Source organism: Lonchura striata, chromosome 4, assembly GCF_046129695.1.
Source record: "Lonchura striata isolate bLonStr1 chromosome 4, bLonStr1.mat, whole genome shotgun sequence".
NCBI classification, from domain to species: domain Eukaryota; kingdom Metazoa; phylum Chordata; class Aves; order Passeriformes; family Estrildidae; genus Lonchura; species Lonchura striata.
In genome coordinates, this window is record NC_134606.1 from 51,617,330 (window position 1) to 51,678,776 (window position 61,447).

The 61,447-nt window shown below is 40.2% G+C and overlaps 1 protein-coding gene across 1 annotated transcript; it reads right to left on the reverse strand.

The window, feature by feature from the left end:
• Positions 1-440: 440 nt before the first annotated feature.
• On the reverse strand, positions 441-21,382 carry LOC110481571 (melanopsin). Its single transcript, XM_021550281.2, has 9 exons — positions 21,246-21,382; positions 19,376-19,509; positions 17,648-17,851; positions 17,033-17,204; positions 15,082-15,237; positions 13,909-14,016; positions 8,339-8,513; positions 5,938-6,087; positions 441-2,519 (listed from the first exon to the last, which is right to left on the reverse strand). Exons 1-9 carry the CDS (start codon positions 21,377-21,379, stop codon positions 2,133-2,135), a joined length of 1,620 nt encoding a protein of 539 aa, XP_021405956.2. The 5' UTR covers positions 21,380-21,382; the 3' UTR covers positions 441-2,132.
• Between the last annotated feature and the right edge of the window lie 40,065 nt (positions 21,383-61,447).

Here is a 61,447-nt window from a genome sequence, read left to right on the forward strand (position 1 = left end):
CTGGTGCTGTGGAACTGCAAGTGAGCACATCCCTGTCCCAGTCCCCAGCAGCTGTCCTGCACTCTTTGCTCACTGTGCCTGTCCTCAAAAGGAGGAATTGCCCTTGGAATTGCTGAGCTCATTGCAGATGACCTTGGCTTGATTTCTGGCCCCGTCAGAAGACTTGGCACTCAGTGGGCACAGGATTTGGCAGCCTGACTGCAGGAACCACAGCCTGGTGCTGCCCCAGCTGAGCCTTGGTCCCCCAGCCGCGTAAACCAGGGCTACACACAGGCAATTGTTTGCATGATGGGGCTCCACTCCCGATTTCCTCCCTGCTTTCCACAGGAAGGAAGTATGAGGATCTCTAGCCAGCAGAGCACCTCAAAGAATGGCAGCATTAAGAGTGTCAGCATTGCATTAGGCAGCCTGTCACAGCAATCACCTCTGTAACCCACCAGTGTTTTGGTTTTTTTTATTTATTTTTCTAAAAATTGTACAGTCTATATCAAAAGCAAGTGTCACAGTCCTCTCAAAGGTCTGGCACCTTACAGAGCCTCAGGTGTGCCAGTTTGAGGGCATTCTTTGTTCTCTTGTGCTGCTCTGGGTTTTCATTTGTTCTTTAGTGGTGTTCCTGTCTAGCTTGTTGAAAACAAGATCTGTGTTGTCTTTTTTGTAATGAAAAAATGTAATTAAAAACACTTCTATGCTTTCCATCTAGTTTTTGCATCAGAAAAATGGGCAAAGAGAAATTGTTTCCCAAGATCAGCCAGTGTAATACATAAAACTTGAAAATTCTCTCACTGGTCTCTGCACAATCTAGGATACAGCCAAGGAGATAAAATGAGACTATGAGCATAAACATTCACTCTCTTGTTGAATGTCTCAATACTATTAGTCTCCCTGGACCAAATAGTTGTGCTATTTTATCCAGAGGAGCACCTGATTTCTACTAATATATATTGCTATTATGTGAAGAACAATGTAGTTCAACTTATTGTCTATGTTTGAAAATGAGAGACTGAAAGGGAAGACATGGAGAAATGGGTAAAGGAGTAAAAAAAGGAAGAGTGCAGTTAGGAATAAAATGCTAGGAAAGTCCTGTGAGCCTGAGCTATAATATGAAGCACAGATAAGATGAGCACAATTAGCAACGCAGATAATGATCTAAGTGCAGATCCTGTAGCAAACAGCACAGTACCACGTGGTTCTCTCCTCTGGATGATGTTTTGCCCATTTTGAAGGCCTCTGGTAAGTGACCTGTAGAAGACATCTGCTGGTTTGTTTTCGAGGAGATGAGAAGAACCTCCCCTGAACGGACAAGTGATATACAGCAGCCAAGGCTTTATTTTTGTCAATGACTTGTCAAGCCAGCTGTGAGCGTTCACCCTTTCAATCACAGACTCTTTAGGATACATACATATTTAATCAGGACTGTAACTCTGAAGGTACTCTGAACGCTTCTACAGTAGTGCATGTTTTAGCATATAGCACCTTGCATTTTGACATTTATGTGAAATGGTAAAATCCAGATTTCTGCCACTAAACTTCAGTGGATTAGAAGCTGGGAAGTAGTCTCTTCCTAGTGAAAAACTACCAGTTTATTTCTTTATGTTTAGCACACTGCCTTTTTAAAAAATAAAACACAGCAAAAACAATGCTGGGAATTATTTGATTAAGCTCTAGTTGAGGTCATGTTGCCATCTGCCTTACTGCTGGGGTTGGTGGAAGCTGCATCTTGCGGTGCTTTCCATCACTGTCCAGAGCAGAGCTGCCAAAACAGGAATGCTGTTCCATGTGCAGATAGCAGAAGCATTCAGCAACTGACCCTGCTCTCAGTCAGTTGTTTTCCCTTCTGCTGGCACCCCCATCAGTGGCAACAGATCAAGCGGCCTCCTTGAATGGTGCCACTTGATTGTGCTGCCAGATTTTCCACTGCTCATTTCCTGTAGCACAATCTGAAAGAAAGCCTGTTTCCATGCCTGAGCTGGTCTGGACAAAGATAAATCTGAAGGCTGCCTAGTGACTACTATATAAATATACAAAAAAAAAAAAAAATCTGATGATCTAACCTACAAGGCTTCAGTTATTTGGTATAATTAAGTGGAGAGATGCCAAGAAAATAATTACTGGAAAGTTTTCTTTTGACAAACTTATGATAGAAATTTCTCAACAGCTTCAAGGAACTCTATGGATGAGCTAAGCCCTTCCAAGTCCAGCAGATTGCCCTTTTTGTCATGAAAGTGGAATAATTCAATCTCTTCCTCTTCCAGTTCTTCCTGAAACAGATTGGTCTCTGAGGTAGGAATGATGATGATGCGAGGGACTGTATTGCTAATGAGAGAATCCACAACTCCATTCACTTGACTTCCTTGAGTTGCCATATGGGAAGTACTTGAGTGCCCACTGGTGGCACTGCTGCTATTCAATCTGACAGGCAGAGAAGTTGCTCTCAGGGAGCTGGTCATGAGTCCTGCAGAAGGACTGGGTAGGACAGGCTGCCCAAGCACCTTTTCCAAACAGCTGGAGGAGAGTGAAACCTGGAGTGGAGACATAAGATTTAGCATTGGAAATTGGAAAGATTTAGCTGTGGAAAACGGTATTTGGAATATTCATTACCATTAGTCAATATTTGAGCCACCAGGCTAATTTTCTAAACACTTGGAATCATTAGCTTGAAGGAAAATCATGATGTGCTAACATGTACTGCTTGGAAAGCAAAACATTAAATGGAGCAAAAGAAGACATACTCAAATATCAGCAGAGACTGAAAAGAAAAAAAAAAAAAGAAAAAACAAAAAACTCATACTTGTGTCTGACTTATCATTAAATAATGGTATTACTTTCATTTTTAACACATCTCAGGGTATCAGGGTACTAGATTATTGCACTTCTCTCTCTTCTCATGGAAGAGATCTCAGATAAGACTCAAGTACACTTCATTCTTTTTTTTCCTAAAGCTTTGTCAACCTTTTGGCAATCTCTGTCTTTCCCCAAATGGGTCCGGATACTACCTCAGGGAAGCTGGGGGTCTTGCATTCACACATTGGAAAGTACTTACTCCAAGAAAGAAGCAATAAATACTCACTTTGCAAGCAATTTCTTATCTGCTTATTTTGAGAGAATTCTGATTTCTAACTTGGCTCTGATAGCAAGGCCTCTGTGTTCTTTCCATAAGTCTTGTGCACAGTATGCAAATTCAGAGTCAACTAAGTAAGCTTTGAAAGCATCAGTTAATATTCAAATATACAGGCAAGGGAAGGCATAAATAATCAGTTTTTGCTTCTTTAAAAAAATATTACAATCAAGGTGATAAAATCACTGTGTCAGATGTAGAGGTAAGCTGGAAGTCCCTCCTTTATAGGGAAAACCAAGATTTAAAGTAAAGTGCAGGTTTTACTTCATTGCTCTGTGAATTCCCATAGTTTTGTGTCATTCTACTCCACAAGCAGGAATAATTCACAAATCCTTGATAATGATTTCTCCAGCTGCTCTACCTACCAAATAGAGGGAAGCACACTGCTAAAAAAAGTGGTTTTAATCAGTGTGACAGAGAAGAAAATTGCATTCTTCCATATTAAAGACAATAATAGTATGAAAAAATCCAACTCCAAAACGACTCCTTCCTGTTTCAAGTGCTGTTTTCACTGCAACAGAAGGATTGGGTTTTTTTGGATGTGGCTTGGTGGGCACAACACCCACTTACAAGTTTTTTTAATAGTTTTCCCGTCAGGTAATTCCCTTGAAACAAAACCTGGATGCAGAGGGGACATTTGACCACTCTTCTTTGAAATCAATATCCAAACCCACATTTTAATACTTTCAGAAAAGCCTCTTCACTGCCATGTTAAATTTCCAGGTGTCAGCCTACATCAACTTTGTTACTATCATAACTGAAGTAAGTATAGGGCTGGATCATATTTTTGTGGCAGCACAGAAAACAGTCACATGTGTTTTTATGCTTTGGAATGCACCAAGCCTGGGACACTGGCTTGTCCACAACTGAGTGTTTTTGTAAGTATTCTAATTGAAATTCAGTCAAAGACAATCCAGTAATTTTATTAAAAACTTAAAATAAAGATAAAAATGCATTGGTGCTTCTTTAGGGTTTGTTGGGGTTTTTGTTTGTTTGTTTTTGTTTGTTTTTGTTTTTTGGTGTTTTTTTTGTTGGTTTTTTTTTTTTTGTGAAACACTCTAACTGAGCTTAACAAATAAACATTTACTCTGATAGCATGAATAGTAATGCATTGCATTTAGCTGCAATGAACACACAAAGGATTTTCACAACACACAGGAGCCTCTGCTGAAAACAGTAAGAAAAGCAAATGAGGCTTTGAACATTCAATGTAAATAAACTCCTCATGGCTCAGTGAATGCCACTGAAAATCTAAAGGGTTATTTATCAAAGCAATTCAAGAGATGTCTTTCAAAGGCAAAGTACAGCACATGAGCCTTCTTGTGGACTACACATTTGCTAAATTCCAGATACATTTACATATTACAGATATATTTCTTTTATTACTGAACTGTTTAAGCAGACCACCTGAGATTTACTTCCCTTCCCCTTCTTTGTGAGACCAAAAGCCAGTGATTCTCCAGAACCTGGAGACAATATCCCTTCCACTTGCCTACAACCTTGGGCACACTTGGCTGCTGACAGAAGGCAGCAGAACTAAGTAGAAGATTTTAGCCCATGTTGCCTGACACCACATCTGAAGCTGCTGTTGTTCCACCAATACTGTTCTCAACAGTTACAGGAAAAGAACAAGGTTTCTCAGGACTTGATCTTAATGACAGACATGAAAGAGGACAGGACAGAGGCATGCAGGAACTGGATCGCTGGTTGGCTGGAAATATTCAGAGCAGTTCCTGCTTTAAACTATGCTGTCTCTAGAAAATTACCACCGGATCTGGAAGGGAGCACGGGGGACAGAGGCAGATGCTGTAGCTGCCCAAGGTGTGGGTGGTTGTCCACATGCACTAGAGTAACCCCACAAAAGGGTGCCTCCATAAAAAAGGGGGTGCTACTCAATCCAGCCACAGACTGGGGATTGTAAGCTACATCAGTCTTTCCCTGAAAAGGCAGCACTGGTGTATGCCCGACACTGTGCTACCCATATAAGAACCCATTTGGAAACTGGTGTTACAAACTGGCAGAAGCTGACTCATGGATGACCTACTGCTCCCATCAGGGAATGGGGTGCTCCTCAACAACAGGACACCAAACCTCAGTGGTTTGGCCAATGGGGGTGATGCATCCACAAAGGATGCACTGAGTACTCACCATCTCCTCTTTCAGTGAGGGAAGGGTGGCAGCTGCCAGACTCTCCCACTCTTAGGGAGAAATGGGAGTTTCTTTCTCATCTTCCCCCTCAACAAAAATAAAACATTTTAATGTACATTGAAAAGAAGGAAAAGGGTGGCTTCTAGCAAGTCAAACTGTTTTGCAGACTTGACTTTACGCTAAAAGGAGACTGCCACAGTATGGACACAAGGACCATGATGAAAGGAACCAAAACTGGTGTAGATAAACAGGGGGAGAGGCAAAGAACTCATCTTCTTATTTCTGATGCTATTGACTATGACTTAATGCAGCTTCAGAGCCATAAGCAGAGCTAGCTTTCCAAAAGCAGGCAAATATCAGTGAAAAAAGTTAATTAGGCATTACTAGCACTCTCATCTGTCACACAGACATGCAAAAAAAAAAAAAAGAAAAAGAAAAAGAAAAAGAAAAAGAAAAAGAAAAAGAAAAAGAAAAAGAAAAAGAAAAAGAAAAAGAAAAAGAAAAAGAGAAAATAAAAGAAATAACAGCAAGAAAGAGGATGTTAGAGTCAGTATAAATAAAGACTACAGAAGAAATAGATGGGCATAAAGGATGAATTATCATTCCAGAGATGATGTACTGCAGCAAGATTAGCACTAAAACAGAGAGTCCTCAGCTGAGAACTTTTTCTGTACCTTTTGGGCAGTGGCTGCATCATAGCTGCAGGTCTTTGGGAGCAGGTCTCTCTTCTCTTGTCTCAGACTCGTGGAGAAAGAATGACTTCGGCGAGGCTTCAGTTTCTCTCGAGCTGGCTCTACAGGGTCGAGCTCTACATTGCTCCAGGTCTAATCACAAATGGATGATGGATTTCAGACAGTTGCATTCTTCTTCAAATTCTTGTAAGTTCTCAAACTCTAGCAATATCCATGCATATTCACAGGAAAGTAAAGCCATTCTAACACAGGTCTCACACTCAAAACTCCCCTGGGGAGAGGCTTTCTTTTCAGTCTTGTCACTTTCCCTGAACTATTTTGCTTGCTGACCAAAAAATAAAACCAACTTGGAAATAAGGAAAATTTATTTAAACTCTTTTCACCAGGATGTTTTTCACCCTTTTTTATCTCACTGCTTATGCTACACTTACACCTGCAGAGGATCTGAATTCTAAAGATAGGAGCCAATAAAATCAATCTGTTTAATGTGTCTTGTGGCATTCTGTGTGACCACCAGTTGATACAAAACCATGGACATGGACAGATCCAAAACCATGTTTGCATACATCCCAGCAGAACATGCAGAACACTAAGGGCTTCTCAATCTGCATGAGCTTGCTGATTCTGCAAACCACCATTAGTGCATAGGAGACAGTGGGTGGGCTTTGCTTTCGTTTTCTAAGAGCATGTCAGCACTCTTAGAAACCTAGAAGCACAAATGGGACATTGCGAAAGTGCTGTTCCATTTACAGGCTTGGGGTGAGGCCATCTGTCATCCCTCACTTAGTGGTGACTTTTTGATTGAGTATCAATGATGAAATCATTCCACTCCAACATGAGATTTTAGATATGGATAGACAGAGGCCAGACAGGCAGACAGGGCTCCACGCAAGTGGGAAGACAGTACATAATTCCTCTGCATCACTTTGCTCATACCTCTGTGTGTGGGCATCTATTTATTTCCCCTCACCTGTTGAATAAAACTCCTTGAATTAAACATTCCTTTACATGAATCACATATATGTTTGTTCCCTTCACTAACATATACACAACACACAGAAGAAAATGTTGTAGCAACTGCTGCACCTTTTGTAGTGTTCCTGGTGTCATTTCTTGCCCATCAATATTTTATTGGAGCCTTGCCAAATTTCAGTCAGTCCTGCTATCATGCCAAAGTCATCAAGCTTAGCTTTTATTTCAGCAGCTGCTGTTTCAGATAAAACCTCCACAGCTGCACTGAGCTGTCAGTTGCCCCAAAGGACAATTGCCTTTGGCTGCATCAGCTCGACACAGCACAGTGCTGTGCACTGCTAACAGTGGGGGTTTTCAATGACACTCCTAAGCCACAGCTGTGCCAAAAGCCAAAGCCTCTTACCCTCATTATCCTGTCTATTTAAGCAGCACCCACATTGAAATACATGCAAAAACTTGATAACACAAATAAACCAAAACTGAGTAGTGACCAACACTGAAGACCAGAAAGCTTCTTGGATCAGGATGATGCAGCTGAAATTACTCCATTTGGCCTCAAACAACGGAGTAATGGGAGAAATACGATGTTTTTATACATTAAAGTATAAAAGGGATACCTAGGAATTATAATTTTGTCAGAAGTTACTGGTGGCAGCTGTTGCTCTGGGAGGTTCCTGATGCCCAAACTGAGGGGGAGCAGCACAGGTCCCCAGGAGGGCCAGCCCCAGCCCAGACCTTGCCGTGGCTGCCACCCCCTTCGAGGAGCCACCTTCCCAGCACCTCTGCAGGCAAAGCCAGCTTCTTGTAACTGAGAGAGTCTGTGAAGGATCTCAAGGGATTCTTTTGTTTCTACCTTACTCAGTCACCAGCCTCACTGATGCTTAGGGTATGTTCCTACAAAACACTGCACCATGCTCTAGGGGCAGGAGCTTTTCAATCCTCATGGTCAAAATCTATGTAAAGAAGTCAAAAATTTCCCATCCTATGGAAAATGGACTTCTTTTAAAGTAATAAGAGAGCTCTTGGATAAGTTATAAAATATTGGATGGAAGATTGTTTTCTTGTCCTCCAGATTAGTGAGATACCTAACATAGCCAGTAGTTAGTCACACAGGGAGTGCTTGACAGTGGCTCTTTTTAGTTCACATTAAACATTTAATCTGAATATCCTTGATCCCAGCAGGCATCTAATCACACAGATATGCTGGCCTGAATGCTTTTTCTGATCATAAATCATCATGCATGAACTTCCAGCTTCACAGAAATGACCTTACATGACAAAAAAATTTAGCTACACTCTCCTCTTTCCCTTTTCTGTTCTCTAGTTTTGAATATGTATTTATAGTGTTGCATATTTAGAGTCTGAGAAATGTTATACTCACTTTCTTTCATGGAAACAAGAAAAGACTTACAGCTTCTCCAGTAGAAATGGAGGAAACACAAGTGCTCTTGGTCTTGCCAGCAAGAGAGTGGTGGCTGCAGAGAGAGGTCCTGAACGATGACTCATTTATGGATCCCCTCAGAAGGTCATTCTTTGATATTCGTATCAGGAACCTCAAGCAGGGAACAGCTTGGTGGATGGTTTTTCTGAGGGAAAATGTGAGAAGAAAAAAAAAAGCCAGACCTGTCACACTGAAGACATGGCTTTGAAATTCATGTGGTGAAAATTCTGTCTCTTTCCATCACCTCAACACAGCTTCTATTTTGATTAAGGAGGTCTTAAAGATTACATGCAAACAGCATGGTAGCTGGTGCAAACAACTCAACAGGATGAAAAGAAAAGGTCCTTCTGGGCCTTGTGTCAAAACACACAGAAGAGTTGCACAGCTAAGTGATAAGAATTGAAAATATCTTGAAGAGCGTGATTGCATATGGTTTATTGCAAATGTTAGCCCAGAAAATTTCAGGCTATTTGGTACAAATGTCTTCACTGTGCAAAGGCACAGAATGAGTGGAAACAAGGGAAAAGGAAGAAGGCCATAAGAATCAGATGTTGTTAATTATTTGTATCACAGCAGCTACTGTAAGCTCCTATTGAAAATTAGCACTGTACAAGCATAGAGGAGAAGGATGGTCTAGACCCCAAATCTGCCTTATTCATTGAAATAATAATCTCATTCATGATTGTGTGCATCTATTTCTCCTGACCCCAGCCATGGCCCTGCATGGACCAGAAGTGTCCAAGAGCCTCCCCTGGGCAATGCCAGCTGGCCTTTCTCCTCACAGGGTAATGCTAGTCAGAACACTTCATTTAGTGCAACATCTCCCCTGCACTTCCCAATCCATTATTGGGAATCCAACAGATGAAGCTAATAGGGGCAAAAAAACAAATAAACAAGTCAGAAAGTGAGGCAGCAACAAGGCATGTGGCCAGGAACTGATGCAGGGGACCACAGATTGCTGGAGGATGTCAGTACATTGACTTTACACTGAGATGCAAGTCAAGCAGATGTGTATTGTAAAGTCTTTTGCTTCTGTAGTTACCAAGTTTGTTGAATAACCAGTGCATCTTAAATCATCATTCCTATTCTCACAAAATATCACTCATGTTAAAATTTCAGAGACATGATTTTGGCGTCATGAAATGAGGTCACTTACTTGTAATCAAAAAAAGAAACCCACCACCACCAAACCTCTATATTTGGCATCATCACCACTCTTTGAATAGTTCTGCATCTCTTTCCTCTGTAGTTTCAAAGGCAAATGAACAGCAGCTCTGTGTCTGCTCTGGAAATTGGGACTGAAAAAAGCTGCCTGCACCATCATTCCTGATCCTGCCAAGATGCCCATCAGTGACCAGGCAGGGCCCACTGAGCTGCTTGGGACAGAAGGCTGCTCACATGGTGCTGGGTAAAAAAAGATGGGTAATGTTGTGCACAAAATTAAAAGTCCTGAGAAAGGGTTTACAGGACTTGAGAAAATGTCAAACCCCCAGAAATTTCCTTTCAAGCTGAAGACTTCAGTCTGGTGCTGAAAAGCAGCTGCCAGCCTTTTTTCCCCAGCTAAGCTGAACTACTTCCCTCTGACAAGTTCAAGTTAGTGTAAAACACACCATCCCAGTTATTAAATGGGATTTGGCACAGAGGTCTCTTTATGATGAAGATTCAGGAAATAAATGTCTGATGGTGAATTTTCAAGGAAAAAATATGACATTTCTGAATGTCTTGAGAGATCAGAATTTCTATTTTACTAATATTTGGGAGGAGTAGTGAGGGACATTTTGCTGGTTGGGGTGAAAGTACAGATTTTGAAGGGAGTTTTAATATTGTATATACAAAGTAAAAGGCATAAACTGAGGTACTTATTTAATGGTATTCCTATTACCTGAAATAAAGGAGTTCCCTAAAGTGACTCATAGAGTAAATGTAATATAGTAATATAGTAATTGCAAGCAACTTTAAAAAAAATACTGCAACTCTAAGTTATTTATGAACATTATTTATGATGTAGGAGTTTGGACCAATATTTTTTGTGTAATTCTGCTTTGCTTGGGAGCCAGTTGGAAACATGGAGTTGCAGAATTTCCTGTTTGCTATGAAAGAATGATTTCAAAACCTAAAACTTCCAAAATGTAAGGGAGTTTTTGCAATAACTTTAACACAGCAATGTGTCAGAGTTACTGTGGAATATAGAGACAACACACAAGTTGTTAAAGATGTGAAAGCTTTCTTCCCCACAATAGAGCATTTCACAATTAAAGCTTTGAGTACATTCCTCACTTACATTTGTCACTTCCTGAGAGTCCTATTAGGGAGAGGTGTTTTTGTCCTTTCTGCTGGTGGGGAATGGGTGGGCAGGAGGTAGATTAGGAGGAACATAACTAATTTTCAAGCCAGGTCTCAGAAGCCAAGTGCTAGCACAAAGGTTACATTCACTATACATTTTCAGTTACATTCACTATAATGTACTTTTTTTTCCCCTCCATTGTTTAAGGTAAGAAAAAGACTTTGTTTTGTTGGGATTTTAAGACAAAGTGTCAGGAATTCTCTGTGCAAAAAAAGCATCTTGTTTTCCTAGTGGATTGAGCCAGATTTGAACACTTTTGATCCTGGTTTCTGGATGCCTCTTTCTAGAAAGATTTGGAAAATAATTTAGATATAATTTGGTTCAGTAGTTCCAATATAAAATGACAAATTATTCCCTGCTCAAACCCTTAACCCTTTGGCCTGAACAGACTGGCCCATTTATCTGTGCTTTCAAGGCATAATGTGAATAATTAGAAGATTTGGAAACTATCCAGAAAAAATAACCTTAACATGTATGATCATTATTTACTGTTTAAGCAAAATTGGTCCTGCCAACATATTTTTGCTAACTGACTTATTAGTGTACTGTAGGTTTTTTTCAATTTTGAAACTGTGTTCTTGATTCATCACAAGGGACCCAACATTACTTCTTTTCCTGACTGGATTGTTCCCAAGTGTATGAAATATCTTCAAAAGTCCATAAAAATTTCTCTTGTTGATAGGTCTAGAAATACAGATTAGAGAGCAGGGAAAAAAAGAAAAACAGATAAAAACAAGATAGTTATTAAGAAAATATCTGAAACCTCATTGTGGAGACCGGTCTTTTTCTTAAAAGTCTTAAGAAGCCAATGCTGATAGGAAAAAGACTGACTGAAGCAGTTCACTGTCACAGAGTTATAGGATGGTGTGGGTTGGAAGGGATCTTGAAGGAACCTTTAACACCATCCAGTTCCAAGCCTGATACTGTGGGCAGGGACACCTACTACTAGACCAGATTGCTCAAAGCCCTATCCAACCTGGCCTTGAACACTTCCAGGGAAGCATCCACAGCTTCTCTGGGCAACCTGTTCCTTTCAAAAATAATAAACTGAACCAAATAACTTTGGTTCAGAAACAAATAATAGGTACTAAACACATCAGCCAGACATGCAAAACTTCTCACTGAACTTCTGCAACGCATCAGAAACTAGTCATTCTCCTACTCTAAATTAAAATGCTCTGCAGACTTCAAAAACCCCAGATGGTTTTTGGAGGATGCAAAAAGGTGTTTGTTATGGTATCAGACATTTTCAAACAAAATATGTGTCCAAAATGGAGAAACAGGGATTTCACAGACTAACTACTTGGTGGATAAGGAGTTGTCTGGGTGGTCACACTCAAAGAGTTATGGTCAGTGGCTCAATGTTCAGGTGGAGCTCAGTGAGAGTGGTGACCTCAGGGATCGGTGTTGGGACCAGCCCTGTTTAACATTGCTGTTGGTGACAGGGACAGTGGGATTGGGAGCACCTTCAGCAGGTTTGGTGATGACACCAAGCTGTGTGGTGTGGCTGCCACACTGGAGGGGAGGGATGGCATCCAGAGGGACCTGGACAGGCTGGAGAGGGGAGCCCACAGGAACCTCAGAAAGTCCAACAAGACCAAGCTCAAGATGCTGTGTGTGGGTCAGGACAATCCCAAGCACAAACACAGGCTGGGCAGAGAATGGATTGGGAGCTGCCCTGCCCAGAAGGACTTGGGGGTCCTGATGGATGAGAAGCTGGACATGACCCAGCAATGTTCACTCACAGCCCAGAAAGCCAAATGTGCCCTGGATCATGTCCTGAAGCCAAAGCAGCATGGGCAGCAGAGGAGGGGGGGATTCTGCCCCTCTGCCCTGCTCTGGTGAGACCCCACCTGCAGGGTTGCATCAGCTCTGGGCTCCCAGTATGGGAAGGACATGGACCTCTCGGAGCATGTCCAGAGGAGGGCCACAAAGATGATCAGAGGGCTGGAGCACCTCTTCTCTGCAGATAGGCTGAGGGAGTTGGGCTGTTCAGCCAGGAGAAGAGAAGGCTCTGGGCAGGCCTTACAGCACTTTCCAGAACCTGAATGAGAGCTACAGAAAAGCTGATGAAGTATTTCTCACAAGAGATTGTAGGGATAGGACAAGGAGGAATGGCTTTAAACTGAAAGAGGGAATGTTTAGATTGGATATTAGGAAGAAATTTACTGTAATGCTGGTGAGGCTGCCCAAAGAAGCTGTGGGTGCCCCATCCCTGGAAGTGTTCAGTGCCAGGTTGGATGGGGTTTTGCACAACCTGGTCTTGTGGAAGGTGTCCCTGCCCATGACAAGTGGTGAGAACTTGATGATCCTTAAGGTCCCTTCCAACCCAAATTATTCTATGATTCTATAGAATCATAGGGTGAAATGTTTTCACCCCTTTTGGGCATGTTTCAAGGAACAAGGAACTTTTCTTACAACCACACTATCATGCATCAGATATCCTAAACAATGAACTCAATTTCCATCTCCCAAGTCTGAGTTGTCAGGCAATGTAATTTGCCAGCTATTCCACTCTTGGGTGAAACAAGCTTCATATCAATGACTAACCCTGCCATCTAGTGGTATTTATACATTTATCACATTTACCACCATGGCATCCCTGTGCTTTCTCAGAACTTTTGACACAGCATCACTTTGTGGTAGCTTCCCTTTGAAAGACTTGCAAAAAATTCTGCACGTATGCTAGACAGCAGCTCTATTACAAGTATATCCCCGTAGTATAATAAAGTATTTTTTGCTGCCAGTGTCCCAAATTTTTTTGGGAAAAAATGCTTCAGAAAACCAAACCTTGAACATATGCATAGAGAGCTGCCTAAATTGGTAAGGATGTGATTTTTTGACCCTCACTGGCTGGGACCTTTGCTCTAGAGAGTGCTCTGTAGTGGCTGTCTCTGGTATGATGAATGGTGACCTGAGCATCATCTCCTCATGTCAGTCATGCAGCTCCACAGGGCAGAGCAGGGCTCAGAGGGAGAGGAAAGGTGAAGGGAGGGACTGTTCCCTTTTGGCCACTCCCCAGGCCATATCTGGAGCTGCCTTGTCTGAGTCTGACCACCTGGAGTCCATAATGGCCTGGTCAGCACAGGAACATGCAGTGCACGGGGTGAGGCTGAAGGAATGAGGGTAGTTTGTTCCATGTGAAAGATCCACATTTGCATGTACAGTTATACACATACCTATATATTTACTGTACCTGTATCTTGGGTGAATTATTGCATATATGATGGGGTTGTAGATTGCAGAAGCTTTGGCAATAACTGCTGGCACAGATTTGGAATATGGTGTTAAGCTGTTGCCTCGACTAAAACAAAGCAAAAACATTACACACAGCTATGCCATGGATTACGTGGATACTACATTACTAAAACATATTACTCTTTTAAATTGGCATTGTGCTATTATCTTTTTATAAGAAATACACCTGTAAAGTTGATTCATTCAAGTGATTTTTTTGCTCAGATGAAAGGTTTGAATTTGACAGCATGTACTTGGTTTCATTCATTTAGAGAAGATCAAAGACATGCAGTAAGTACTTTTAGGATTACTAGGAACACAAAGAATCACCTTCCCTATTTCTGCAATAAACAAAAATAAATAAACCCAAAACCTCAGCAAAAGAACTCCCATTGTGGCCATCTGGGAAAAGTGAATGATGATAGAAAAGAAAACAGACTCAAACCTAAAAAAATCATTCAGCAGCAGCATGTGTGCTGCACAATAATGCATGTCAGTGATTCAGTTCTAAACACTGCAGAAGGAAGAAAGGATTGGAAGTGGTTTGAAACCAATATTTCCCTTTAGACTTTAAGCTACCACAGTCAGTCAGGTGTGACTAATATCAGTGCAGCATAAACACAGTTAATATCATGGTATCACAGAATTGTTCGGGTTGGAAGACACCTTTAAAGATCATCCAGCCAACCTCTCTGCCATGGGCAAGGACATCTTTCACTAGATGAGCCTGCTCAAGGCCCCATCCAACCTGCCCTTGAAGAGTAGAACATGCATTGACAAGACACCAGGTCCCTTTGGAGCAGAGAATGGGTTGAGAAGACATCAGTGTATGGAAGGAAGGAGGGTATTAGGAGATAAAGGAAGTAACTCCTCCAATTCATACAAAAAAGGCATCATGTGGGAGAGAAAATGTGTATCAAATATTAAGACTAAAAATTCATACTAATTTCAAAATGCATAGACAAATAATTCATTTTCTGGCTTTATTCACAACAATATAGTGAAGAATGAAATATCACCTCTAATGTAGTAATTATTTAAGACCTATTCAAAAAGGAGATTGGCCTTATGTGGATGATAGTACTAATCTTATCTGTTTAATCCCTGCTTTTTTGATTCCTCTTCCACTTACCCTGCCCAGGCAATCAAGGTGACACAAGCATATGGAGACCAGGACAAGACAAACACAATAATGACCACAAAAGCAATTTTTGCCAGCTTCCACTCATTCTTGATGGACTGAGAGAGGTAGGATTTCCGGCTGCAGGACCCCAGGTTTTGAACATCTCTGTAAGGGGGGCAAAACACAGCTATTTCAGCAGGACAATGAAAAACCAGTATCTCTGATATATTCTCAGCAATATGTAAAATGAAGTAAATTTCTTATTTCACCACTCTTCTTTTCTCCTCTGATATTTAAAAACTCTGGAAGGTAATTGATATGGTTGCAAGTGTTATGTTTGCCTGGGAGACTGAGACAGAACTGCTGGGATTACAGGACAGGACTGTTGTGTTCTCATCCCGAACACAAGAAGGTTTCAGGTTGCAAAGATACAGAAATTGGTATCTCTTCATTGTTTTTAGAGGTGGAGTAAGAAAAGGCACAGCTGGATGGCAAAATCAAGTCTTATGTCTTTTTCTTTTTGAGGGAGTAGCAGCTTGCAGAAATTCCAATTCATAAGCTAACACATGCTGGAATACCCTGACAGCTTTGAGAAACCAGTCCCAAACACTTGCAAGGACATTTTTGCTTACCTGCATATTTATTTATTAAAGAGTATTTTCAGTGGGAGGTACAACAGGCAGTCCTAATATTTTTGTCATGAAAAGTCAAATACTCTTCTCACGCCAAATACCTCACATTTATTTTAAAAGGTTTTATATAGTTAAGCATTTTATGTTCTTTAGCATAGAAATAACGAATTTTACATATTACTGTTGTTAAATGGAAATAGATTTCAGGCTCAAGACATGAATTACCAGCCAGTAGGGTAACAAAGTTCCTGGTGGCACAGTGTAAATATAGAACAGAATCAAAGAAACATAGAATGGCCTGGGTTGGAAGGGAGATTGAAGATCATCTATTTCCAACATACCTGCCATGACCAGGGACACCTTCAGCTAGACCAGGGTGCTCAAAGCTCCATCCAGACTGGCCTTGTAAAGGGCATAGAAAAGCTCATGTCCACTGTGCTCCATGGGTGTACAAGGCACAATTATTTTAAGGATGCATTCCTTCACTTGCTATCAAGTATTCATACACAAAGCACAATAAAAGCCAAGACAAAGGCCAAAAAGTAGAGTTCAGAAATAATTTCATTTTAGGCATACATAAGTGTATGCCTAAAGTGTAATTTAGGCTTATGAAGCCAAATGATTTCAACAAGTGCCTGCACACAGGAGCAGAGAAAAGCCATCAGAACTGATAACACAGTCGAGCAGCAGGAAGGACTCACAGCACCAGCTGGTGTTGGATCAGACTAAAGATAAAAGCCATGTGCTCATTAGCAGAAAAATAACTGATAGAATGATGTTAGTTTACAGATCTAACACCCTGCTGAGTTTTTATTTCAAATACAGGCCAAAAATTGTTTTGGGAGAAACATATGAGCAATATAGCCAAATATTGTGCATGCAGTTGTGATGCTTGATGAAGCACACTGGTTTTTGGGATGCTTGCCTTAACTAAAACTGTCAAAAATTATGAGGGCTGTTTTGCTTACAGAGCTGCTCAAAGGCAGATGATTCCCCCATTGCTACATGTTTTTTATTATCCCTTGAGGCTGAAAACTGCTGGAATACACAAGGACATTGTTTCTTGTAGGGCAAATCTGAAATACAAATAACTCGATACAAGTATCTGATGTACTATTAATTACTGCAGTGGAATAAGATTAGAACCACCAGAGATTTCTTCTACTCTGAAATTCATATATCCATTCCAGTTTTAAAATGGCAAAAAATAGTTCTCCTGTTTCAATTCAGACTAATTTTTGATTCAGATTTTTCTGCAGCTAAAGAAACTGAGAAAATCTGCTGTTACACAAAACGGGATACGTACTTCTTTCAGCTAGATTGCTTACCTGCCAGTACGCCTTATGGCCAGGAACATTGATAAATAGCAGTGGAATATTATTACCAGTGGGATAAAAAACACACAGCAGCATAAAATCATGGTGTAGCTTCTGTTTGCAGGGGAGTAGGTTACATAGTCCCATGTACAGGATATCATCAAGCCCTCGGGCACATAGGAACCTGTGAAATACATACAATACACGATTCACATATGCATCCAAAGTTAGTACAAGTGCTGATCCAGCCACTAAGCACTTAAAATAAACCCTGTCCTGTATCCGTGGTCTTCAAGAGCTGTACCAGTCAAACTACACATCATATATGTGGTCTGAGAAGTGAGTGCCCACATGGAGAGTAGGTCCTGGCTAAAGAACTGTCAGGTACACATCTAATACTCCATCTGTAGGTTGTTCTGCTTTAACACACCCTGGGTGTAGGGGGGCAGAGGGTTTGTACAGTGCAGTAGGTGCAGATGTGTGCTCCAACAACAAACCATCTGGTGGTAGCAGGGCATCTTCATGAGGACTGATAAGAAAACTAATTTTTTTACACACCCAGCTAGACTAAAAAGAGCACACAGGGAATGCTAGGAGAGAGACAGAGAGACAGAGCAGACAACATACTCCAGCCGAGGAGCGGAGCCACGCTCCATCCCAGGGAGTAGAGCCACACCAAGGCGATGATCTGCACGGTGCGTCTCTTGGAAGTCCACTGGATGGACTGCAGGGGCTTTGTGATCACCAGGTAGCGGTCAACAGAGATAGCCAACAGAGTCATCATCGAGGTTATCCCAAAGAGAGCCCCACAGAAAGCATACAAGTTACAGCCTGAAGAAGGAAATGGCAATGTCAGGGATTTTCTTGAAAAGAGGCATATTTTCTCTCAGAGTTCATTGTAATAAATCCCCCTGGTTTTTTCCTTGCTCAGGTCTTCCCTCTCAATAGAAGCTTTCTCTTAGCTTCACGTTTTCATAGTTATTAAGTGTTTATTAGAAAAGCATAAATATAAACAAAATAGAAATATATGTATTTAAACGAGTCCTACTTCACTGCAGGCTGCAACTAGGAATGTTTTGTCAATGGAAAACTGCCTCAAAGAAAATCCAATCTAATTAAACTTATATTTTCCTGGACTGTTGCCCAATATATTGATCTTGACATGCTGCAGCAGACATCTGTCTGCTAATTATGAATGGGTGGTTCAAGAAATTACTTTGGTTTATGTGGCTTAAAAACGTAGAAGTGGTTTAAATTTGGTGACTAAGAGACCAATTGTAAAACATAGCTCCAACTCCTATGCTTAATGGCAGTACTTTTTAAAAGAACTGACATTTTTTACATTAAACAGACCTCTTAACCCCCTCTGCATTCAGGCACTGCACTACCAGATGGAAAAAGTTACACCTTAATTTAATGGAGCAACCTGTGGAAAGATCATCCATTTTTTGAAACCTTGCATTGCCCCATGTGGTTATAGACAAGGAGTAACAGGCAGCTCACCAGGAGTGACAGGCAGCAAAAACACCAGATCCAACCTTAAAGCAGAATTCCACAGTCTATACAAGTAACTTGCAACCAAGGACCAAATCCCACTCAAGCAGATCAAATGCTTCGTTTGTGACAGCATGGTAATTTGCACTGATTTTATCGAAGGTGATGAGCAAGACTAAAAATATCTTCAAAGGAAGGCAGAGTCCCTTCTGTACTGCTGAACAGTACATGGTCTCTGGGCTTGCTCCACCATTGTACAGCCAACAGTGGGTGCAAGTTTTCACCCATAATATGATGAGGAGCACCAACCAGCTTTGAGCCTTCTGAGGTTCTTGTTATACCCACATTTCAGGTTTAATTTCAGCATAGATCACCTCTTCTTTCTTGCAGTTGGAAAGAAAGAGGCTTGAATTTGCTGAGTCCTCAAACGACTACTGTTATTTAAATATCTTAATTAAACATGAGATTCCTCAAAGCACGCCAATGTTCAACAATACACTTGATCAATGATCAACATACATTTCTAACTAAAAGTAGTAACTAGCCCTCAAAATGATACAGAAAAATTATTTACAACTTACTAAGACTTTTCTACCTACTTTCAGCCATAACACCGCCATTACAAGATAAAGGGTAACATGATTACATGCGGATCTTGACTCCTTCCTTTCCAAAATATGTAAGATAAAAGAATGACAGCTGTAACACAAAACATGTGACATCACACTGACTGACAATGTCTGGGGCTGTGACTCAAGAGATTTGTGCTGCTCTAGCCATGGCACAAGCCAAGGCTGTTGTGGCTGAAACAGGTTCAGGCAGCATAAAGCTGGCAAGGTGTGAATTAGTGGTGAAAAGTACCTATGTCTCCAAGTATCCATTCTCTGTGCAAGCTGTTGACAAAGCATATGGGTGCCTGAGAAGCCGACATCAGGAAGTCGCTCACAGCTAAATTCATTATAAAGTAGTTTTGGGGAGTCCTCAGCTTCTTGTTGCTTAAAAACATGAGAAATACATAATTTTAAAAGGACAAAGTGGAAAGTTAACTTTATAACTTTGCTTACTAGCATAAACAAATACTGTCCAGGTTGAAATCGATGGTTACTCACACTGAATCAATTGCTAATCATCAGTCAATTACTACAGCTACAGCTGTAGTAATTTCAAAATTATTGAAAAGACCAGGAATCATAAAATAGATTGTTTCCCCTTCAAGCTAAGGAGAATTTCAGCTGTCTTGATAAATATGGATTTTTTTCAGAAGAGCAGCTCCCTAGGAGTGCTGTGATATTGATTGTGCCATGCACTGTGCATGAGGAAGATCTGAAGAAAGTTACAGAGCCAAAGGATCTGCTTCTGGTGATACTTTAAAAACTGCTGACCTGAGGTAGTGTGTTGACACAGTTGGCCTGAAGTGCTTGACACACCACTAGCAAAATGACCTTTTCCAAAGTGCTACAGCATGAGCAGAGCACACACAGAGACTTGGAGAAAGCTTTTGGTTATACACCTCTCATAAGAGAGAATGAAAACTATCAGTTGCAGGTGAACAGGCAGCATTAAACACCACAACAAGGAGTGTGAAAGCAGAGGTCTGCTAGCAAAATTTATCCAAGGAAAACATCTGAGATCTTTCTGATGTGCTTTGCAATATCAATATTTGCAGCTAACATGAATTTCTTTCCTCGTGCTGATAAATACTGAAAAAGAAAGTGAGAAAGCCATCTCAGTACTGCTGCAATTCTAAAAAATTCTTGGGTTTCATAACTGTCTGCAAAAACAAGGTAAGTGAGAGTTCATATATTCCCAGGTGCTAATCTGCCCATGCAGATATTCCTACTTTAACAATTTAATGCAGTACACCAGATAAACCACACACATTTCAAGATGAATACAGAGCTTGTGCTGCATTTTAAAAAGTCATGAAAGCATCTACACTTGTGGGGAATTCATTTTCTCTAAATCATATTAGAAGCCAGTTATTCAAAATAACTGATTTATTTGTTTTAAAACGTTTAAGAATAGGAAATTAATGCTTGGTTCATAACCCTATGGTGTCTCTAGCATTGTAAGGCCCTGCTGCATCACTATGCATAATGACAGCAAGTAGTGAATGAAGTGGATTTTGAAATCCATCATCACATTGTGGGACAGAGGGCAGATGTTTCTTTTTCCCATGAAATTTTTTGCATACTCTAGCTGCCAGTAGCTTTGGCTGCCTGTTACTCTGCCAAAAAAGCACACAAACTGACAGAAATCCTATGACCTGGCTGAAGCAGAAAATACACTGGTAGCATGAGCTCATTTCATGTAGCAGATTGCTTTCTTGGTCCTTTCAGGACCACTGGGCTCCCGTGAAGAGCATCAGTGTTTGTCAAGTATTTGTGGAAATGCTACAGGGTCAGTGAAGAGGTCTGCAGCTGAGAGACTGTGGTTTCTATCATTAGAAGTATTAAACCATTCTTTAAACTTTCAATTGGAAATTGTTTATAGAACAAGGTATTATTTTCTCATTTTATTTGATTCTTTAAACCATCAGGAATTTACACTGAGGTTGTCTATGATACACATAGATGTGTTTTTCATCTGTGTAGAGTTGTCTTCTCCTCTCTTTCCCCCCACATTTGTTGCCATTAGACTTAATCCAAGAGGAAAACAATGCAGAAATCTGCACATGGGCACAGGTGAAACTCAAGGCCACTCAAATCAACCACAAAAGGAATTTTTGTACCTGTAAAATGCATAGAGGACTAGGAGGTTTCCAATGATGCCAATGGAGCCAATAATGAGCACACATGTTCCTACGGTGTAAAGAATGTGGCCAGGGATCTCTGCCTTGGTCACAGTGTGTGGCTGGGTACTCATATTCAAACCCTGAAGGGAAAACAGAGGAAAAGGAAAGTTTAGCCCATTTGGGACCCTTAGTCCATGGAACACATGCTCAGGCTGTTGGCATTCATTTCCACAGCTCGTGCAAGTAAAATACACACTTTGGAGTTCTTTTCACATCCCCTGTAATCAAGTTTCCCTCAGGTAACTTTCATAATTTTGACAGTAAATATCTATCTTGAGAAAGGAGCAACAGAGAAACCAGACTGGAAAAGACAACTCAGGAAGTTATGATGATGATGTGAAAAAGGCAAAGAAGCATGAGCATGAAACTTGCTCTGGGTAACTGCTGCTCTCTGGGGCACAGAGCTGCTGACAACACAGACTGACAGCGAGAAATAACCTGTTGCAGTTTGGTTTTATTAGGAACAATATTAGGATCAAATCCCACACTTACAAACATTAAATCCCCTGGGTCTCCCCAGGTTCACCATCCACTAACTTGGTGCTACAAAGCCTGGGAATTCCTCATGTAAAAGAGAGGAGATGAGACGTATAATAGCAGCTCTAGCACTGCATGTGTAAGAAAACATACATTAAATAGTTTTGACACCTCTTTCACTGCTCTGTATCTTCAGCAAACAAATAGTCTCTCTCAGCCTACAGCTAATTCACTCAGCTCACATTAGCATTAGCAATGATAAGAGTCCAAATTGCCTTGTGGATATTCTTATTTACCAAGTTACAAGCAGCTAAGCCTCACACTCACAATCAGACCTGGAGAGCTGAATCAAAGGTGTGACAACTTGCCACAGCTGGGCACCTGCTTCACTTCACCCCCTTTCTCCACTGCACAGCTCAGCAATGTGTGGAGTGTGTGATAAGGCTGATTTTAGCCTGTGAGAGAGGGTCTGGGTGACAGAACAGGTTAATATGATAACCACTTGTAGCATTTAAGCAGCCATTTTTAAAATGAGTACACTCTTTCTTTCCCATAGCTACCTCCTAATCTCCCATACTGCTTCTTCTCCTTTCTGCCTTATATTCCTCACTCATCTGTGAAATGCACAGAATACAGCTCCCTCCCTGTACAACAGTCCTAGCTGAGGGCATTACCCCCCCAGCTCTGCAACCCTCCTGAGGCATGCCCTGGGGATGCTGCATTTGGCAATAGGGAAGGCATGGTGAAGTGCATTGCACACCCTGAGCACCCACACAGCAGTGGGTCAGGGGCAGAAACACTGACAGCAGAGCTCCCTGGACTGAAGTGATGTAGTAAAAAATACAAAAGCTATGGCTTTAAAGCAGAAAGGTGCTTTCAAGACTTCTCAGTCATCTGACAGACTCTACCCTTGACAGGATGGCTACTGCCTATATGGCACTTCACCATACAGAGATCTATATAACACTGTAAAAGTAGGATTTACCCTTGAGAAAGGTGTGAGAAGTTGTGTAAGAGCAGGCAGGGCACAGTGAGGTGGCCCAGCAAAGAAAGCAGTCACAGCTGTTTGGTGGCACCAGGCAGAGCCAGCACTGTGCTCTCAGAGCAGGGCTGCCTGGATGTGCAAGTTAATCATGGTAATGCCTCTCCGTCTCTCTCAAACCCAATACTCTTAGCAGTGTGTGCACTGAATTGTAACCCTGCCACATTTCTGGCAATGCATACCAAAGAAGCTAAACTGGAGAGAAAGGAAAAGGCTTCATTTTTTTTCTTCCTTTCCAGCTTATCTGTTAGGCATGCCAAGGATTTGCTTCTATCTAGAGTTTTATTATATAGAGGGTTATTATATAAATGTAATTCAGGGCAAGTAGTACTTGCCTGTCATATGATTTATGTTTTACTTCAACATATGTGAATTCATTGTTGCAGAAATTCATTTGAGAAATGGACCATGAATTTCATACCCAAAGGTGTCTCTCCTTATCTCTGTGCTGAAGAGAAGCTGACTTGAACATTTTGGTCTCATTTACTCATTTGCGGGTGGTGAGCAGTGTCAAAAGCTGAAAAATATCTCATATGACACATTTGTTAACTCAGCTTACAGTTTGCTGGCAATAGTGGACGAAACAAACTATTGATGCTTACCGAGTGGAATCTGGAAAGCAATAAATACCAGGGATTACACAAAGCCTTCCATCTCAGTGAGAAGTTAAAGTGAGGGATGTCTGGATTACACAGACTTTGGATCTTGCCTCCAGGGGAGTCCATGAAATACCATGGCCACTTCTGCTCCAATGTTAATAGCAGTCAGATAACTTTCAGATCTGAATGGAAAGACAGCTACTCATTCCCTTTGCTGGTGTTACCCTGAGAGAGCAGAATGGGACAGGCATCCAAGCTGAATGAAACAGGGCAAGCTGACAAAGACTGAGAGCCATTTATAACACTGCCCTTTGAATCTGAGAGGAATAATGTGCATATCTATGTGTGTGTGTGTAGAGAGACATATTTCAATAGAAAACCTCAACTTGGATTAAAAATAATTTCATTAAACTGGTGGAAAATTTCTAAATAATACAGGATAAACCAGTACAAATATATGTAGGCTAATCAAGAATATACACCTCATTTTACTAACGTAATGTATTTCATTCACCACTTTAGCATGTTTTCATAAAAGAAAAATTTAAATTTAAATATTCAAATACTCTTAAGGCTGACAATTTAAAATTTACTATGGTGAACAAATGCTTTTCTAATACAGACCCATCTTCAATACAGCATAACATCCAACTGAAGTCAAGTAGCACTATGATCAAGGTTTTAGGATAGTAATTAAATTTAGGCTTTTTCTCTTTTCCTACAGTGTCAACTCTGAGAAACTGGCCTTTTAGCAGTTTTAATTAACAAGATAAATACTTGCCAATGTAAATATTTTACCACATGAAGATGAGAGCTAGAAATATAAAAAAGAAATTACTAGCTTGCAGATGAGCTTTAAGGAGAAGCTGGTTTTTGCATATCTTCTCAAAAGCTGTTACTACTCTATGCGTTTCTTTTTTGTACTTTTAGTTTTCCATAACTAGTAAGAATAAAATGAAATTCTAGGAGAATATTCCAGGTTACTATGAGTGTTTTAACCCAAGAGAACTCAAATAACTATTACAAATCTTTCCAGATAACTTGGTAAGCAGGACAGCAGCTACATATATAGCAGGTTGCATTCACTATAGACACTGATAAGTTTTACTGTGTTATGTCCATATATGTGCTCTCTTAGCACCAAAATTATGTACCAAATGGTCAATGATAGCTGCCATGAATCAGCAAAAGATTAGTTTGCACTATGGGGAAGGTCCTGCCTTTTAGATTTGGTAAAGCACAGATTTTGCACCCATCTCGTGTCACTGAGATATACTGTGCTATACTTTGACTTTATACTTTAGCCTGATCACTTCTATTTCATTAACTCCAAATTTAAGCCTCTTGAGAATGCAACTGAAAAAAACTTTAAAAAATTAAAAGATGCACTGGGAGAAGTTCCCCTTTGTCATGGTTTGACACTGGCACAATGCCAGTGCCCCCATGAAAATGCAATCTCTCAATTGAATGCTGTGAAATGCAATCGAGAACAGAGCAAAGCAGGCCCAAGCTTAATAACAGGAAAAAAAAAACAAAACGTATGAAGCTACTACTATAAAAGAAGAAAAAAAAGAAAGGAAAAAAAAACCATACACAAAGATCAAAATGAAAACCTTGCAAAGCATTCCTCCTCCCACCACCCAACTCCAACAAACCACAGTGAAACACAATCTGGACTCCAATCAGGTTTCCACCCTCCAGACAATCGATACTCAGCCCATCGAGGGAACAGAGTTTTTTCTGTGCCACAAACCCCCCAAGAAACACAGCTCCACATCCTGTGTTTCCATGTCACACATGGCACCGCCCGGAGAAAAGTTTGCCATGGTGAGCCTTCTCCTTTCCATGCACAGTGCTCTCACCACCAATGCATGGATGGACAGACTGCTTTTAGGATTTTTTTTCCTCTCAAGGATGCCCTGCCAAGAGGGGAAAAAAAACAACAGTTCAGTTTTTCATTTTTTGGGATGACAGTACCCGCCTCCCCCCCCCCCCCCCCTTTTCCCCTGGGGCCGAGGGTCCAAGAACAGAGATCTTCTTTTCTTCTCCTCCTTTGAGGACAGGGGGCACCACCACAAACCCCCTAACTTTTCTCTGTTTGCTCCACTTCTGTCTTTTCCCAGCTGAAGTAGGTCTTTTGGCTCACTGACATCCTCCTAAAATACAGTCTCTCTTGGAGGAGAAGATTAATTCCATCTGTGGCTACCAGGGAGAAAGTCCAGCCAAAAAGCCACTCCTTCACCCCCACCCATCTGGAATTTCTCCTTCTAACATCCCAGGGTCCAAGCTGTCTCTCTTCCTCTCTTTCAAACCGAGGAGGAGAAAAATTTCACAAAGCTTTCATTTCTCAGGAAGGGTTAAAAGTCCAAACTCCCTGGCTGGCTCTCTGCCCAGGCTCCGGCTCCCACAGGCAGTTGGGCACCTTGCGGCCCCCCTTGCTCTTCTCCTTCCCCACGGTGAAACTGCTGATGAAACTTCTGCTGCTGCTGTCTCTTTCTCTCCCTTGAGAGAGAGAGACTCTGGGGGGGGGAAAACAGAGACATCCCAGATTTCCTCTACCCTTCCATCTGCAGGGGCCAGCCCGGTTCCAGTCCCTCCACCCTTGGCCCCCCTCATTCAGGCCATGGGCCTTCCCCTCCCCACACAGCCACGGCCGGGCAGGGGAGAGGCTGCACTGCGCTGACCGGAACCAAAGAGAGCGAGTTCTCCTGGGAATTCTGCTTTTAACCCCTACGTGCTCTCAGAGGCGTGTCCACCTTCAGCTGGTCAATATCCAAACTGACCTCTTCCTTCCAAGAAAATTCTTTTTCCATGTCAAACCACGACACCCTTCAGCTGTTTCACACTGCTATGGTGATGTACAGCTGACCTGGATTCAACACACCTGTCTCAGGTGTATTAATGGCTGCTCAGTATCATCACAGCCATGCAATGTAGAGTGAAAAGGCTGTTCTGTATAAGCCTCAGTCTTGCTCCTTCTCTTTAAGGATGTGATTTAACATAATGATAATGAAGGAAAGCATTACATTTTGCTTAATTAATATATTGAATATTTAATGTGTGAACCAAGTTTTAAAGTGCTTACTTAAAATTAGTTCACTGGTCCATTTTTCCCCCGACTTGCTTTGCATCCCTCCATATTTTGGTCCTGAGACAGAATCCTGAGCACTCTGCTGAAGACACATCCATTTCCTGAGTGATCATTTCAAAGGCACCATCCAGAATGACCTGATTGTTTAGGTCAAAAATCCAAATGTAAACAAGCAGCCCATGAAGATGCCAGTAATTTCACCAGGGCCAGCTTCTGGCGTACTTGCTAACCCTGCTCGCTCTGCTTGACTCCTTCTGAATTAATGCTACAATCATTTGCATTTTGACTCTGTGAGCTGTTGGAGGACCTGACAACTCACATAGATTATGATGTGGCCTTACCCTTATATATGAAGTGACTACAGCATCAAAACACTGTCACCTACGTGGCTGCTTGGAGGGCTTTCCTGGCAGTGTAGCTAACAGAGCTGCAGGCAAATGGTCAGTAAATAATTAACAGCTGTCCCTCAACTATCTGGCAAAGGAAGCAGGCACCAGATAGAAAAATAAACTTTCTGTCATATTTCTCCCAAAATAAAGATGGAAAACATGTAACAGATGAGGAGAGTCATTCTAGGAAAGCTTTTGTAATTTTAGTGATAAAATGATGGCTAAATAATTAGAGCCATCTGTTTCTGCTTTTCAGATGCTAAGATTAATAAATAATACAAAATTTAATATATGCAGAAGAAAAAAGATTGTTGTTAAAAAAGGAGGGCAAGGGCAGGTCCCCCTCAATGGGTAGGGGTAAAAAATGGACTGAAATGGTTGTATGATTTGCATTAGGTGGATATAAGATTATCCAAAGCTTTATTCACCCTCTGGTTTTGCTCATGGGTGCCAGCTCATCTTGTAGAAATTATTTACATTGAAATGAGCTTAAGGAAGAGCTTGGTTACATGGAGGATTAATGTACACTAACAAGGGAATAAATTAACAACATAGTAGCCTCCTTGTGTTGAATTGCTCTGTGGATTCACAACATAGAAGTTTGATTTGCTGTTCAAAATCTTGTCTATACTGTTACACCTGAAACCTTTAAAGAAAAATACTAAACAATGTTAGATATGTTAGCTGAGGTGGGAGAAATCCGAGCGTGCTGGTAGCAGATAGTACTTGCCAAATTCCTTATAATTTCACTGATAGTCCATATAATCCAGGTAATTTCAGTATGAAGCACCATCTGGTTTGAAATTACAAGAAGATTTGGGGCTTAATGAAATATCTTGTACGTAGGAACTCTTGAAGCAGCAAACAGGTCGTTGTTATGCAGAGACTATAGCAGAACTAGTGATCCTCAGATATTTTACAAAATATGACATATTTAAAATTAAGATTTTTGGAAAATATTTTTAATATTTTTGGGCTTTTAAAAAAGTCCCAAAGAAAATCAAGACAACAAATTTACTTGTTCTGGATGACAGTACTGTGTTCCAATACCACACAGTAAGGTCAGATTAATTTGGCCCTCAGAAAGTCAAGTCAAACTGTGATGATCCACATGTGGACAAGTTGCTTTCCTTATCAGCCTCTGGGTGACAGTGCTCTTCCACTCTTGTTCCAGTCAGTTCACATGCCAAAGCCAGGAGCACTCAAACACACATTTACAGTGTGTATTTAATCAAAATGAAAATTGGTTTAGCAAATGGACTAAAATGCATGTGACTTCCATGCAGTCCATCCAAAAGTCAGAAATAAGAACAGGAACTGCCTGTGTATAACAGGGCAAGTAGCAAAGTCAGGTATCTGCCCCAAACCAGGCAAGTGTTCATGCAGATTGTCATCATAAATTTTTGGGAAAACCTTGAGAATTTTTTCCTACATTAAAATATGTATCCAGTTGATTCCCAGCAATTTGCTTCTGAGCTTCTGACCAGCTGTAACAAAGCACTGGATTTCAGGACTCATTTGTATCCTTAAGATCTCATGTTTAGCACAGCCTCTGCTTTGATGAGATGCTTTCTTTCGGGCCCTTAATATCTGTGCTTAAACTTCTTGCAAGCAATCTAATGAGGCATGGCTGGGGAGGGCAGAAAAAACTCCAAAGAGAAAACCATCAAAACCTTGTCAAGTTTTCAATACAATAATAAATCAGATAGATACTTAAAGTAAGCATACTCAGATTTTTACATATCCAGCCTAATGAGCCAGTAAAAGCAATAGATATTAATAATTTGGATGTTTTCTAAATGAATGATATTATATTAAAATTATAACATAGCAATCAGTAAAAAGCAATAAAACCAAAAAGAATTTGAGTTTTAATATCTGTCTGCTAGTTACAAAGCTCTCAAAGGGCATATTTTCTTTTCTCTGGAGACTGACTAAAAGAAGTTTAAAATGTAAAGCCTTTTCTGGAAAGCACAGAGACATTGCCATCTATGTACATCTTCAGCTACACTGCTGAAATCAGTAAGGAGAAAATAACTGTTTGTCAAAGCACAAAAGAAAAAAAAATCTAACCCCAAATAAAAGCCCAGCTGAAAAACAAACCTGTGTTCCAGCTCGCATGCTCTCTGCATGGCTTGGACAGGGACTGGAAAACATGAGGGATTACCCAATGTTCTACAAGATTTTCTATGGAGCGTGCCTGCACAGCCCAGCCTTACTTTGTGGGGAAAACCTGGCAAATAACTAGCATTTGGTTTCCTTTCCTGAATCCATGCCACAAGAACCAAACCTTGAGGCCATGGACCTTAATTTCCAGATCTGAAAATTTTAAGCCAAGGTACCAAAGGCAGATTTCCTGAGAACATTTATCTTCTAGTATTAGTGTACTTGTCTAATCCAGACAGGTAATATTAACAAGGTCTTCACAACATTTTCCTCTACAGAAATTTTATGTTCTATTTAAACACATCCAGTTCTAGTCTTAAACATAAAAGAAACAAATTCTACCATGACTTACAAATTTTTGAAAAACAAGCAAATAGAAATCCACTACCAGAAGCTGCTCACTCTCATTTGAGTTGGAGGCTCAGTCCATCTTTCCCCTATCATCTCTCGCAGGCTTGTATGCCAGCGCAGACAGTTCCTTAATGCAATCCCTGAGACACCATATTGTCCCCTTGGCCATAAATGACATCAAAACTATCTGATGCTGTGTCCAAATGCACCTCAAATCACAACCCAAGCTGTACCCGCTCGGGCAGGCAGCATGCTGAAAAAATGCAATCAATGCTGACACTGCATCAAAATTAGCTGGCTGATCACAGTTCAGTGCATATTTGTTTGGCCATGAGGGAACAGATGACTGCTAGCACAGTGCAACAACAAAGCAGTAGGCAGAAATCCCAGGACATATATATATATTTTATAGCCTTGGAGCATGTTAGTTAAAAACATGGGTGGTAAGAACATGATATGCTGGTTAAGTCCTTCAGTGTAAGAAATTTAGTAGCCATCATCAGGGAGAAACTACAGCAAATATTTTAGTCTTATTGTATAGCATATTTTCATATGTTATTTTTCTCCTTCTGTGCATTCTGCTGCTAACCGGAGTTCTTTAATAATAACACAAAGTTCACCTAAAAAAGAAATCTCATTGATCTATGTTTGCCACCTGGGAGTGGAGTGTTTTGAACTCACTTGGCTCTGTAACCCTTGGGGATAACTTGGGCTTTTCACCTGATCTACTCTCCCTCCTCTGCCTCCTTTGAACTCCTGTAGCTCATCCTCCTCTGTTTCACTCATCCCAGGCTATCAGATGATGGCTGCTCCCATTTCATCAGCCACAGATGCCTCATACCAGGATGCTGCTGCTCCAGCCTGCCCACCACGTGTCAAAAGCCATTTCATCAGCTGCCACTGCTGACAATGCAATACCACAGCACCCATGGTCAGCCTGGAACAATCCCTCTCCCACTCCATCAGCCCCAGCAGCACGAGCTCTGCTCCCAAGTAAGGCTCACATTACTGGATTTAACAGAAGTACATGGTGAAATGTCTGCCTGTCCACAGCTGTTGGCAACACGCTGAAATTCTGATCTCTGGCAGTGGTTTCTGAGCTCTGCTCTGAGGTTTCAACAAATACTCTGGCTTCCAGGCAGCTGAAGTTTTATATTTTAATTTTTAAAAAATTTCTTCCTTACTATTGGCAGCTGAAAGCATATCCTTCACCAGCCACCTCTGGCCTTAGGCACCTTGTCTAAATGTTCATAATCTTTTCATTCCACTGTTCAGCTTCTTGGGGAGACTCACTCAACTGCTAGTGGAAGATTTGTGCATGGAAACTGCTCTGAGAAAAGTGCCCTACAGTTTAAATAAATCCTATGAAATACTGTGCTTATTTTTAAGGACCATGGAAAAAAAATCCCATTAGCTGACATTGACTTTTCAAAGGCTGATTACAAAATGAATGCACATCCCAATAAATCAGCTAAGGCAAGATGTTAACAACTTTTACTAATCCCATAGGGTGTTTTAATGCTACTTTTTAAAATACAAACAGCTAATAATTTTCACCAATGTGGTCATTTGGTTCCTGCTGGATTCTCTCCTCTAGACTTGTTCTGTCACTGTATGAAGAACTGTAGTCCCAGAAAGAACTTTTGGTCATGGGTGGCATGGGTGAGGGTGGAGGGCAACCCAATTTCTTGATGCCATTTGGTCATTCTATTATGTACATTTGGGAACATGAAAATTGCTAAAAGTAGTCAGATCAGAGCCCCACCATCTCCTGTGTTTCACACCTGGCAATGGATGCTTTTAAGGGGAAGAACATTGGGAACACAGCAAGTGAACTCTCAGTCTGCTAACTTCAAGCACATGTGTGATATTAGTATAAACGCTGTAGCATTCAGTTTCTGTTTAGATCGAAGAATTGTCTGATCACTCTAACCTGAGCATAATTCCATATTATATCTGCTTGTGTCTGTTTAATATTCCTCTATGCATGGAAGGTGGTGTGTGCAAAAGGCAGAGCCAGACACTTCCCAGAGGTGCAAAGGGAATGAGCATAAAGAATGTCAAAATGCTGAAGTGAGCCATGCTTGGAGCAGGTGGTAAGACTTGACAACCACCTATCCACCATAAAATATTCCATAATGCCAGCAATAAAACCTTCAAAACTCACAGTTAATAAATAAGGGCTAAAGCCATAAGTGAAATGAAATATTATTTCAATTACTTGAGGACATGTATTCTGTCTCAGTAAATTGATCTTCCTACCTACCTTCTGTTACTTTCATAGGAAACTGGGGACATAAAGAGCCAAGTGAACCTAAATGCTGTTTTACACCCAGCGACTTTAGATGCTTTCAATTGATAATCTCTGCAGAGACAGTATTTCTTGTATGGGGAGGATGCAGTTAAATGCTCCACTGAATTTGCAACTCTTTTTGTTACTGTGGCTTTAAATCCCACATTAAAAGAACGATGTAGGCACTTCACACCTATTGATTGCACTGCTGGCAAAACACCTACTGTTTTCCTTCGGTGCTGGAAATATTCCCTGGTGTTCATCTGTGCTGTTAAGTGCCTAAGCATCATGAAAATCCACCTTTGAAGTATTTTATGATTAATTTTAGAGATTCTAACTGGATCGCTGGTAAAATGTTAAGTCCAATGGCCTAATGCATTTTACTCTGACAGATTCCCACTAGACACTCGGCGTAAAGCACCTAGCCACCACAGGTAATGGAGATAATCAAGATGACTGGGAAGAGAGAAAAGTTCCTGGGTGAAATATGTTCAAATAGACCTATCTCTGCATCAAAAGGCAAGTCTTTATTGCTAAATGAAACCTTTTTGCAGGAGCACAACCACCCTGAACTCTCTAAAACAAGAGTAAAACAAACTCTCACTCAGGAAGGAGGTAATTGCTTTTCAAATCCCATGGAGGTTGAAGAACTTTCACATTTCTTGTGGATTTAGCATTGCTACAAGAAGAGAGAACAATGTCTCCAAATGAACAAGTGAAACTGGCTGCTCCATTTACAATTAGAAATCTACCGCAGCACTGAAGACATTTCAAAGGTTGAAGCAACACTTGCAAATTAATAAAAAGCTGCAATATGAGCATAATTAGATATAAACTACAGCAATCAAGACTTTTAGATTTCTAAAGCACTAAAGTCACAAAGCATAAATTGACACATTTGGTGGAAATAGGTGTGTATAGTATAAGTAATACATAAGTATTACTTAAGTATAGTATAAGATACATAAGTAATGTATGTATCTCTTAGAAAATTAACTCATGGCAGTACTTATCCTGGGAGAAGAAAAAATATCTTATACAAAAGCAAGCGACTTGGTTTGGAGAAGCATCAAGACAATTTTGATACAGTGGTGAAGAAAGCTTCATCCTTTCCCTCTCCACTGTGCTGTGTAACCCACTGAAAATAGGGATGATGCAGTTATTTTGTTTTAATTCTACAGGACACCTTTCATGACTCTACAAAAACTAAGAAAAATTTTAGCACATCTATGTTAGGAAACATCATCTCCCTCTCACCCTCATGATAATCTCTGGATATGGGACAGATTTGAAGCATCTCCTCCATTGCCTCTGCAACATCAGCTTGGAATCAGAATGAACTGCCGGAAGAGAAAATATCAGCACAAGGCAGCTCCCTTTTCTAAGTTAAGAAGAAAAGTGTCATTTACTGAAAGGAACATTTATGCTAAAAGTATATAAACAACCTTTATGTTAAAAAGCTTATAAAAAAACCAGCAAAGTAACATTCAACAGAGAATCTCAAAAAACAAACGGAAATCTAACAAATACCTGTGTCTGCTTCAAGTAATGTCCATACTAGATTTGACTTCTTACTGGACCTATCTCTGCCCACCCAACTCTGGAAAAGCATCGCATTAAAGAGCATCTCTCAATGGAAAAACAGCTGAAGGAACAATTTGCTCACAACGCCTGTGGAGGTAAGAGAGATACTCGAGTTTTCTCCAGGAGTAAAAGCCTTCTGAACACAAATAGTTACTACTGCAAAATTGCATTGAACTTCAGCAAAAGTTCATTGCTATTAGTTTTGTTGTATCAAACACTGAGCTAATGACAGAGTGCAAAGCAATTTGACAGCCACTGATTCTAAATACATAAGAATTCTGTTACAAATGGGTTATTTAAGTTTTTTGAAGCATTACCCAGGACACCATCAAACTGCTACCACCTCCCGTGCTGTGGAGGAGGGATAGAAAACACTGCAGATCCTGCAGCCCTCCAGCATTTGAGCATTTGCCTTCCCTCACCAGCTGCTTGAGGAGTAACTGACTGGCACTTGCCTACAGCAGTGCCACTGGAGTTTCCAAAGTGCCAGCATTGATCCACTAAGAGTCTCCCTGGTGCTCCTGAAGTCACCTTCATTTGCTATTGCTCAGCTGTGGTGAAATGGTCTCTGCAGCACCATGGAGAGAAGGACCTCTTATGACAGCGATTGCATGGTGACAATAGCACTGCAAGTTTCTAAGCCATGCTGATCCTTCACCTATCACAGTAAAGTCAATTATATAATTTGAGTACTTGCACTAGTTTCAGTACAGAAATTATAGAAAAATACATCAGGTATATAATAAACTATGCTTATTTTCCTTTCTCAACAAAAAGCAGATAATTTATTGAGCACTACCTTATCAGTTGCAGAAGTTTGATGCAAATAATTTGTCCTTTTTTTGAATTCAAACTAAACAATTTTCCTTCTGACTTGAGATAAAGTCCTTTTTTAGGCATTTCTAACTTTGCAAAGAACAAAGTGAGCTCTTTCCTATTGCTTTAGGAGGTTTAGATTAACTGGAGCTGTTTAAATGTTGTCCATTATATCATACAGCCAGCAAGGGCTTGGTTTCACCTACTCAGTCATTTCACTGGCAGCACAGCTGTGCTGATGGCAGTCAGTCCAGAGGGATCAGCAAAAATCAGAACAGTCCATCCCCCTATTTCTTGGGCTTTCTGCTTAGGTTATGTTTGAACTTTGCAAATGCTGTCAAATGAAGCTGCTGATACCATTCCATGGGCTCTTCTCAGCAGGATCAGCTGGTAACTCCCAGCTCAGACCTCACTGCAACAGGCTGGCCCAGGCACACAGGGTGATCCAGCTGCACAGCAGCCCCAGGCTGCATCCTTGAATCATGCCCTGCATTCTGCATGTGCCACATCACATTCAGCTACTGACTACCTTCTGTAGGAGGCATTTCTGACTGCTGGCTTATTTACCTTCCAAGCACGCTTTCAAGTCCCAGTGCCTGCCAAAGCTGCATGTGAAGTCTGAGCAATATCTTTTTATTTAAACCTTTCCTAGGGTGGCTGTCCTTATCACAGAATTTATAAAGAGTGTCTAGCAGCATTAAATGAATTTATGCAAGTCAGCCTGGTGCTTCCTCTCAGCTTCATTATGAGTAAATACTTGAATTCCCTTGCACCTCTACACTAATATTTCCTGCTTTTCAGGACTGAGAGAGTTTGACTTGTATTGCAGCTGCAATGTCTTGCAACTCTGTGCTTCTATTAAGTTTGCATAACTTTGAAAATCTCTCAGGTACCAAAGACTGAATCATCTCATGCAGCAACACTGCTTTGTCATGCCCTGGGGGTTTAGGAGTGTGACCAGCCTTGCTTAACCACCTGCAACAATATGCAGACACACATCTCTACTCTGGGTCCTGTTTGTGCATGGAATTCTGCTTCCCAATTGCTTAGCCAGGGACTGCTGGACTAATTAGATCATGTTCAGTAGCCACCCTCTCTCTCCAGGCTGGCACTTCAGGGCATTGGAAACACAGGACATCCTAGGGGGATATAATTTGCAACCTCTTAAGGCAGCCAAAGCCAAAGAAAGTCAACCAAATTTCAACTTGAGATCCCTTGATCAACTTACTTAGTTGCATATACACATGATATTACACAGCTAAGCTTGTGGCAAGAGAAAGCAATACAGGATGTGAACTAGTTGAAAATTTGGTGAGTATATAATGAGAGGGAACAAAACTTGGATTTCCCTCAGAAACTTTAGAGAAAATTTAACAACAAAAAGGGTCACTGTGGTAAAGATGGGATTAAAAGACAAACTGAAAATTAAGACCTTTAGCAGTGCCAGCAGACAATATTGGTAAATAATATGGAGTTATGAGTTACATGTTCAAATTCCTTTTCACTTGCCACTTATTTATTACTTTAAATTATTCTATAAAAAGCTTGCCCCTGTTTTTTGTCTCACTTTTTCCAGGACCAGTTGCAATGAAACAAAATCCACAGCTTCCCTCCCAGCTGGAGTTTCTACCACAGAATTCCCATAACCTTTTCTCTTCCACTCTTCAGACTAGAAACAAATATTCTTGGTAAACTTCTTTGAATGCGAGGGCTGGGCTGGCTAATAAAACTAAGTCCATACAAGTTAGCAAAGATTTAGCAGTTTATCTTCTGTACTAAAATCTCTACAAAATATTGTAATGATATAAGGTCAGGGTATACAGGGATGGGGCTGTATGAGGACAGAGGTACACAAATTCTTTATATTTAGCTTGCTAACCTGTCTCAGTCTTCTGCCACAAATTGTCATAACTAATTTGTAATGTACAGGAAAATCCTCTTTTCACTACCAATGTGTTCAAATAATCCTAGCTTAATGTATAAACTATTGACAAGCCTTTCCACAGCACTTCATTTAGGTCACTTTACATTCTATTAATAGGTTCCACAAAATGATAACAGCTCTGAATCTGCTTTAGGACTTCATTTATATTTCCTTTCTCATAAAAATGTTCCTGCTATTATGGATCAGATCCAATAAGGTTTAAACAATCAGCTCTTGATGATGCAACAAATACCATCATAAGCAACCTCCTGCTACATCAACCCCTTGCACAACCAGTTCTCCCATCAGCCAAAACTCCAAATTAGTCCTAGAAATTGAAACAAAACTGCACAAAGAAAACAGATATGCACACACACACACAGAGAAAATAAATATAAAAATTCACATTAAAACAACTTCAGTGAGATTTTCCTTCTGTAGGAGAAGCAATAAATTTAAATTATTCCTTAGATACGAAGCAGAAGAGAAATGCTCCCTTCCCTCCTCCCTGCCGAGCTCCCACTTCCTGAAGCCTTCCTCCTGGCACGTACTTTTTGGGTTCAGCCGAAAGCATTTCCCTCCCCTCCGCACATCTGCTCTGTGCAGGGCTGCCGAGCTGCGACTCATCCTGAGGAGTGCTGGAAATCCCAGGCTTTAAAAAGCCGCTCGCAAGCCCCTCCTGGGCTGCCGGGCTGCCAGCTCCGGCAGCGATCGAAGCACAGCATGGCCCCCAGCGCAGCACACCGCCTGTCAGTCACCCTCACTGGCCACACCACTGCTGGCCCAAGTGCAAAATGATTATTTGAAACAAGCAAATAAACAAACCCTATCCTCACTCAAATACCTCACAATTAAAAAAAATTAATATATATATATATATATATATACACATATATATACACATGTATATATATATATAGACACTCACCTATACAACCTATACACATATATATGTGTATATACGTGCATATATATACATGTGTGTGTGTGTGTGTATAGATATATATTTCTAAAAAGGGTGGACACCCAGAGGAGCTCGTTTCCAGGGCAGCCCAGCTGGCTGTCTCTGCCCAGCCCATCCTGGCAGCACCCGAGGCAGGGCACCCTTTGAGAGCCAGTCCCTGAGGCTGTGCCTGCTGCCCTGCAGTCCTGGCATGGAGGGCACTGCCTGGGATTTCTCTTGTGGCAACTTGTGTCCCTGGCCTCTTGTGGTTATGCTGGAAGGAGCCTGGCTCTGCCTTCCCTGGAATCCCCCTCTGGGTGGCTGGAAACAGCAGCTGGGTACCCTCCACCACCCCACTTTCCCCAGGCTCCACTGGCTGGCCAAACCTGGCTCCAGCTTTCCCTTTGCACACCCTGTGCTCCATCCCCACGGCCCATGAGTGCCCTTGGCCAGGTTAGGGTGGCTCAGCCCTCCTGCACAAGTGAACAACAACATGCCTAAGCCATAGCTGAGTTTCTTGCAGGGCTGTCAAGAAAAAAGGTATAAAACGGAACCACTTCCCAGCAACTCAACCTGCAGTTACCAAAACTTCATTTGCAGACTATGCCTTAACATTCAAGCATTCCCTGCCCCAGAGGTGCTTGAATAGCCACAGAAAGTTTAGTGAGCAGCAATGAATGGGTCACAGGAATTTCTTACCTCACAGCAACTTGTTGGTATCATGGTTGTAAAGTTGAGCATTTCAGAAGCACTGGAACATGGTGGAAAGAGCAGGGATCTGATGTCAGGCGTGCTCTTTGAGAACCTCTCTCTCACACTCTGGCCAGAAAGACATCAGAAAAGTAGTTATATTTCTATGCCTATATAATTTTTAATGTATTAATACTTTCCACATACTTGGTTTCAGTGTTCTCCTTTTAAAAAGTGAATGGAAAGGACTCATGAGAATGAGTTTTGTCTGGAGGAGAAAAGGTTCAAAGTAGTAGAGAAAGAAGGTAGAAGCTACAATTTAAACAAAGTTCAAGAAAATTCACATGCTCCCTCCATTTAGGGCATGACAGTGGTCACAGCTCCTCAGGAGAATCTTAAAACTATTTCTGCCCACAGATTAACCCTTTTAACTGATGATATAAAAGACAGTAGAAATTGAACTACAGATATAAAACTTACAAGAAGTGTGAACATATACCACATGGTTCATCTGCAAATGCTGGAGAATACTGCTGAAATTCCTAGACTGGAGGCCTAGATTTCAAAACAAAGTTTACTTTGGCATTTAATAGTCCACAGACACAATTAATATGTTAGAATATAATGTATGGTCAGCTAGAATAGAAAAAAACAACAACTCTATTTGGTGAAAACACAATATTGTGTTATGCATTATTACAGAAGTCAAATTTGGTGTCATTGTCATGCATGATTTAGACAGCAGTACTGTTTGTTGGTCATTATTACTTTGTCCTTGGGTTTCATTCCCTACTGAACCACCTTATTTCTGTTCAATCATTTGACCTGAGAGGTTCTCCTTCCCTGCTCTGAAGATGCCCAGTTGTTAGCTGTTAGTCTTTCAGTCAGTTGTACAGTCAAGCACCTTTTGGGTGTACCTGTTGACCTGATCTCTGGGGTCTGCTGGCTGTAGATGTGTTTGGGAGTGAACTTCAGTTCTTTCCATTACTTTATAGGCTCCAAGTTCAAATTCACCAAATGACACATACATTCAATATTGTTACAATTATGTTTTTTGGTTACTGTACAACTTTTTCCATAAATATTGCCTTTCAGAGGAAAATCTATACACAATATTGGAGTTACTATATACATCAATGATAGTTTTAGAACATGATGATTTATAATTTGTTGGCTAATATTGTTTCTTATCTCCAGTGTGGTTTAAATTTTCAGAGATCACACAAGAAATTATCTAACTCTACTATCTATATTATCTATCCCTAGAGATCTATTATCATACCCTCTAACATGAAGAGGAGGGTTCCCTTTTTTCCTTTTCTTACAGAAGTCAGTAAAATACTGGAAATGCTGCTCTCTGAAACCTGAGACCTGAATAACTGCTCAGATGTTCTTTCTGAGGAACTGCTTTCTTTGCTGATGTTGTTCACTACCATGTCTACAAGCTGGAGCTGAAACTTCTCTGAGGACAAGCCAACTACATACAATACTTCACATAGTTGGATCAAACTGAACCCTCTCTTCTGTGAGATATTCTGATTAAAGCTAAGATTTGGACACCAAGGGAAAAGTTAAATGCCAACTAAAGCAAACTTCTTAATGCTTCAGACTTATTTAGACTGACAGGTTCTTGACTGACAATTTAAGTTGGGTCCATGAATGACGGTGTTTAGGTGCAACTAAATCTCCAGCCAGAGGATTGCTGAATTCCTGTCCCATACATCTCTCTTTCCTGCTCTCACATCAAGATTAGTTCTTCATTAGGCCTTTCTATTTCAGCTGTTTGTAATTAATGCTAGGACATGGGAAAACACAGTAAACCTATCAAGCGAGTACAACCAAAGTGTTTGGACTCCCTGAGCTTTATGAACTTCACTTGCATGCTTAAGCTAACTGTGTGTTTAAATAAAAGCACTGAAAATCAGTGTCTTTAAATTAGTCACAGAAAACAGATTGCTCAAGTAACTGGAGAAACAGGTAAGGGAAATAAATGCCTAACAAAAGGTCAGACAAAATGCTTGAAACACAGTCAAGATCCAGGCACTAAGTGGTAGCAGTTCTGTGTGCAGATTTAAGGGAACCAACCAAAGATTGAACAAAATGCAGGAAAGAAGTATATGTGGTTGTTTGATTTTTTTTTTTTAAGAAAACAGAGTGATTTCAGATGAGTAATAGCACTTTACATTTCTATGACACCTTTCAACCCTCAGGCATTGGGAAATGCAGTTGGCAAATTTAACAAATTGAAGGACCTTGTCCTCTGTACACTGGAATCATTTTATCTGTCACTAAAGGCATCCCTGGTGGAGCAAAAAGCAGTATCTATTTAACAGGTTAGATCTATTGTGACAAACACCACATCTCAGCAAAGCCACAGGAGGATAATTGTCAACAGCTTGAACTAGTGCTGAATCCTGGATTAATCACTTGTTAGAAGATGTCTGCTAGTATTTCTCCAGTTACCACTGGTGATGACGACTTTACCACAGATCTTGCAGAGCTGCCATGCCCAGGGCAAGCTTTCTCATGACCCAGCTCTTCTGGGCACCTGTCTCAGCATGAGGTGCCTTCACATGCCACAGTCCCCCTCCTTGCAACACTTGAGTGCTATATTCACCAGACAGAGCGAGAGCAGAGATTGACTGTAAGAAAACAGACCCAGTGGTCAATCAAGAGATGCTGCACACTGAGAAATGTAGAATCATAGAATTTTTTAGGTTTGAAGGGACCTTTAGAGGTGCAATTAGCAGGGACATCTTCAACTAGCCCCTTGAATGTTTCCTGAAGATTCATCACCTCTCTGGGTAACCTATTCTAGTTCTGTACCAACCCTCATTGCAAGACTTTTTTCTTATATGTAATCTAAACCAGCCACCTTTTAATTGATTTAAACAGTCGACTTTGATCTAACCCTTCACCAAGGTCATCTTTCCTTCATTACAGCTGTAACACAGAAACATGGAAAGAGTCAAAGGTGTTTCACACACAACAGTCTGTTCATATTTGCTGCTTCCTAAGGCACATGGGCCTGACAACAGCCTGACCAGCTCCTTGGAAGTCTCTGAACACTGAGGCTAGCAAAGCAGGATAAATTCAGTTACAGACTACTATCTATAATGGCAAAGGGAGCAGAATTGCACTAAAAAGCTCCTCCAGGCTTCAGATTTAGTGGGATAGGAGTGAGCTTCACACTCCCCTTGTCTCACAGTCACACCAGGGATCTCAGTCCACTTTCTGTCCACTAATGGCTACTGATGATGCACTTATGGCTACTCACCGAAGAGCAAAAAACAAGGTGAGTACAGAATGATTATTAAAAATCTATAAACAAAACAACAAAAACTGGAAGAAATAAAAAAAAAAAAATGGCCTGTGAACTGGTACATTCTATCTTTAAAAAGAAAGAAAAAAAAAACAACCAAAAAAACAAAACAGAAATCCCTTTCCAGATGTGCTGTAGGACCAAAAGACTGTCAAAGCCTGACAGGTAATCCACAGTCACATGTTTATTTTGGGATGCAAGAGAGGCATGTTTAGAAATGTGTTTTGAGCTGTCAAATAACCTACAGGGAAATAAAAAGTGGGAAAATAATCATATGCCAAGGACCAAAATGGATTTATTCAGCAGTTCATATTTTTCACTGGTTTGAAAACAGCCAGAAAGTTGATCCAAGAATTATTCTTGGGACTGTTATAAGATGCTGTGCAAACACTCAATTCCATCCTGCTGAGCTTCTGACAAGACTAAAAAGTCTCACATATTTAACATGGCAGCTGAAATATTTTAATTGCAAAGGAAAACAAAGTGTTAGAATGGATCAGGCCAGTTGAGTGTGTATGAAACAACTGTAGAAACTTTAGGGCTTGGAAAAACTCAAGAAGTTCCTTAGTCAGGTGCTTTTTGGGTAGGGTTAAGTCACCATAGATAAGCAACAGCTTTTCAAATGCTGAACTTCTACAGTATAATCTAAGTTTTAGGATATGAATGCAGTCAGTTAACATCAAGGTATGGGTCAGACTTAATCATAGAATTAGAATAAAAATCTCTCTGTTACTGTTTTTGAGGGACAAAGAAGACCCAACGATGCTTATCTAGGACACATCATGCACAGGTCACTCACTAGGAAAAATGTAAATCTGTACAAGCTCGACTCTTTACTTCTCCTTCCCCACTAACAGAGCATATGCCAATGGCAGTGATTAATTGGGAATTTGTCTTTTCTTTCTTCTTCACCTCTGCCAAGCCTAGAGAGCTTTTGCTTGCTTTTATTCCAAGAGTGAGAAGCTGAAGGTACCTGAGGTGGTGGTCCCTATATGAACAGGGGCTTCAGCATAATTCCTACCCTCTTCTCTAAGCTCCTTCCCTCACGGAGGCTGATATTCCTCCTATTCCCTTTTTTTCCACCAGCAATAATGAGTTACCAGGACTCAAACACACCAGGCTTACCCTTACCCAGGTTCCTTCCCATGGAAAGAACAACCCAGTCAAGACCCACACCCAGTCTCATTCCTCAGCTGAAGACATTCATTTTCTCAGGTACAGCAAAGGACTTTTAGCCATACAGAGCCAAGGCTTATAATCTTCATGGCCCTTGAAACTCCTGCCTCCCAAGGAGAGGATCCTCAGAATCAAGGCACAGCCAAGGAATATTATCTCTTCTGGAGACACAAAATGGCAGGGGAAGAAATGCAACTGTCAAATGACCTGAAGGAGGAATTCAACTTTGTAATGCTCTGGGGAGACACTCACCTTGGGCACAGAAATGTGGGCTCTTAGTTACCACTCCTAGCACTGCTGGAACTGTGCCCTCTGGAAAGGCTATTTGAGCTGGAATGGAAATGGACCTGTCCTAGAACAGGGATCTCAGATTAAAATTCTGCTATACCACCAATACTGTAAACTTACTCAAAATACAATCCCTTTTACTTTCAACACTCAGTTTAAAAACACTTTTCATGACACCAGTGTTTTCCAAAGGCAAGACATTCTGATTTTATACTAACTCACAAGTTTTTTCTCTGGCCTCATTCAATCACAGAGCTTTCTCCAACAGCTTATGGAAAAACCCTAAAAGTCACAACTTTTACTGTCAAAGTCATGGCAGTGACAGTCACGCAGATTTTGTTGTTGTTTTGTTATCTTCTATATTGAAGTTTTCCCATTTCTGGTCAAAGGTGACTTATTTCTATAAATAGAAACATTTTCACACTTTAAATGCTTAAAACAAAATCCTTTTGTGTAAAAAGCCAGCCTGGAGGATTTCATCCTGGCAGCTGAATGAATCAGTCCTATCAATGCTTAGACAAATAATGAAGTTTAAAAAAGAACCCCATATTTGGTATTGGCTCCCTATTTCAGACATTCTTTTTGAAAGAGGCACCGAAAAAAGGAAGCCCTTATAGGTCTTCAGTTCCTATATGACAAAGGATGGAAGAATATACTTGGATGTAAAGCAGCTATGACCCACATGTCCTTGAAGAGCCGGAGGGACAACTGTTAGAATCCAGAAGGAATACATGTTAGGGAATAGCTGTGCTACTGCCCTGAACACTTAGCAGAAAGTGCTGTTCCCTATAAAGTGCTGGCTCCAGGGGCTCCAGCCCAGCCCCTAACACAGCTCTGATGGTCCCTGCTGACACAGTGACAGGGGCTCTGCGTGTGCTCCAGGAGAAGCTCTGCCCTGTTCCAACCATGGCACTTTGCAGAGCACAGCGAGGGAAGCACGTGTGGTGTGACCTTTGGGAGCTCAGCTCTGCCCTCACCCTTTCAGTGGTCAGACACCAGTTCCAGATCTGCAGGAACCTTCAGTGTGAACCATTCTCTCCAGCCACCTTCTAAACCAGGAGAGTTAAAATCCAGGTTCCACTGAAATGATGGGCATGAGATGGCAATGTGTTTCAGAACATCTCAGGAGATTCTGTGATGCAAAAAATCCCCCATAATTTCTTCAGCCATTTCAGGCCAAACACCCCTATGGTTTGAATTACTCCTCAGATGACATCATGTTAAAACACTGGCTGAAACAGAAATTCAAACTACAAGCTTGTTTAAAAATTTGGCTTGAGTCTTGACTTGAATATCCTCAAGACTCGGGGACAAATACCAAAACCATTGTTGATTCTTACCTCAGAAAACAGAAGCAATAGTGTTCCAGTAACTGAATTAGATGCATAGTAGTACACTCATCCTGAGATGAGAAGAATTTCATCTGTGCTAGAAAAAGAAGTCATCACTACTACCTTCTGGATGACAATCTCACATGTGAATCTTAGACTGGTTTTCAAATGCAGGTGCTAAAAGTAAAGGAAAATAAACCAAAACTGTCTAATCTTTCTTTCAAATGGGATCTTCTCTGACTTTTTATCTTCAAAAATTTCAGTTCTGTTCCAGAATAAAAAAAGGAAACACTACTTAAAAGCAATAGCTCAGAAAATTATTTCATACTTATATTCACTGGGTTTTTCTCAAGAAGAAATAACAAAAAAAACCCCCGTTAATAAAAACCCTGTTCTTCCCTTCACCAAACATTCTCTGGTCTAAAATTCCCTCTTTCAGACTCAGATCATTTCTTGGCTTTCCTGGTCTAATGCCACATGAGTTTCTGTAATCCCTCTCCCATCTGGTACAGAAGTCATCAGGGGGCACTTACATTCCTCGCCAAAACAAGTATTATTAAAAAAATCTAGCACTTCACTAAAAGGAAACATTTCAGAGAAAACCCCCTTGCCTGAGAGCAGGGCATACAAATGAGGAAACTTGATGAGCACCAGAAAAGAAGCTGGAGAGGGGCTCAGGAGTCTGGGCTTCTTCGAGCGCCTGGTGTCCCCCTTCCCTTTGTAGCAGGTACTCACTCCCCAGGTAGCTACTTTCCAACATTCCTCACAGAAACCATAACACAAATGTACATGGTTCCTGAAAAGGAAACAAAGTTTTTGCTTGGTCTAGAAACCATTAACAAAGAAAGCTTTGAAATGAGTTTTTCTTTCCCCAAACATATAAGCAATAGCCAGAATGTAAAAACAACCATCTCCTCTAGGGAATGGATACTTTTCCCCAAAGTTTCTGCTCAAAACTGCAGGGCAGAGAGAGAATCAGACAGAATAAGATATTAAAACAACAGGGTAAAATTACATTTTTGTCAGGGCATGGTGAACTACATAGGACAACTTAAGGGACCATTTAAAGTATGACTGAAAGAGGTTTTGTATTTCTTATAAACATTTAAAATAGAGCGTGTTTTTTTTTAAAACCACAATTTTATTTAGAAATACTACAAAAAATTTTGCATTAGAACTATAGACAGGTCAGATCACACACTCTCAATTTCTCTGAGTGCCTGCATGTGTATTCACACATGCACACACTTTGATAAAAAATCTATTTAAATCAAAAAATATTTCACAATATAGGGAACAATCCTCATTGCTGAAGTTAACTGTACCAGTACTGATCATTTATTCTGGCAGCTGCAATTCTGAGCTCTCAATCCAACTGCTCAGCTCAGGAGAAGGCTGGCCTACAGAAAAAAAAGCACTATTTTTTGTTCTTTCAGAAGCATAAAGGGGTGTTAGATCTTAAAGTAAGCTTTCCTACAGTTAAACTCATGAAATATAGCTGCATATTACAACAGATAAACAGTATTAAATAAATTCTTGAGTTTCCTTATTCTTGTTAAGCTTTTCCCAATAGTCCCAAGTATTCTCCCTACCTTTTTCTCAAATGACACAAATAGGAACTAATATTTCTTTGTCAGAGCTACACTCTGGCAACAAGGCACATGACTTTGAGGTTTAAGCACTTCAGCAACAGCTATGCTTCTATCCAAATTAATTTGTAGGTTAAAACAAAGGAATAGAACAGTGAGAAACCAAAAATTCAGAGATAGGAAAAAAAATCTAGTTAGACCATCCATGCTCTCTTGCCAGCTCCATGAATCAGAACAGTTTATTGCCATTCAAGGAATAACTGGAACTATTCACCTGAAAGAAGTGATCTAATTTGCTTCAGAGGAATCAAAGCAGCCTAGAGCAGATTCTGTCAGGCAGAGAGCATAGGTTTGTGAGCTTTCAGGAATGTTTAGAATTACAGTATTTGTCCAGCCACACCATTAAGTTCAGTGTTGCAGCTCTGCCAGGAACCAGTAACTAATGCTGAGCAACAGATGAGACACCTCATTCAGCATCACAGCCACAGTGTAGCTTTAGAAGTCAAGGAGTCAAGTTCCTGTGCTCAAATGGCTAGGTTTTCCATAGTTGTTTTGTTATTATTAAATTAAAAAATTAAATCCAGAAGTCACTTTATGCATCTCAGACTTGTAGAGCTGAATGTTTGCAATACACAGGAGAAATATTAAGCTGCTTCTTAGCAAATGCTGTTGATACAAATACAATACAAATAGTTTTATTATTCCTCCTGTCAGTTTCTCTTTCAACCTCTGGTCCTGAGTCCAAATCACTTTTCTTAACTCATGGAACCAACTCCTACTGTTATATCTCAAGCTTAAATTTGGCTTATCTATTTTTTTTAGGATAGTGAAAAGAGAAGTTGGTTTGCAACACTGATATTCACACATGCATTAAAGAAACACCTTTATTGTATTTTCTAAGCAGAGCTATTTCTGGACACAAATCACCAGGATTTGGCCTTTATTTTGAGAGAATTGGCCCTTCTTGTTCTATATCCTTCACTCAGTTCACTTTTTAAAAGTCTGCCCAACACAGAGCTGTACTCTGCAAGTCACAAAACCAATTAGATAGGAAAAAAACCTTTGTGATTACCAAGTCCAACAAACACCACCTTATGAATTAAACCATGGCACTGAGTGCCACATACAGTCATTCCTTAAATACCTCCAGGGATGGTGACTCCCCCATCTCCCTGGGTAGCCAATTCCACTCTTTCTGTTAAGAATTTCTTCCTTATATGTAACCTAAACATCCCCTGGCACAGCTGAAGACTGTCCTCTTGCTTTTTTACTAGTTGCCTTGGGGAAGGGACCAATGGCCACCTGGCTACACCCTCCTTTCAGGGAGTTGTAGAGAGGGATAGAGCCTCTCTTTGAGCCTCCTCCTCTCCAGGCTAAACACACCCAGCTCCTTCAGCCACTCCTTATAGGACGTGTGCTCCAGACTCTTTGTTGCCCTTCCCGGGACATGCTCCAGCACCTCAATGTCTTTCCTGAATGGAAGCACTCTGAACTGGACACAGGACTTCAGACATCACCAGTGCTGACAACAGGGGAGGAATCACTTTCCTGGTCCTGCTGATAATTCCTGGTACAGGCCAGGATGCCATCAGCTTTCTTGTTCATCTGGGCACATGAATCAGCATCCAGAATAGGCCAAAGTCTGCCCTATACAGCTGAGGCTGCATCTTCTCCCTTTTCTTGTTTCTTTCTGCACTTCTTGCTTCAGAGCTCCCTGACCCTGGTTTGGTGTAAGGGGAACATGGCATGATGCACAGGGCGGCACCAGGCAAAGCTGTGCAGCCTCAATTTTAGCCATGCACCAGCTTGTTTTTATTTCAGTTAAGAGACCCCACTGAAGGCACGACATCTTCATTAGCATTGTGGCACTTTATAAACAAAACATCAATCAAAGGATTAACTACATAAACACCTTGTTAAATTTGCTGTCACTACTTCCTTGTGATCTGATGATAGCTGCATAACTTATTTCTAATACTAATTATTAGTCTTATCAGTTTCAGCATGTATAAGATTTCTATGTCCACTTCCTGGCATTACTGTTTCCCTTCTTCCTGATCACCACTGACTTCGTGCTACCTAGAGAGCCTTGTGCTTTCTCCAGAGAATTTTGTAACCTCTTATCTGATCCTACAGCTTCTCTACATCCACTTAATTGGTCACCTCTGCACAGGAAACATAAGGTTGAATTGATATCATATTCTTCTGAACATGGTAACTCTGAGTCATGTCATACATCTCATCATGCAGGGAAGGTGCGTGTCAGGTAGAATTGAAAAGAATTAAAGTCAAAGATGAGGAGTTGAAGGCATGTTTTTATTTCCGTTGTGGTGCAACAGTTACAGCCACTGATCTGGTTTAATAGTCGTTTCATTAAAAGATTTACTACAGTCAAAAATCTGAATACTCAGAACTGTTTTTTGATTTAGAAAATGTGATGATTCATAATTATTTTTATTTAAAAGAGGTGACTTAGCACCCTTAACAACCAGGGTGTCAGCAAACTCCTAATTCTAGTTTTACAAATGCTGCTCCAAAAATATCTTCCAAAAAACTTTTGGCTCCAAGGTATAAGAAATTGTACACAGGAAACTTAAACTGAGATTTATATTTAGTTTCCAAAACTATGATTTTTGGATACTTATACTGAGAGATAAATTCTTTTGTCAAGGTTAACTGAAGTTAAAAAACACTCTACTAGATCTTCACTGGTCTGGAGAAAAAAGGATATTTGGTAGATTTTAGAAAGAAGTATAGAAGCGGAATTTTTGAGGGTGAGCATGCTGGCTAGTGCATGTCCTTCATGTTTTATAGGAAGCAAAGTTTTCACAAAGAGACCAATAGTTTCCATAAGTTTATGGAATCTGTAAGTTCACCATATAGATTTATTTTGTACATTTTGCAGAATGGAAGTAAGTTTGATTAAACCAAAGAAGTATCCATACATAAAATTTTAATGTTAACTAAACCAAAAAATTGCTGAAAACTTTAAGGAAAAGGAAGCTTTATGAAATTTTACCCTGCTGGGATAGGAGTGGTAGAAACCTTGCCCACAAAAGAGAGGTGGAAATATTTTTATAGCTGCTTGTACTTGTATTTCCCTGGATTATTCAGACACTGTAAGGATTAATGCAGTAACACTTGCAAGTTACTCAGCTACTACGGTGTTGCAAGCTATATGAGGTAATAGAGAAATATTTCATTCATTTCCAGGGACCAGCTCACGGGCCTTTTCCAGCAGCACTGTAAACTTGTAAAACTGATGGATCAGTTTCCCAAGAGTCTTTATTACCAAGACTTCTGACTTCTCAGCCACAGTAACAGCCTTGTAAACTTGGAGTAAAACCAGATTTCTCAAAATCTGCTAGCCTATATTAGCTAACAGATTTACATGATGCTTCAGACCCTCAGGATTCTTGCTCAGTATAAAGAACGAGCAAAGTCTGCTAACAAAGCTAGTGCTGTTTTTTTGTCAGGTCTAGCATGAAATGGTTTTACATTCATAAAATGGTGTTACACTCACCTACTGCTTTGCACTCCCCATAGCTCAAAACAGGAACATGGAGCAGCAAGATTCAGCTGAATAAAATGGATCTGTGATGATTTCACTGGGCTATGGAGAACTGCTGAAATTTGATCAACCTGTGAAAAGTGAAGAGAGAATGAGTTATGGAGCGCTGGCTTCTCCCATAGTAAAGTGTCTGGCACATTTTGATCTTAAAACAGTGCCACTATTCCAGAGGGACATTTCACAATAGAATTGACACCTTACTCATGCTATGGTCCACCCTTCAGAAATTATACTTATCTAGCTAACAGATATCCCCCCCTTAGCAGAGGGACTCCTGCAGGAATTGACATCCCAGTGTCAGTGCCACATTCTTGTCCCCCACTGCCAAAATCCAGCCTCACATGAAAATACTGCTGCTAAATCAAAGATAGAATCACTATAAGTTTAATGTATCTACACAGGTATTAACTTGCTAGAAATTTTTTAAATGGATTAATTTTTGCAATCATATTTGATTGTGTGAAAACTATTTTGCTTTGACTTGCCTACTTAAGAACTCCCTCAAGCAGTCTTCTAAAATGTACTGACAGATATTTCCTTTACTTAACCTGTTGCTCATTTTCACATTTCCTATCCCGGCAAAAAAAATTAAAATGTTTTATTTTGTTTCTTAGTATTGCAGAAACATATTAATATAATCAACATTCAAAGTTTTGCTAAAATCAAGTAGTGAGCAAGGACTGAATACATCTTCAATGCATCACATAGAACTAACCAAGAGCTCTTGATTTTCCAGGAAAGCACAGATTTTATGGGAAGTTTACTGTAGTAGACTAGAATACTTTAAAAAAAACAAACTCCCTATTTTACTTCAGGTTGGCTTGTACAGAAATTAGTGTAATTAATTTTCCTGAGCTGTCTGACATGACTTAATTTAAACAAACCAGAAAACTACCTTTCCCTCTCACTCAGAGAGAATATAACTCCCATTCTCAACCAGGGATGACATAACGAGTATTTCTCTTGTGAGAAATACTGAACTGCTTGATGTGTGGGAGTCACAGAAAATAAGGCGATTCATTAGAAAATTATTGGCAAGGAAAGAATAGCTATATTTTTTTTCTGAAAGAATGCTTCTTCCCCTTGGCCACCCCTCCAAGGCACTGAAAATGGGAACATCTGAGTGAGTAGAGAAGTTAAAAAGTGCCTTTCAGTAATTCAAGTCATGTGTGTTTTACAAACTTTGCAGTATGAAAATATATTGTTGATGTTGAAAGTGCTTCTACATGGGTAAATTCCTGGCCTTTTAGAACTTGGGTTCCCATGAAAAAGCCTTGAAACATGAGAATTTTATATCAGTAAAGCTCTGTATGCAAATACTGGACTTCCTTGTACAGGGGTAAATTCTAAATCCTGCTCATAATAGTCTCCTTCAATCTGAGAGACTTCTGTAGTATGCATAAAGTGAGTGTAATTATTACTCTCCTAGAAATTCTTCTATTAACATTTTCTGCTTGTACTTTAAGGTAGAGAACATTTCCTTACCCAGGCCACTACTCAATTACACAACTGCAGTTTTCTGGAGCTGAGATGTCCCTATTGGTCTACAAATCAAAGAAGTCTTTTAAAGACATTTATCAACCACATCCTGATTGTGCAAAGATGAGCCCATGGGGAACCAGGTAGATGCAAAACATCCCCCTGGCAGAGAAGTCTTGCCCTCTTAAATTCATCTTTCCCAGGCTGGTGATTGCATGGAAAGCACCATGGAGAAAACAAAACCAAACTGTGCCACAGAGCAAAAGCAGCTGAGCATCTTGAATTTCTTTGGACCTGCTGTTTACGGTAATGATTTAAACCCAAGAAATCTGTGATTCTACTGATGTCTAATATTTCTGCAAAGTACACTCATTGGTTTAACCTCAAGGGGACAATGAATTCCCCATCCCAGCTCAGCAAAATCTTCTTATGTGATCAAAAGGTACAAACCCATTGAATTATTTGCAGTCCTGTTTTCCTCCCCAGGATATAAATCTGGCCACATCAAAGCAACCACATCCCTGTTGTACTGATGACCCTACTAAGATTGAGCCATCGCTCATGTACCTCTAAGTCAAACCTGTCAAACTGCTCTGTGACTGCTAAGACCAAATGACTTCACCAGTGGCCCCTGGGCTCTAACAAGCGGAAAATAACATTGATCTTAATCAGATCAGACACCAGCTTCTCTCAACTCTATCTCAAAGTCTATTTGATTTCATGCTTCATTATAAAATCAATTAATTGTTTCATTGCCTAGTTATTTAATGTGTTTCTTATGGAATATATTGTGTTGATATTCAAAAGATAGCAGGCATTCAGGATATTTTTTATTAGCTACACACAGTAAGAATGAAAAATGGCATTATTTTTAAGAGACACAGTACATGTAAACCAATGACATGAATGAGTTCACCAGACCATCCAAAGCAGTGTGATCAATTGTACCAGCCAGGGGGCCTTTCCTGAGTGCCTAAAAGCCCTGCTTTCACAGGGCCTTCACAACCTGTGACGAGGAGACAAGTGCCATCCACAAATCCATCCTCAGCATCACCTTTTACCAGTGCACAAGCACTTCCCAGCGCAAGAGCTCAATCTCCTCAGAGCTGAAAGGAGAAGCATCTTCAGAGTTGTGAAGATAGTCTGGAAAATCAAACTAAGCATGAGACACCAAATTAATGAGTGCAGACATTACAACATGCTGGACATGTGAAAAGTTAGGCCACAATGAGGTCCTTTTGTGGATGTGCAATAATGATTTAATTTTCCACGCAACTCATAAATGTGAGTGGATGTTTATGGAAAATGGAATAATTCACTCAAGCATGATTTTCCTAAGGAGGGTGATTTTTAAGAAAGTTATTTATAGTTTATTCTATCAAACTTTTAATTTACATCTAGATTCAGTAAAGCATTTATCCATGATGATGCATTTAAGTTTGAGATGCAGCTCCATGAGTATATAATTAAAAACATTCATTTCAGACAAATAGGATTCTAACATTAGCAATGAGGGAAAGAAGTTGTCAAGATTCAACCCTACAAAAATATGCATATATCTTTCCCCCTGCAGAGAGTATTTGCAAGACATGTGGGCTGGAAAACTGCTTTTTTTCTTTTTATATTAACTTTTGATCTAGTTGCCATGGACATATTCCAAAGAGTAGTTTGCCTTACCCTTCCTAAGTGCTCCTATAACAAATATTTGATTTTTTAACTTGGATTTAATTAGGTATAGTTTTATCCAACATTCATTACACTCATTCCTTAATAATCTGCCATGTTCTCTTCTTCTGTGATTTATAAATATTCTTTGGCAATGGCTCAATGACATTAACTTTGCCCTACTTTTGTCAATAATTGGTGATAAAGGTGTCAATAATTGACAGAAGTTTGTCCTGCAGCTCTTTTGAAATCATTCTTCATTCATACCCAAGCTATAGAAGTTGCAGTCAGAGCTGAGCTTCACCCAGAGCACAGTATCCCACTCTTGACACTGACTGTCACTAATTCTTTCAAAGAACATTCACCAGGATTTAAAAGAGGCAGATATGGATCTGATTGCCTTTTTAATTCAGAGTAGATTTAGGTCTCCTCTCACATTATTGTCTTGTTTACTTGATATGATGGCAGCTTTTGATGGCTGAATAATTTCCAAATGCATGAACTGATTTTTGGAGTCCTACCTAAATGCCCAACCACACCTGGACACTCCCAGGGGCATCCCACTGCCTTTGTCAGGCTGGACATCTGCCAGTCAACCTGACTAGCCCCACGGACCTGGCTTCAGTCTGGTAAGTACCCTGATAATCAGGGGAATGGCTGGAACTACAAGTGACTGACTGGCTTTCAGCAAGCCAAATAATATTTATCCAAAACACAAGTATTCAAGGCAGAAATACAAGTCTCAAATCAGCTTACAGTATCATACGTTTTAGGTATTTTACACAGAAGCAGCTGAAGTCCACAGCAGCTGAAGTCCCTGATAAATCTGTGTCTGTTGGTCAGGGTCTCATTTCTATCCATTCCTGGAAAGTGATCCTGACATAAATGCTCCATTTCTTGTAACTTCTTCACTACTACTCTGTTGTCCAATGCCAGCGCAAGGCCCCAGAATCTGCATTTACCTGCATTGCTTACCTGAGAGAAATGGCCTTAATGCAACCTGTCAGACCACTGAAAACCCCAAGTGTGTAAGCTGAGGTGACATGGAAGGACCTCTTGCAGCATGAACCTCTTGTCCATGTGAGGAGCACACTGTGGTGCCTGAGTGCTGCCAGCCTGCCTTCGAGGGACACAGCTCACATCCATCCTCTCTCCTGACTCTCCAAGGGGCCTGGCATGTTTGGCATGTTGACTAGAGCCCTACCTACCATGTAGGAGTGATATATCAGTAGTGGGAGGCAGGAACAGTGTAGTAAATGCCAGATGGAAAACACTGGAAAACGCAGTCTGAAAGAACTGGTCTTACTCTGAACACCTAAGGACCTGAGGCTCAATAAGCCAATTTGGCAGGTCCTTAGCTTCTGTAAGATGAAAACTATTCTTCTGGAATGAGGATAAGTAAACATTTGGACTCACAAAATTACTGATAGCATTGAGTTAGAAGGGATTTTTAAAGTTTCTATTTTATTTTTTTCTTTAATCTATGTGCTATTAAAATAAATATTAATTTAAATATCAATTGTAGAATATTTCTCTGAGGCACAGAGGTCTAACATAGCTGGATTACTTACTCAGCATTCTTTGATCTCTTTGCTTCATCAATACTTACCTCTGGAAATAAGTTAAACTGTTTCTTCTGGTTAAACTATTTACAACACCACTTTAATGAACTTTCATCAGGCTGAATATGCACAGCACTCATAAGTTGAGAATCACATTTCCTCGTGTGAATCATCCGTAATAAAGTGAAACTTTGTTTCCAGGCTCCTGCCCTCACTATTTTGGAACCAAAGAATGATTCAGGACTCACTAAATAACTCTCCCATACTGTGACTGGGAAAGAGAGTCAGCAATTTCAAACCAAGAGAAAAGGCCACTTTCAGGACTTTGCCCCAGTAGGGAAGAGGAGGGAAAAAAAGCTGTGAGTCATAATGCCTGTGATTTTAACATCGATTAACTGTCTTCTCTATTTAATTTATGAAAAATTAATATCGCCATTAGGCACTGCAAGGATAGAATGTAGGAATAAGTGGGTTAAATCTAACTTAATTATGATGAGGCCATATTGTTTCCACATTTTTGTTGTATGGTATTCTAAAGTCTTATGCCGAGTGCTGAGAGCTCATATCAAGCACTACAGAAAAGGAGATTGTACAACAGCTTCCTGGAATAAGTTCTACATTTGCATGATTTATTTAGGCATTCCAACTTTGCCCAGAGAACAGCCTAAGTCCACAAACAGTTTAAGATTGTTGCTTCTAGTGAGTGTGAGTGTACCTTCACCAGCTGCAGTTATAGTTCTGGGCAACCCAGTCTAAGAAAGATGTGAACTTACTGGAGTGCAACCAGTCCAAGGTAACAAAAGCATCTAAGAGACAGGAACATCTGTCATATGTGGAAAGGAAGAAAGAGCTGGGACTGGTCAGCCTGGAGTAGAAACAGTGCATATACATCAAAGCACATGAAATTCCATCTTCAGTATTCTATCAAGGATACACCATTTAAACTCTAAAGTGGTAAACTACAGAAACAGGTTGTGGAGCTATTAAAAACCCAACTGGACATAGGCCTGAGCTGCCCCTGCTTAAACAGACTGGCTTGACTAGTAGATCTCAAGAGATTCCTTCCAACCTAAACCACTCTATCATCAACATCATAACAACCATAACAGCAGCAACACTGTAAAGTCATTTTATTACTGCAATGTTTCTGCACAAGTAACATCATTTTTGGATGGTCTGTAGTTTTCATTGGGTATAAGTAACTCCATATATTTCCAATCAATTACCCTCTAGCTGGGGATAACATGAGAAAATTAGGCCAAAGATAGCTTCAGCAATGGAACAAACATGTCATCTGCTTTAGTGGTCAGCTAAAGTGTGTGCAACTAACGTCATACAAAGGGCAAATCTTCTTTCCAGTAACTTGCTATGCTAAAAGAAAAAATCCTTTCATTGCTTGTGATTGCTTTCAGTTCAGTTGTCTCCTTAGGAGTAGAAGGATCTACACAAAATAAATCTTGTGAGAAAGTATAAACTGTGCTACACTTTGAGAATGTGAACTGAAATCTGTTACCTTTATTTTTCCCCCTAAGAATGCAAATAAATGCATTCTTGAGCCACTGAGTAACTAAATCAACAAATTAATTTCTGAAGGTGACAAAATTTTACCTTGTTTTCAAATACTAATGTGCATACGGCTACTTCCAGGTAAACTCTTACTGTACTTTTACTCCAGAGCACTGTACTGTGTCTCAAGTTGGGCCCTTGAAGGCCTTTTTACCAGAAGGTAACTGATCCATCTCAGGTTGGAAAGAGAAATGTCGCTTTTCAGTTTCTACTGGGTATAGAAACCTCCACAGACAACCCAGAAAAGAGGGATCCTTACCTCACTAGCTGGATTTCATAATCTGTGGATTCTTCTCATCTCCTTTGTTGTCAGAATAATGCTTGATTATGGTAAGACATCAGCAGTACAAAATGTACTCAGTTTATCTCTTATCAGATTTTCATTGCACTCCTGCAGAAGTGCAGGGATTATCTAACACATAGAGACTGGGGGGAACTCTCTTGCTCATGGGCTGCTGTACACTCACAATTTTGATGCTTGGCATAAAATGTGTCAAATGGTGTGCCAGCAGTAAATTATCACTACATGCGTCACAGCAACAGAGCAATTTGCAAGTAAGAAATAATCTTATTTATTGAAACAGTAAAATAAAAAACCGTCATGGAGAAAAGGACAACTTAGACAGGTACTTGAAACTCTTAGAAAAAATTTATCTACATTTGCTAAGAAAAACATTTACTAATAAAGATGATGTTGCAAAAGCCTTAAGATTACAGCAAGTATTTTGGATAAACATCAAAAAACTTGTAGTTCAAGAAACTTATGTCTTCCTACAATTTCATGAGGATAGACAGAATAGTCCAAAATACATTCAAAACAAGTATTTTACTTTAGCATACAAGGATTTTTTTCCTTTCTGCATGAGACAATAACAAAAATATTGAAGCCTACTATAGGATGGAGCTTGGTCTTTTTACTCAGTGCACTTCCAATTTTTGTTCTGTTTTTCATTCTGCTAGCAATGCACTTGCCCCCAAACACAGAAACTTTTCTGTTAAAATGCAATTGTACTTCTCTCATCCTCTAAATAATTTAATGGTACTTACAGCAAACAGGAAGAGGGAACTACTCTGCAAATACCACTGCAGTTTATCACTAAGATTTTCTGCATTTTGAAATCAACAACAACAAAAAGTTCTATAAATTTAATGACAAAATATATGTAGGTCCTTTACAGTGTCACAGTCAGCATTTACTAGATGGATGAAGTCAGTTATATGGCAGCATCTGTCAAAGGTTGGAGGCGCTCTACTAATTTTAACTCCTGAAAGTCTGCAGAAAAGGACAAGAACATATAATTAAAGAAACAGTGGCTGTTTGAAAGTCTTAATATCTCTCAGAGACTGTTATGCCATCTGTATCTCCTGAAAAGAACATTGGAAAGAGAAGAGCGGGGAGAAATAAATGTTTTCACAATATCATAATTGATAGAGTACCAAGAACTCAAAATCAGAAACCTCTTAAGAACAACTCACCAGACAGGAATCTTGACCATTTCAGGCTTCCCTTGATGAGGCAATAAAAGTACTGATATTGACCTTGAAAGTCCCATTTCTGGAAAGCTGGAGGCATTTCACATTATTTTCTATTATGTTGAGAAGAAAAGAAGGCAAATCCAGGAATCCTGACAGAGTAAGCTCTGGTCTCCATATGAATTAAATCTAAATCACTGAAGTTGATGAATAATTTTGTACTGGTAGAAAACACAAATTCAACTGGTTTTATATCAGAAGAGACTTCCTACAGCTACAACACTTTGCTCAGTGCCATCTCTGCCACTTTGGAAACTGCACCATTATGAGTAAATGCATGTGGTTGCATGTTGCTGATGGACACCTCTTGTCTACACAATGTATCAGGCACTTAATAGCACCTCCAAATATCTCCCCAAAGCTAAAATGAGCATGTAACTAGAAAATTTTTCCCATTTTATCTCTACAGAAGCAATGTGAAGATTCAATGCAGTTTGCTTTGCTCCTTCATATTGACCACCATATCTGGTTATCAGAGTTGGAACATGGAGCACAGCTGCTGCTGAGAACTGCATTTTCATCCAGATGGCCCTTCCAGAACATGTTGCTGTGGCTATTTTAGGCATTCTGGCACCTGAGAAAAAGGAAAAGGACAAACACCTCTCCATTCTCTGGTGCTGCATGAAGAGAGTCTGAAGCCAAAGGTAATTGCTGTTTCTCTCCCTGAAGAACTTCTCTCATCTGATTCTTATTCTAATCATGCCTAGTTGTTGCTAATTTTTAATGAATTTTGAAGTTTACATTTGTCTAATATCAACCAAATGCTATCTTCCATCCTCTTCTGCTGCACTTTAAGCCACTAAACAAAAGACACCACTTTGTTCTCTGGGCCTGCAACTACTGTAGAGAAGCACAAGACACAGATAAAAAAGTAAAATATTTATAACTAGCTTTAGAAATGGCCTCCAGGTCTCTGGCTCTATCTCTGTGCTTCTTTGCTTTCTATGGGCAAACTAGGATTGCAGCTGCTTACCACACACAGTTACCTGGGGATTGCACCCTGAGCCTCAAGCCACTGGAAGGAAGCACCCTTAAAGATATGCCTGCAGGTCTGAACACAGCATCCCCCCAGGAAAGGCTGTGAAGGAAGGGCTGAGGCCAAGGATTGCACTGTCAGTTCAAGGATTGCACCATGGGGCAGGGCAGCACACGTCAGCTGAAGTCCCTGAGACAGCTAGACAGAAGTGTCACCTCATGCTGTGTGTGGCTCACGCACAGCACAGTCACATCATCTGGCAGCACTGGGGTGGAGCTGCACTTGTGTAAGAGCTTCAGAAATCGGCAGAGAGATGAAAGGAGCAAAGAACAGAGGAGTCTAAACTGATACTTTACTTTTACCATAGCCAGTAGAAATTCAGATAAAGAATACCTAAGTATCTTCTTCTTAAGCACCTCAGACTATTGCTTCATTCAGGGAGAACAGCTAGAAATCCAACTGTGAGATTATTTTTATTTTGAGAAGCAGAACATGAAGAGTCACTTCCTTCTTAAGCACAGAATAAAAAAAATATAATTTTCTTGCTCATGAATTCAAGGCAATTTTCTATTCTGTTAATCTTGTAATGACTTTCACACTCGAGCTTCCCTGGTTTTTGAGTTCAAATTTGTTTCTGGTGCACAAAGATTTACCCCTTCTTCCTCTTGTCTCTGTAATAAGTTCTGAGAACTACCTCTGTCTATTGGTGTTAATTCTTCCTGAAAATTTCTCCTTAAATAATCTAGTGTTTTAGCTAGACAAGTTAATTTGTCATCTGGTATTTTTAGTATGTTTTAAAAATATATATTACACTTCCTCTAACATCCTTCACCATACCAATACACTGGGCACACAGTGAGTTTCAAAGGTGGGCTGGCTATAGAGCTGGCTACGTTCTGTCATTTGGAGAAAAATACAAGCACTCCCTTAGTGAATTTACATTGGATTTACCAACTAGTACTGGTTTCCATTGTGATTAGAGCAGCTGGTTCTGGAAAGTCCCTGCTGGATTCATTTTGTGAAATCACAAAGGACAGCATGAAAAGATTGAGGTTTTTTTAAGAAGTCTCAAATTTCAAAATGTTGAAGTGGATGATTTCTCCTCCTTCATCCCTCTAAGGGCATATCTGTAAACAGATCCTGTGCTGCCAGCTCAGGGCTCCCTGGGGGCTTACAAGTGGGACTGTCCAGTACTTGTACATGAGATGAACAAGCTTCATGTTTTTAAGAAGGTTTCCCTTTAAAAGCTTTAATTTGCTTAAGTAACACATTTGTCTAATGTTATCCCTGCTGAAACTGATGTGGATGGATTCAGGCAGACATCACATGTTACATTATGAGTCTTAACATTTCACTAATTGTATTGACCTACTTCTGTGAATCACAGATTATTCTCCAGCTCATAAAGCACATCTGATTCCTTTACGTAGTTGTTCATGCAACGTGATACAATTGCAAGGCCCACAAGGGGGTGAAACCTCATGATTTATCTTTCCAAGTAAGCAGATAGCATCCCCAGCTTTCATCAGTACTTTGACCACATTAATAAAATGAGGAACAAAGCTCTTTTATCTCCTGCAACTTGTACAGTTATTTATTTCTTATCTTTTCCTTCCCTTTTAAACAGAGATAACAAAATGTGAATTGAAATTAGAAAAGCAACTGTTTGGCTCTGACTTGGCCATGTGGTTTTTTATTTCCATGACAAGTTTCTGCAGGATGTAATGGGAAACAAAGCTTTGGTATAGAGACCTCAAAGGGTAGGCAGTCAGCCATCAGCTGACATACCAAAGACTTCCATTCAGTGTCTCTGTGCTGAACTGCATCTTCTGAATAGATGAGTTCTCTGGCTATTCATCAACAATTTTAACTTATTTGTCAGGTATGCATGTAACTCCCTATGAGCTGGGAAGAATGTCCTCTGCTAAGGTAGAAAAGCTACTGGGATAAATGCACTCCATAGGGAAACTGGCATTTTAAGCTTTGGCCAGTTTCTCATAAATAGAAGTGCTAAGATCAAGCAAATAATTTGCCAACTATCTCAGGACTGAGGCAAACACACTAGAAAAGACAATTCCAAATGCTCCAACTAAATGAGCCATTATGAGCCTGCCCAAATTCCCAAGGACAAAACCAGCCCCTGAGATGAGAGCCCACAAGTCCTCATGCCAGCTTCACTGGACTTTGGATCAGGGTCTTTCATATTAAAAAAACACCTGTAGCTGTGCATCTTAGGAATAAACTTAGGAATAAAGACAAGAGACCACTTCCAAAAATGAAGAAGTGTGTCTGACAGCTCCTTATGGCTCTCCATGTAGTAACTTGAAGATGAATCTTTCAGCTGATGTTTTTCACTGTACACACAAAAGCTCCCTGCTTCCCGGAACAGAGGAAAAATAAAAGTGATCAGCTAAACTTAAAACCCCAAAATTGCAAGCATGTCTGTAGTTGATTACTTCTCTAAGCTGCTCTACTTCAAAAGAAAATCTCATTATTACTTGTGTAATGATCTCATTGATCATTAAGCATGGCCTTTTACTAGAGCTACAGTAACACTGGAAGGATATTTGATTAAGAATGGATAAATTCTTTTAAATGCATTTGTGACTCTTCTATATATTTTTAACAAAATATCATTAAAAATGTAATGGAATATGCATGAGCAGAGCAAGCTACACATATAGAAACATGCTTATATTGACACAGATGGTATTTTCAAATATTAAATATTTCAAATAAGAAAATAGGCAACAGAAACATTAATTCCCAATAAACTTTAAATGCATCGACTTTAAAAAAAATAAATACCTCATACTTTCAATATTCCCCCCAGCATTTCTTTTTTCAAAAGTGTTTGCAAACCTAAGCAATGAAAGTCCAACATTAGGTCTTTCTATAGGTATACTTTTCTGGCTGAATTTACTGCTTGCTAAAAGAGAAGGCAAATTGCTGAACTCTATTACATATACACATAATAGAGCAAGTGCCTTTGCAGGTCTAGCATTTTGCAGACTTAATATCCCTCCTTAAGTGGCTTAAAAATGATGAAATTTGTAATTGTTCACTTCCTGTATTTTATACTAGTTTGCTCAAGTCTCTAACAGCAGTATAGCACCATAATTTAAAAAACAAACAAGGCAGAGGTAGGTGAGGAAATTACTAAGGATGTGAACATGATGACCATATCTAAGTTTACAATGAAACTTCTGACTTGGGTGGATTTATTCTCTTGAACACACAAACAGGTGCACTAACAGCAGGTTATTAGTGATGGGATGGCCATGTTTTTTGAAGTGCAAAAGTCAACTCACCTTAAAAAATGGTTGGAATTTCCTTCCCAGCAGAGAAAAAGCTGCTCTATGGCAGCTCTCTCTTCTGTGCTTACTCCCATTTCAGCTCTGGGGAGCTGGCCTCTTACTGTTCCCAAAGCAAGATGTCAGGAATCGTGGCTGCTTTCCCTGGCACATGAGTAAGCAAGCTATCTCACCACAGAGACCTGCAACAGAATATGGGCATCTTCATGAGGTGCTACATTTTGTTTCAAACCTTCTGCTTAAACATCAGTTCCCAGGCACAAGGTGGAACAGCAGCTGGACAGAAGAGATGGGGAAGTTCTGGCCACAAGTCAATAGGCAGAGGGATCCCTCAACTCTTAGAAGTCAGGGAGCAGGAGATCTGCCTGGAGTGCACTGATCCCCTAATAGCCTGTGAATGCC

Coding starts and splice junctions, on each gene's coding strand:
- LOC110481571 (XM_021550281.2), bottom strand. CDS start 21,379: ATGAGTACCCAGCCACACACTGTGACCAAGGCAGAGATCCCTGGCCAC. Junction 17,205..17,647: donor GGCTCCGCTCCTCGGCTGGA/GTATGTTGTCTG, acceptor TGTATTTCACAG/GTTCCTATGTGCCCGAGGGC. Junction 2,520..5,937: donor ATGCAGCCACTGCCCAAAAG/GTACAGAAAAAG, acceptor TCTCCACTCCAG/GTTTCACTCTCCTCCAGCTG.